The 52,082-nt window shown below is 35.4% G+C and overlaps 4 protein-coding genes across 4 annotated transcripts; 1 reads left to right on the forward strand and 3 right to left on the reverse strand.

The window, feature by feature from the left end:
- Positions 1-11,360: 11,360 nt before the first annotated feature.
- On the reverse strand, positions 11,361-14,985 carry LOC133871940 (transcription initiation factor IIF subunit beta). The gene is made up of 6 exons (XM_062309414.1): positions 14,626-14,985; positions 13,681-13,789; positions 13,002-13,132; positions 12,837-12,911; positions 12,085-12,234; positions 11,361-11,736 (listed from the first exon to the last, which is right to left on the reverse strand). The coding sequence occupies exons 1-6, from the start codon at positions 14,827-14,829 to the stop codon at positions 11,617-11,619; spliced, it is 789 nt and encodes a 262-aa protein (XP_062165398.1). The 5' UTR covers positions 14,830-14,985; the 3' UTR covers positions 11,361-11,616.
- A 4,292-nt stretch (positions 14,986-19,277) lies between these two features.
- LOC133871225 (cysteine proteinase 15A-like) lies at positions 19,278-22,109 on the forward strand. Its single transcript, XM_062308624.1, has 4 exons — positions 19,278-19,782; positions 19,909-20,028; positions 21,056-21,302; positions 21,612-22,109. The coding sequence occupies exons 1-4, from the start codon at positions 19,321-19,323 to the stop codon at positions 21,887-21,889; spliced, it is 1,107 nt and encodes a 368-aa protein (XP_062164608.1). The 5' UTR covers positions 19,278-19,320; the 3' UTR covers positions 21,890-22,109.
- A 157-nt stretch (positions 22,110-22,266) lies between these two features.
- On the reverse strand, positions 22,267-34,516 carry LOC133871224 (V-type proton ATPase subunit a3-like). Its single transcript, XM_062308623.1, has 18 exons — positions 34,232-34,516; positions 33,498-33,542; positions 31,063-31,185; positions 30,869-30,976; positions 30,407-30,517; positions 30,149-30,322; positions 28,764-28,901; positions 27,642-27,749; positions 27,336-27,443; positions 27,038-27,186; positions 25,806-25,959; positions 25,554-25,714; positions 25,261-25,467; positions 24,759-24,942; positions 24,582-24,665; positions 24,263-24,456; positions 23,117-23,176; positions 22,267-23,022 (listed from the first exon to the last, which is right to left on the reverse strand). Exons 1-18 carry the CDS (start codon positions 34,343-34,345, stop codon positions 22,818-22,820), a joined length of 2,427 nt encoding a protein of 808 aa, XP_062164607.1. The 5' UTR covers positions 34,346-34,516; the 3' UTR covers positions 22,267-22,817.
- Positions 34,517-42,852: 8,336 nt separating this feature from the next.
- LOC133870040 (protein EXPRESSION OF TERPENOIDS 1-like) lies at positions 42,853-44,956 on the reverse strand. The gene is made up of 2 exons (XM_062307074.1): positions 43,829-44,956; positions 42,853-43,410 (listed from the first exon to the last, which is right to left on the reverse strand). The coding sequence occupies exons 1-2, from the start codon at positions 44,397-44,399 to the stop codon at positions 43,040-43,042; spliced, it is 942 nt and encodes a 313-aa protein (XP_062163058.1). The 5' UTR covers positions 44,400-44,956; the 3' UTR covers positions 42,853-43,039.
- Positions 44,957-52,082: the final 7,126 nt, after the last annotated feature.

A 52,082-nucleotide genomic window follows, 5' to 3' on the forward strand; every position in this document is an offset into this window, starting at 1 on the left:
CCTCCCAGATCCACCCTTGGTTTTTAGGAATTGAGGGGGGCCAAGGCCTATACTAGCCCATCAATTTCTCCGTCACTGATACTCTTCACATTTATTTTATAGCGGTTGAAGCCCACTAGCTGTCACGTGCGCGCTCACTATATTAGAGTACACACATAAATGCATATACCCATAAACCAACCAATAATCGTCTAGCATGCATGCTTATCTTCACATTTATTTTATTGCGGTTGAAGCCCACTAACTACCACATGCGCGCTCACTATATTAGAGTATATACATAAATACATATACCCATAAACCAACCAATAATCGTCTAGCATGCACACTTATATACCGACTACAACTCCCCAACAACCTTCCAATAGGCGGTAGGATTGTGATAGAAGGGGGACCTTTAATCGGCTCTTCTCCTCTCCTTTACAATAAAAAATACAAATTTATTCAAAAAATTATACTTTTACTATTTATTGTTTTGTCTTTTTCAATACAATTATATTTTTTATTATTAAAGGGAGGAGGGCCGGTTAAAGGTCCCCTTCTATCACAACTCTTGGCGGCATAGACCTACCAATGACCGCCATGCCCAAGCTCTCCGACCACACTATTGTAACTGATACACTTGGATTTTATCCCCTTGGGCCTAGGCTATGCAGCCATTTCAGGCGCTTTACAATTTAGACCTAGATTGACACAACAACACCATTTTGGCAACGCAAAAATGATCACACTAGGCTACGAAGAATCCAATCACTCTCCTCACCTAAAAGGTCCAAACTTCGATGTGTCAATAGGTTTCCTAGATAACCCACGACAAAGGAGGTATAATTAAGAACACCACTCCTCTTTGCCACAGAGGCGGTACTAGTTGGAATTTAATGAGATGTGGCCTGCGACATAGGAAGGCCTTTCCAAGAACTGGTGACCTAGACTCATGGATTATCATTAACTATACGCAATCCAATCGAAATGCAACATGTGGCAGAGTAGTATGATCAGGAATGAATGGCCTTTGATGGGAGCAAACAAATTATAGTTCAAAATAGAAGGTAGGGAAAGTTTTTCAAAGTCGATCTTTAATTTATAGGAGGTATTCCTTACCGGCTCATCTTGACAGGTCTCTAAGCCGGTCTTTTTAGTGATTGCAAGTTTTTTTTTTTAAGTGGAATTGGCCGTATAAATTTCGACTTCATAAATAACATATATTATCTTCAAACTTGATCATTGAGTTTCGGAAATGTTCATTCCACGTAAAATATTAACTGAAATGAGATAAATTGTGTAGTACGAAGCATTAGTCGTCCATTATATATAATTTTGACACCCTAATGGAGCAAACCCAATCCTTTCCCAAAACCTAATGATTTTTTCAGAGATAAAATACAACAATGACACTCACTCATAATGAAACCCTATCTCCAGCTTTGATAGATGAAGCTAGTGAGATGGAGGTCACGACCAAAACCTGTTCTCTCTTGGAAAGATCCCTCTGACTTTATGTGCGTTGTCTCCTTTCAGGATTTCACTTGCTAGCTGATAAAACCCACTAGCGATTCTTTTTATTGCTTTTGTTTGGCTTCTTTGGCACATAAAGTGATTCCACCCAATTACTCGCACGCTACGACGGAGATATTTGGTGAAATTAATTTCCTGTCTTTTGCTTTTTGTTAGGAGATGCAAAGCACGATTAGATAGGTCGGTCGGTACATGTTACCTCATGAATTGCATGTGCTTATCTAAATATACCTTCATAATGCATATTCTTAATTTGATGCTGATTGGTTTCCTAGCTAGCGCGCTCCTTTTTGACTGTGAAATCTTTCGTGATGATTACGGCATTGACAGCACTCATCAAAATTGACTAATTAACTGTTTGTATGCTTCTTTCTTGATACTTGTGTAGCGGCTTTTCGGTTAATTAATGATCTGATTAATTAATTCTGATTTACATTAATTCACCCAATCTTTTAAATTTATTACGTATAATTTGATTTTTTTAATTACCTAATTATACAATTAATTAACATCTTATTTGTTTAACCAAAAAAAAATTATCTTCTATCATAATTAATTCCCTGGGCAAATTAAAGCTAGCTCATGCATATATGTCTCGTACGTGTAGTATACTAATATAAAAGTAATTAAGGTATATATATATATATGAATTAATGGGAAATTATGATAAGATGATCATGTGCTTTAATTTTCAATCTTAATGGGATCTCGCCTAATTTATCTATATTACTCATGAAAATTTTCAACGATTTAAGATATCCAATAGGTTAAGAATTTTTGTACAAGAGATGATGATAAAGTGAAAAATTATAACGTAAGTTAATTATGTAACTCTATCTTTCTATAAACATATATATATATATAGTTACTCTAATTTTTCCCATATATGCATCGTTATCCACTGTTCAAATTTATATAAGAAAATAAGTTATTTGGCTTCACTAATCTGGACCAAGTTTAAAAGATATTTTGTCTATATGGTTTGTTTATATAGATTTATTTGAGCGGTTTTTCGATATTACAATAATCTTACCAATGTATATCAAAATAAAGTATTGATATATATTTAGAACTCAAAAACTGCTAGATGAGAAAACATAATGGATTCAGGATACGATTTAAATCTTGAGTAAATTTGTTCTTTTCCATTTGTTTCCGATGAGTAGTCGATTGGTACCTTAGTAAGGAGTAATTCTAGAAGTTCTTCATGTATCACATCGGTACCTTAGCAAAGAGTAATTATAGAAGTTCCTCATGTGTCACTCTAAAAATGATGTGGCTTTTAAAATCATCATTTAATCAAAATTTAATAGTGATCAATCACAAGCCCAATGATGATTTTAAAAGCCACCTCATTTTGGGAGTGACACAAGAGTGATACAAGAGGGATTTCTAGCATTACTCTTTAGGAAGTTAACTGTCGTTCTATCAAGTATGAAATACATGTATGTTTGTTCTAGTACTGTTTGTCCTTATATCTATATTTTTATTTTTATTTTTTCTGTTTGAATTTTGTTCTTGGAAAGCTCATTCATTCTGTTCCCTTTTTTTAACCCTTTGTCCCTTTATTGAATGAAAAAAAAAAAATTTTAAAAAGTGCACACGGGCTGAAAATCCATGAGTGTTCTCTTTCTCTTTTTATTTTTTTTCTTACTGAGGGGGAAAAAAAATATCAATTATTGAACTTGAATTCGATCGCTAGCTTGACCAACCCCACAGTTAGATTTAATGGTATGAAGGTTTAAGTCACTCTGCACGGTGCACACAATCCTCATGGCTTTTTTTCTTTTTCTTTTTCTTTTTTCTTTTTGCTGAGTATCCCTTCTCGATCATGGAAATTAGTACCAAAGTTTCTTTAAATTAGGTGAGAGAAAATTCTTTTAATTCAACCTATTAAATATGTGATTCTCATATCTCAGTTTTAATAGACAAATTGGAACTTTTGTTAATAAATGCTCCATTAGTTGACAAGAAATCTGAGGAAAATGAAAAAAGGTCTGCATGTGTTAAGCCTGAGCAATACACAGCTTAATCACACTTTTTCTGTTTATTAATTAAGCATATATACAACAACAGCATATATATATATATACTTTAATCATATTTACTACCGAAAAACCTTTTGCAATTGGAGATCAGTAGAGCAGCTGATAGTGACCATCACATACACGAGGCACGTAATGGCCGAAATAGAAGATTTTTTGAGGCCCCGAACCTCCAAAAAGAAGAAAAGGACTAATAGATTAGCCTGCAGTTCACTCAAATTAATGGTCATCTTCATCCTAAGCTTCTGTGCTTGATCTCGGAAAAAGTGGGAGGACCACTCACTCTCTCTCTCTCTCTCTCCTCATTTATTAGGGTTTCACTTTTAGCATCCACGTTCATGGGAGTGAGAAAGTCTCCATTAGCATTCACTAGCTAGCTAGCTAGAATGCATTAATGTGGAAGAAGGGTCCCTTGAAGTGGGGTACCGTACCCAAAGCTAGCCCACCATTACCATAAAAAGTCCAACTCAAATATATCCCCTTTGAAGAAGATGGCATTAATTGGGGGATCTTTGAGCATAAATCTCTCAAAGCTGACAAGGAAGATTCCTAGTTGGTCATCTTCAAGATCCCCATCGTTCTTCGCGTGTGGGGTCTCACGCGCGCTGCATGAATCAGTGGGCGACACATGGGTGGCCATTCGAGCTCAACAGGGGCGGCTCCTTCAACGCATATTTGTTTTCTTCAACATCCCACTCGATGAGGCTGAGGCACGACCTTCTGTTATGTTCAACTCACGTTTCATCTATTGTCTACCAGAAGCTCAACTTGCTGCTCCACTCGATTAGTCTTGTCGTGACAAATTAGCCATGCAACTATATAATAACCTAACTGATCGAGATGTAATTACTAAACACTTCTGCACGATCACATCAATTAATATATATGAGTTTATATATAAACATTACTCGATCTCTAACTAAAGCATATAGAGATATGTATAGAATCCCTTGAATTCATTTTCTCACATGTTGCTCTTAAGTACACTCCTAATATATATCTCCACACATGTACCCTGCATGAAAAGTTCCTATTTGGAGATTTTCAGCACGAATCATGACCTAACATGATGGAATAGTTTGAAAGAATCTAACAATTTGATTGATTTGCAATGCTACATTAGCCAAAAAAAAATGCGCACAATGATGATATTCAAGAAAAAATCGGCAATGGTATCATACGTCTTGGAATTGCGAACATACATGTTGGTCGAACTAGTGGCTCGCTACAAAAGAATGCGTAGAAACTAGGCTTGATGTTATGTCATGTTCACACATTAGGGTTAAGACTTGGGATCCTAATTGTTGTGATATATCATTACTAACACATTGTATTCATTGTCTTGTTGAAAACAAAGTAGAATTTAATTTCATAAATTCTCTCAATCTAAAATGGTTAATATTCTTGTTTTGGTTCATACTGATGTTTGCACTATAAAAACTACAACTGTTGGTTGTACCCTTTAATATATATATATATATATATATATATATATATAACTTTTATTGATGACAAATTCTAGAAAAATGTGGGCACTTCCTTTGAAAACTAAATATTAGACGTTGAATGTATTTAAAGTTTTTCATGTGAAGGTTGAAATGAAAATTGTAATGCAACTAAAATGCTTATGAGCAAATAATGGTGAATGGTGAATATAGAGGGCCGTTTGAGGTGTGGCATCATGCTTGAGAAAACAGTTCCTAAGACCCACAACATAATGTTGTAACAAAGAGAATGAACTTAACTCTTTGTGAAAAAAAAAATCACATGTATGCTCTCTCAAGCAAAATTGCTCAAATCCTTTTAGAGTGAGGCATTAAGAACAACAGTACACTTTATCAATCTTTCTCCATCAATTCCTTTGAACGGTTCCCGAAAGGATTGGAGAGGCAGGAACAATGTTCTCTTGAAGAACATTGTTCTTTAATGAAGAACATGTTGAAGCCTCTATCAATTTGAAAGTGTGACGTCCCACATCGCATAAGAATTAGGATGTGCTTATATGTATAAACGCACCCTTCTTGACACAGCACATTTTAAAGCCGTGATTAGGGGTGTGCACAGGGCGAGCGTGGCTGATTTCTGCCATTTTTGCCCCCACCCCGCAACCATGCGAGTGTAGAAAATCTCAACCGCAACCGCAAATTTCTTCACTGTATCTGCCGGGTCGCGGAGAGGCGCGGGGCGGTTTTTGCGGATGCGGGTTTTGCAAATTCAAAGTTGATCTGAGTAGATCTACTCATATTAGAGTAGATCTGATGGGGTGGGCTTGAAGAGAAATGAAGAAAAAAGTGAGGGGTGACTGCTTTGTTCCATGGGCGACCGCTTTCTCGACGTCATCACTATCAAGTTACGCGAGGAAGACGCCTTCCCTGGTTCCTAAAAACAAGTACCGTACTAGAGGAGAAGTCAAATACCTAAAGAGAAGACTCTGGTGAGGGGAAGAAGAGAGAGGAAAAAACTAGAAAGAAAGAAGAGAGGGAAAAAAAAAACTAGAAATAAAGAAGAGGGGAAGAATTGAAGAGTGAAGAAGCTTCAAGAAAAGAGAGCAGCGCAGAGAGGGGGTGTTAGGGTTTTTTTTGTTCTTAATTTGGGGGTATCGGGGGGGGGGGGGGGGTGCGGGGCGGGGCGGGTATCTGGGGTTTTTTAAAACCCCAACCTGCAACCTGCCCCGCCTCGCACGGGTTAGACAAAATCCAATCCATGACCGCAAAAAAACACTTGAAATTCGGTGTATGTGGGGCGGTTTAGGGCGAGGTGGGTGGGCGGGTTTTTGCCCATCCCTAGCCATGAGGGTCATGAATCTATCAGAATTCCACAGTTAAGCATGCTTCTGTGAGAGTAGTACCAAGATGGGTGATCTCTTGGGAAGTCTGGTTTGGGGGAGCTAAAAGTGGACAATATTGTGTCGTTTGGGGTGGGTTGTTACAAATGGTATTAGAGTCATTGCCTAGCTTGAGATGGGGGAAGCGTGCACATGGCCATGAGGGTCACCAATAGGCACTCGTTGAGACGCCAAGAATTGGATGATCTAATGAGGGTCGCCAGCGGGGACGCTGAGTCCCAAGAGGGGGTGATTGTGACGTCCCATATTGACGCCGGACAGAATAGCAATTATTCTGTAGGCTAACCAACATGTAATTTGCAAGGAAAAAAACAGAAAAAAATTATCCCAAACACATAAACAAACTCTAAATTCGATAAAATTATCAATAATCAATAATTGCTGAAAAACGCCCACAAGCCGAGCTAATATAGTTGAAAATTCAGAATTTTACTAAAAATAGAAAAATCCTGAAAACCCTAATAAAACGAAATACAGAATAAAATAAACAGTCTACCAAAAATCTGGCCCAAATCGGGCTCAGAATCACCTCATAATCGGTAAACAAAAAGTTACCATAAAAGGGAAAAAAAATATATCTAAAATTGAGGTTTTGGAAAGGAAAACAGCGGATTTGGGGCTTGAAACGAGGCGCATCGAGCATAGCTAGGTGGGCATGATGTGCGCGCCGAAGATAGCTTTCTAAATTAGGGTCATATGCGCGATTCGGATACTCGTAGCCAAAATACTGTAGCACACTCAGAAATTGCCATAATTAGGCTAGATCACGATCTCTTTCCAATCTTGCGCTAATCTGCCTGCTCCAGGTAATTCAGCGCCATCAATGTACAATCTGACAACTCAGCATCATCTGATTCAGATCCCCCTACATCACACATCGCCTAGGGATGTGCTTATATGTATAAATACACCCTTCTTGACACAACGTGTTTTAAAACCGTGATGATCATGAACCTATCACAACTTCGCAGTTAAGCATACTTTTGTGAGAGTAGTACCAAGATGCGTGACCTCCTGAAATGTCAGGTTTAGAGGAGCAAAAAACGGACAATATTGTGTCATTTGTGATGGGTTGTTACAGAAAGAATCTAATAATTTGATTGATTTGAACATGACATGATGGGATAATGTGAAAGAATCTAACAATTTGATTGATTTGAACGCGACATTAGCTAAAAAAATGTGTGCAATGATGATATTCAAGAAAAAATCGACAATGGCATCATACGTCTTGGAATTGAAATGTGCATGCCAGTCTAGTGGCTAGCTACAAAAGAATGCATAGAAATTAGGTTTGATCTTGCGTCATGCTCACACCTTAGGGTTAAGATATGAGGTCATAATCGTTATGATATCTCATTGCTAATGCCATTTAATCTTTGTCTTGCTAAAAAGCTAGCAAAGTAGAGTTTCATTTCATAAATTTCCTCAATCTAAAAAGGTTAATATTATTGATTTGGTTCATACTGATATTTGCACTATGAAAACTAAAATTGTTAGTGTTACACTTTATTATATGTGATTTTTATTGATGACCATTCTAGAAAAGTGTGAGTATTTCCTTTGAACTTTAAAGATTAGATGTTGGATGCGTTCAAAGTCTTTTATGTGAAAGTTGAAAGAGAAACTGGAAGACAACTAAAATGTGTCCAAGCAGATAATGGTTGTGAATACGAAGGACCGTTTATGGAGTACTGCAAAATTTATGGCGTTGTGCTTGAGAAAATAGTTCCTAAGACCCTACAACATAATTAATGTTGTAGCAGAGAGAATAAACTGAACCATTTGTGAAAAAATCATGTGTATGCTCTCTCGTGCAAAACTGTCTAAATCTTTTTAGAGTGAGGCAATAAGGACAGCAGTTAACTTTATCAATCTTTCTCCACCAATTCTTTTTTATGGTGATATTCATTAAAGGGTTTGGAGAGGGAATGTTGTTTCTCTTGAGCACTTGAGAGTGTTTGGTTATAGAGCATTTGTTCATTTTCCTAAAAACGAGAGGTCCAAGCTTGATAACAAAGCTAAACAATTTATCTTCTTAGGTTATGCACATGAGGAATTTGGTCACAGATTGTGGGATTCAATTAATAAACAAAGATGTTTTCTTTGAAGATCAAACAATTGAGGACTTCTTTCCTAAAGATGTTTTGAATTTGGTCAAGATTGCAGAACATTTTATGGTGTTTTCTTGTTGTTTTTATGTATTTCACTTTATTATTTCACTTTCTCTTTTTTGTTTTGTTGGTTACTTGGATTTTACTATTATGGTCTCCATGTACTTTTGTATTGTGATCTTGGTTTAAAGACTTATTGTACCGAACGTTAGTGTGTTCTCTCCTCCTCTTCAAATCCTGATGGAAATGCAGTGCCTCTACTTTAACAGCCTCCTTCCAGTAGTTGTTGTAGATTCCAAGCGGATCGACTCCTTGGCCTCCAAACACCATTTTGTGGTGCATTTTCTTGGTCTTTTGACCAAGATCCAGAGGACCGAGTCATTTTTTGGCCAATTTCTTATTATTTGTTTTTATTTTTTGTATTATATTTTCATTTGGGGTTTGTTGTTGGGGAGCCAACCCATTTTTCCTTTTTTTTTTTTTTTAATTATTATTATTATTCCTTTTAACTCTTTCCCTATTTACTAAAAAAAAAAAAAAAAAACACCATTGAAGACTTGAATCAGATTAAAAAGCCAAAGTCCTTCAGTTGAAGAACGTGTTGATTTGTGTTCAACTTTCCCTCATTTTTTGGTGCATGATGAACACAGTTACACAGAGGAAATGTGCAAGAAGAACATATGGATATAGTTGGTAGAAATAGTGACCTTTGAAGTTCCTACATTTGATAATGTTTCCCTAAAACAAAACCTAGAGCAAGCCTCTTTAGATCCATCTACTGAAATTCAGTTGAGAAACATTATCAATTTTTTTTTTATTATTATGCTATAATCACTTACACTGTTAATGCAACAATATTAAATCTTGACCGTGATGTGGCTCCTCTCCGATGTGAAATGGAGATGATCCTTGTCCTACATATTCGCACTAATTTTCACTAAAGACTTTATAAACTCATGCATTTACTGTTATGGTTAATGCACTGTGTGCGCCCTATTTATGATCTTTACATCTTTAAGGCTTCTATATATGTTAACAAACCTAACAGTAGTGGGTTGTGGTAACCCTAGCTTAATCTTCAGGATTTGAGGTCACTGGCGCTAAGTGTTAAACAGTAAGCACTGATTCTAGATTGCTAGAATGCGCTCGATATTGTTGCCAAGAAAATATCATTTGGTGCCAAGGAAAAATTAGACAACCCCAAGAGTCCATAAATTCATCAATCTGATCCTACAAAAAACCTTGGATTTTGCCACGTGCAATTTGACACGTGTACGGATACTGTACACGTGTCAAACAGTTTGACACGTGCACTTTGCCACGCGTGCGACACGTGTCAGATATGGATGTCACTAACTGTGCATTTTGACACGTGTATTAAATACACGTGTCCAGTTAGACACGTATATTGAAGAACATTGGTGACATTCTAGAAGCAATCTGTTGATCAATTAGAGAGGCCCAAATTCATCACGGTTTCTATGAATTTCACCTTTTTCTGGGCGTTGGCCATTCAAGTATATACGGTGAACAATTTTCCAAACCCAAATGTAATGATAATAAAAAGTGAAATCTTTACTTACTCTTAATCTTTTATTATTTTTGAAATAAAATACTTAAATTTTTAAAAGTGAAGTCTTTCAATTTTTTATTTTTCAATTTCAATCCTCCGTTAGAATTTTTCGTTAAATCCTATCAAAATTTTCAAAATACTCCTATGTTTGTTTGTTTTTTTTCAAACATTCAAGAATGTATATTTCTGTAAAACTCAGTTAGAATCTAGGGTATCTATCTTTTAATTTTATTTTTTTTAATTTCAATCATTCATTAAAATTTTCTGTTAAATCTTATCTAAATTTTCAAAATACTCTTGTATTTTGTTTTAAAAAAAAAAAAATTATAAACAGTAAAGCATTCAAGAATAAGTATTTTTCCAAATTTTGCCAAATTCTAACGCACATCTAAATCCTTGAAATTTTTTATTATTATTTTTTTTATTTTTTTCCTTAAAAAAATAAGGGATATTTTAAAAAATTTGACAAGATTTAACAAAAAAATTTAGCGGAAGGTTAAAATTGAAAAAAAATTAAAAGATGAATGCCCTATATTGACATTTTTTAAAGTTTGGGTACTTTATTTTAAAAGTGATAAAAGACCATGAGATATAAATGTTCTTCCTAATAAAAAAGAGTAATGATTCAATGCCACCTAAATATACAATTTTTCACCACCCCTACTACTTTTTGAGTTTTTTTATTTTTTAAAAATAAATTAAGATGATGAACCACCTTACCACATAGATAAAGTGGTGAAAAATTATACATTTAAGTGGTAGTAAATCATTACTCAATAAAAAATCCCTTCACTATCCATCTAATAACCTTTATCAAGCATATCACCATGAAGCTGGTTCAGAACCGATCTTTCTTTTATTGTTATCCTCGCCTAATTTGGAAAGTTCGAATTGGAAGATAAAGAGATAAATACAAGCAATTATTTTTATTATTATTATTTATTTTTTTGTGCTAATACGTGTATTAGGACCTAAATTAAAGTGGGTTTTGTTGAAGGTGCTTTCCATATATGATATACCCATACCGAATTGCCTTAATTTTTTATTTTTCTTTTTTGCCATTTTCTTCTTCGAAAGAGAGAAATGCAAAATGACAGCGAATATATGCATGGGCAAGGAAAAATTATTACAGTATCTACAGGGCAAAATGACACCGAGAAAATTTGGAGAAACACGACTGCGGAAAAACCAGCATTGTCGATCTTGATGGATCGGAACTCTAAAAGTCCATCCAATAAACATCAAGATAATGGGGGTCGTTGAGCAGGTTTGTGGAAGAATATATTTTATATAACTGTGCCCCTTGAATTAAAACTAAGATTGTATACAAACTGCATTTGTGAATTTAAGAGAACGAGGTATATCTAAAGCAGGTTTCTTGGATTAATATCTTCTTGCTGGTGTTTTGATGTCCTCCCTCCATGACCTAAACTTATCTTAACTTGTGAATTTGTTTCTTTCCTGCTTCACTTGGAGAAAGATAAATAAAAAAGAGTTCATTAACAGTAAGAGAAGGTACTTTTTTTATTCAGCACTTGTATCTTCAACAGATTTCTTGTATTCTGGCTTAAGCTCGTAAGTTCCTTGGTTGGTTCCTCTTTTATTGTACACACACAGCTCGTTCAGTATCTCCTTCAAGAATTGCTGCAAAGAAAGAAAAATAAAACCCAATATTCAGGCAGGGAATATCAAATGAAAGTAACAATAACAATAAAATAAACACAACGTAACCGTCATCCAGAATACTGGATGTAAACGAAAATTAAGGTATGTAGCTTAAAAAAAGGTTAATCATAACTATTACCAAATTCATAGGAATCAGGTGACTCTATGTTTATACAGGGAATTATTAAACCCTTTTAAGCAATTAACAGACCATCAAGTAATTCTTAACTTGTGACCTCCACTTGAAACAAAGAGGAAGGTGTTTCATCCTCAACATGCAACAAAATGAAGAAGAGCGCACTAACAAAGAATAATCAAAAGACATACCGCAGGTTGATCAGTCTCTTGAACAAGCTGCTTTAAGGCCCAATTTGGTTGTCTTTCAAATAGTTTGAACATTATATCCTCCAGTTCCCCACGATCCCTTCTAGTTCTTTTCATGTCTGATTGCTTAACTGGTGCCGTTTTCTTCTTATCCTGTCATACATCATTGACAATGAAAATTAAGTGATTTTTCTTCAAAGCAAGCAGCTCTGCTTACTTTGGAGTTTGGGCAAAGGACTAAATTTACATTGTTGGAATGGATAAGCAATTGTGTATACATGTATTTGTGTTTTTGCACGCCAGAATGGCAGAGAAGCTGAATAATGCCCAATTTTTATTTTTTTTTTTTGGGTAAATGATCAGTTAGCATATAAAACAAAAAACCAGATACAAGAGCAGGCATTACCCAAGACCCTATGATTGTACATATTTGAGATACAACAAGGATAATAGCATCCACTAAACAATTAGTCTGGGAGAACATAAAAGGTATATTTGACTTCAAATTGACCCAACATCCCTCAACTTGGGCAAGTTCCAGTGTCAAAACATGAAAATCCTGCAGACAGGATAGCCAGGCCAGGGCCAGCCACTGCCATAAATTAGATCCAATCAGGGCAAACCGGAGGGTTCGGGAGAAAGGGGGGTGGTTGTTATCGCTATGGACTGATTTTTTTTTTCTTCTTCCCATATTGAAGCATTCACTTGATAATAGCAGGACAGAGAATTCATTAAGAAAGCCAGCGCATATGTACCTTGGAAGTGGATGAAATCAAGCCGATCATTCCAGGCATGGGCCTCATATGTACGCCACGGTCATTGTCAATCACCTTTATGGAATAGAAGGAAGAGGGAATCATTAGAATCATTTACAACAAGAATTGCCCTGGAAAAAGCAAATGGATGGCCAAATGCCCTACCTGTATTTGTCTATTCTTTATCATGGACTTGTTTGTCCTTTCACGGCACAATCTGCCGTACTCTTCAAGGTTTTCACCATGGGGCTTCATGTCAAACTTATGCTCTACCTTTCCTTCTATTGCAACCTTCCCTACAAATGCAATGGTTATCAACCAATTAAAAAGAGCCGAAGGTTACATCATAGAAGTGAAAAATCATGAAGTAGCTAACTAGATGTATATGGAACCCATTTTAAGGAAATAATTTAAATACCAAATGTTGTGGAATTTGTTAAAGGGTGTTGAATCATCGATTCTTCCGAAAACTTATAATTAGAATTCTAATAAAGCGCAAGCTATATGCTTGGACAAACTCTCAAAAATGGTGTACTAGAGAATCACCCTAGCCAAGTACCAAAATAAGGGTTCTGCCTCATGTACTTAAATTGTGGGGTCAGTTGTGTATCTCATATCCACCAAGGTCAACAAGTACAACTTCCATCAACAACTAACAAAATCATTTATCCCTAAATACTTATTAGATTCCACACTCTTGTTATCCCTAAAATCATTTTAACACAGCATGTGATCACCACAACCGCCATGTGTACAGAGAGAAAAAAAAAATAGTATTTATAAATCCACTAAATGAATCATGCAAAGCTAAATACTTCCAGGAAACCTGAATTATGATCCTCACCTTGATTTGCCTCAGAAAGGACACACATAGGAACAAAATCTTTGAACATATTCAAAGAATAACTTTTTGGAATCTTCCCCGCATCAGTGCCAGTCATCTCCATCGTGAACTGGTTACCGATTCCAAAGATATCAGGAAGTTTGCCTTCAAATGTATTGACAACGTGCATGTATCTTAAAAGCAAACAATTCCACCAAACATATTCTAAACGGGATCTTTTTTCAGGCATATGAAAGCAATCAACCTAAAGATAAATAAAATGTGGCCGCTTCATTTATAAAATGAAAGAAAACAAAGGAGACATAAATATTTGCTGGCCTTAAAGTAATTATTTCAGTACTTATGCTCTCTGCTTACAGTTATCATAATCTAGAACCAACCGGTAGGGGGACAAACACGATAATTCAATGAGCTACCAGTTAAATAAAAGAAGGAAATCCAGAGGACACCATACGATTAATAATGCAAAACCACAGGTGCACCGAATAGGCCAGAGGAGTTGAAAAATTCGTTTCCACAAGATCATCTTATCAACAAGATTTCATACGCCTATGCAGAAAAAGGAATTGTACTTCAACTTCAAAAATCATTGCTATTCTTTTCAACATATATCTAAATGATGACTCCACTGCCCTTTGCCTATCATATTGTATTCAGTTGGACCACTTTTTATGGCAGCCTTACTTCCAAACCAGAGCACAATCAGCACTCTCCAATTGAAGTATGAAGTGGGAAAATTCGGTTCTACTAAACAAAATTAGCTAATCAAAGCAACACACGGACAATGAATCAACCACAATAAGCTAATAACCCTAAATCTAGCTCATAAGTTCAATAAACTAAGAACAAATCGATTAAATTACCCAAAAACAAGCTCAAAATTTACTAGAACAGTTTTGGAGTGGATCAAGAGGAATCTAATAGAAAAGATGAAATAGTTGGGACCTGGAGGGAAGAGGAGTCGTCGGGGTGAAGAGGATCGAGGGAGAGGACGACCTTGGCGACGGGGTGGGGGTCGGAGTGGGGATGGCTCTGCCAGGACTTGGCCACCGCCACCGGGCACTTCATCAGCCACACCGATCTCTCCGCCTTCGCCGTCTCCAAGTTACTAATACTACTAACATTGCTGTTGCCATGCTCTTCCTCCATCTTTCTCCGACTGTCTCGCTTCTACGGGGATCACTGTGGCGCTTTTTTTCTTTACCCTCTTTGTTTTCTTACCAATCAAGAAGGTGGTGGGGGTCGGGAACATTTAGGGCTGGACCAGACCGGTCCGGATGAACCGGGGTCAATAAGTGGAAGCCCACGCGAAAGCAATACGTCAAGCGCGCTTTAAACGCACGCACACGCTACCTCGGTTATATACGCGCTGATCGCCATCGGTAAATCATGTCCACGAGCAACCCTTGTGGCCTTGTGTTTTGCCGGCCAGAATATTCGCTCCGCTGATCGTATATATATATTTTTTTAGTATTATTTTCAAAATTTACAAGAGCGTGAATTTTACCGCTCATAATTTAGTAATTCGCTGCATTTCCAATCTTATTGCTCATAATTATTGGCCGCCCACGTGTGACTTTTTTTATCCAAATTAACGGCCCAAATTTAGGGTACAATTAGAAACAAAATGATAATTCGTGTGGGTGAGTTGTAATGAATTAAAGTTTAGAGATGTAAAGCAAATGAAATTATAATTTAAAGGAAAAAAGTGTAATTTACCCTTAATTACGTTTATGAATATTAATGGTCAAATTGATTTTTTCATGAATCTAGTTGTGAATGTGTTTAATTGATATGATTTTATGTATATAAGATATGAAATTGTGTTAACCGAATTAGGTTAAGTGTTTGTGTCAATTCAATCCATTTATATTAAACAGATTGAAATGGGTTGTGTTATCTCGTTAACTCAACACAATTTATTTTTTAAATAAATTATGCGAATTGTGTTGTGTCACCGGTTTAGTTAAACAAGGCATATCAAGGTTGAGGAATTTGACGCCACTAATTAAAATGATCGTGTTTGAATCAACCTATAAAATTATATACTCATGATTCGATACGACACTAAACCGACCTATGGTCCTGAATTTTCTGCCCAGCTTGAGTGTATATTCATTTGAAGGGAAAGGGCTTCCAACCACCGATGAATAAATGGTTGGTGGGCCTTGGACTCTTGGGGTATTTCGGCTAATATTTTGAGCATCTTGAAACTTGTGGTTGGTTTTGTTAAAGCCCATAGGGCTACTCATTCTTTTCTAATAATAATAATAAGGGATAATTAAAAAAAAAAACTAAAGCCCATAGCCCACAGGACTCACTTCGTTTGTTGTATTTTGCCTTTCTTCTTATGCTCCGTTTGTTTCGACGTAAAATGGTTTCCGTCGTAAAATATTTTCGACGAAATCAATTTCAAAAGAAATTATTTTCTCGAAAATATTTTTCGGCGTTTGGTTCGCACGAAAAAATTACGAAAAGGGAAAATGCAACTGTCGCCGGAATCCGGCGACGACCGGTCGCCGTCGCCAGAATCCGGCGAACATGTTTGGCCGGATCCGGCCAAAATTGCCGGATTCCGGCAGGACACCTCCTGGCCCGGTCAGATCCGGCCTGATCCGGTCATTTTGGCCGGATCTCGGCAGGATCAGTGGCCGGATCCGGTAGATCCCGCCGGATTCCGGCCATTTGGGCCAGATTCGGCCGGATCAGTAGCCGGATCCGGTCAGATCCCGCCGGATTCCGTCCATTTGGGCCAGATCCGGCCGAATCAGTAGCCGGATCCGGTCAGATTCCGCCGGATTCCGGCCATTTTGGCCGGATCCGGCGGGGTCAGTGGCCGGATCCAATCAGATCCGGCCGGATCCCGGCCAGATCCGGCCGGATCAGTGGCCAGATCCGGTCAGATCAGGCCGGGTTCCGGCAGGTTTCTGTCCATGGCCGGATTCCGACGGCCGACGGTATTCCGGCGGCCGGATTCCGGCAGCCGGCAGGATTCCGGTGGTCGGATTCCGACGCCGGCATTATTCCAGTGACTTGATGATGCCGGATACCGGTGCTGCCTATTTTCGAACGACCGACTATTGTAGGATTTGGACAGTCAGATATCAAACGTGCGTGTAAGGACGAAGAATATAATTTTGGAAAACAATTTACGGTTTTAAAAACCGTAAATCGTTTTCCAAAACTTAAAGAAGGTTTTACGGTCAAACCGAAAATGATTTTCGTTGACCGTTATTTTCGCCCTTACCAAACACCGTAAAATACCGAAATCATTTTCCGGAAATCATTTTACGCCGAAACAAACGGAGCATTACTAAATTTTCAGGGTAGATTTGGTTGGAAAATAAAGTTTTTAATATATATATTAAGTTTTTCAAGTGTGTTTTGACCATTTTAGAGTAAAAAAATAAAAAAATAAAATACTTTAAAATCTTTTTACCAAGCAGATAAACTTTTTATTTGACACAATTTTTCAGGTAATAAAAATATTTTTCATCCTCAACATCTAGATATTATGCAAGATTAGCGTATTACTCAAACAATCTCTCAAGTTTTGTCTACCATTTTATTAATCACTAGTTGGACAACTAATTATATAAACCGAAATGTAAACTTCTGTATTCATCATGTAGCAAATTGGGCTACAACTATAAATTTTTCTTGCTGTATTTCCATTTTTTCAATTTTCTCTGGATCATTTCCTCCCTATTTTGGATTGGATTCCTCTTTTCCTTTCTTAGTTCCTTAATTTGTCTTCTCTTTCTCAAGTACTTATATATATATATATATAAGTTTGTCATATGTTTTGAAATGTTTCAATTACCAATAATAAAAATTAGTGTAAGTTAAAATTGTATAAACATTTTTCAAGGTTTTGCGGTCTGGAATTTGTATGGAAATCCAAAAGATAGCCTTAAGAAATGAAAGCAGGGAGAGGGTGGTGACGTGCAGGAGAGAAGTCCAAATTCGGGCCTTCAAGGCGGGTCCGGTGTGCTTGGTTTTCTTCTTTTGGTTGCGTATCACATTACAACTTGTCATAAAGATGACATTTATGTTTTTGTCACTTTGTGATTTAATGAGAATCACAGGTGTGGGTAGAATGAAACCAATTTGATGAAATGAAGATAAAATGAGCAAATTGCTAATGAAAATGACAAGAGAAATTTGTATGCATACATATAAATAAATAATAATTAAAAAAAAAAAAAAAAAAACTTCATTAAAGGGTACTAAACTTTCACCATTTTTTAAAGATGGCATATGAACTTTAAGACGTCTCAATTTATAATAGAATAATGATTCAATGCCACCTAAATATACAACTTTTCACCACCTTGCCTATGTGGCAAGGTGGTCCCCCACAACTTTTTAAGTTTTTTTTATTTTTTTAAAATAAATTAAAGTGGGGGACCACCTTGCCACATAGACAAGGTGGTGAAAAGTTGTATATTTAGGTGGTAGTGAATCACTACTCTTTATAATATTATCTATCTTTTGAAAAAGTCTCAATTAAAGGTTATCCGTTAAGATTTTCCGTTAAATCTTATCAAAATTTTCAAAATACTTCCCTCTTTTTTTTATTTTTTTTTCTTTTTTTATAAAAAAAAAAAAAAAAAGAGAAAGAAATTGCTAGGATTTATGTGTTGATTAGAATTTAATGGAATTTACAAAAATACTCATGCATAAATCTTTGAAAATTTTTATAATTTTTTTTTAAAAAAAAAAATGAATACAGTAGTATTTTAGAAATTTTGATAAGATTTAACAGAAAATCCTAACGGAAAACCTCCAATTGAGACTTTTCAAAAAAAAAAAATACCCTAAATTTAGACGTTTTAAAGTTCAAGTATCTTCTTTAAAAAATAATGAAAGTAGTATAGTACCCTTAAGTGAAGTTCTGCTTAAAAAAAAAAAAAAAAAATCATTTAAGCATTATTACATTTCCATTTAAAATCATATTTGTAACAAAATTCATGCATGAGCTTCGATCATCAAAACTCCATATGACTTATAATATAAAAATTTAAAGTCATTTTTTTTTCTCCACCTCGAGGAAACATCGACAATTTTTTATAATTTTGAAAAATATTGACTTAATTAATAATTTATAAGGACATTGATAATTAGGTGGTAGTTTGAAGGATATATTTTTTTCCTAATTTTATTCTATATTTTCAAGGATTATAATATTAATATATTTAAGATTTCTCATCATATTTACAACATTTGTTTTGCCTATAAAACCGTTATATTTAAGCCATTTACAATTATTTCATTTTTCTTTATCTTTTATCAGTAAGAAAACACGAAAAATCTCAAATTAAATTTTAAAAGAGAGAGCAAAAGAAAAGGAAAATTATGAAGAAAAAACAAAAATCACAGGCTCCTCGGACAAACGGAGGAAGCAACAACAATGGACAATTCTCTGTTTCCTTTTTAAAGTCAGAGCGAAAGAAAGAAACCTCATATTTCCTTTCGTTGTTTATTTCATCGTCTAGCTCAACTTGCAGCATGCCCAACCAATAAAATCATACCACGCGTCGCAATCACACTCAACCACCCACTTACTATCTTCTCGGAGCCACTTATTATATATCAGACCCAACCAAAGCCTCGCAAATATCTCTGTGCACACTTCCAATGGACCGCCTGATCCTTCTCTTTGCTGTTCTCTTCAGCCTCGTCCTTTTATCCTCCGCCGTCGACGAATTCGACGTCGACGGCGTTGACGACGATCTCCTGATCCGCCAGGTGGTACCGGACGGCGACGATCCTTTGCTCCACGCGGAGCGCCATTTCTCGACCTTCAAGGCCAAGTTCGGGAAGAGTTATGCGAGTCAAGAGGAGCACGACTACAGGTTCGGCGTGTTCAAGGCCAACCTGCGCCGAGCCAAGCTTCACCAGAAGCTGGACTCCAGCGCCGTCCACGGCGTCACCAAGTTTTCCGATCTCACTCCGGAGGAATTCCGGCGACAGTTCCTTGGCCTGAAGCGTGTTCAGCTTCCGGCTGACGCCAACAAAGCTCCGATCCTTCCCACCAACGATCTCCCCACCGACTTTGACTGGCGTGATCAGGGCGCTGTGACGGGCGTTAAAGACCAGGTAACCACATATATACATATGTATGTATGTATTTATGTATAGGTTCAAATATTTAAGCTTTGATCGGAACTGGGTTTTCACTTTTACTACTTTGTTCTCTATTTTTGTTGGGGTTTGGGAAATTAGGGTTCTTGTGGATCGTGCTGGTCGTTTAGTACAACGGGGGCACTGGAAGGAGCGCATTATTTGGAGACTGGGGAGCTCGTGAGCCTAAGTGAACAGCAGCTTGTGGATTGTGACCATGAGGTTCGACTTGTTCTTCCCTTTTTTTATGCTAATTTTTTGTTGAAATAGGCTAATCGATGATTTACGATCTGAGCATCTGCTTACAAAAATCTATATGATGGTTTAATCGTATGGGAATCAGAAAATATCACTCGTATTGATGATTATTGTGTATGCACTTGTGAGTGATAAACATGTGTTTGAAAATGAATCTGAATGTTTAATTTTTAATGAAGATATTGACTGATACTTCAAAGTACGGGTGTCAATTTGTGTTTGCCTATTCACTTCGGGTCGTGTCGAGGCATGAAAATAAAACTATATAGGTCAATCATAATTCGACCCATTTAAACAATCCGATCCCGTTAATTTCGTGTCGGGTTCTCAGGTCGTGTCAAAAATTGTCATTCATAAATGTCGCTTCGGGTCGTATCGAGGTATGAGTATAATAATATATAGGTAAACCTTAACCCCGACCCATTTAAGTAATCTAGTCAGACCCATTAATCCTAACTCACTAATTTCGTGTTTTGTTCGTATTGAGCTTGCGGGTTATGTAAAAAATTATCAGCCCTATTTCAAGGCATGTGTTCTTTTTATGTGGTGGTAGGCTAATGGCCATGCTTGCCAATTTGAAGCTATATGGGTTTGTTCATAATCCATCCTCCAAGTAATTGAAAGTTTCTGAATTTGTGACATCAATATCTTTTGTGATTCTTCTGCTTTACCTGGTATGTGCCAGATATCCAGAAGTGCTCAACTTTTTGATCCTTAGAAGTGGAAGTAAACAAAAAACCTTGAAAACAAACAAAACCGAAGTTGAAGTTTTTAGCATTTAGTTATTGGCTAATGGTGTTCTGGAGTTCGACAACCTAGCAAATGGATTGAAAAAGCCAAAATATGACTATTTCTTCTTAATATTGCTTGCGAATTTATTATTTATCTTCAGTTTTACTTATCAAAAAAAATATTGCTTGCGAATTGACTCTTGGTGAAAAAAAGGGGGAGCATAAGATGATCTTACTCTCAGCCCTATAATTATATGCAGTGTGATCCTGAAGAATATGGTGCTTGCGACTCGGGCTGTAATGGTGGGCTGATGACCACTGCCTTCGAGTACACCCTCAAGGCTGGTGGACTAGAGAGAGAGAAGGACTATCCTTACACTGGGACTGATCGTGGCTCCTGCAAATTTGACAAGAGCAAGATTGCTGTTTCTGTGTCTAACTTCAGTGTCGTTTCCGTTGATGAAGATCAAATTGCCGCAAATTTGGTGAAGAATGGCCCTCTTGCAAGTAAGAAGCTTTCTTTGAAACCTAAGAAATTATTTTTTATTTCCATTTTTGTTATTGATATTATGATAGACTATGGATTTGACTTGCCTCCGGTGAATTAGATAACTGGATGAATCTTAACATTTATCATTGCCAGTGAGTTTTCTTTCTCCCAATCTTACAATCTTCACCGTCCATTTGAACCTCAAGAGATCTCCAGTTATTTAATCACAGGAAGCAAATGCGAAATCCGTTAAGAATGATATAGAGTAAGTGAATCAAGTGATGGAGTTGAAATAAATGATGGTTCTTTTTGCTTGCATTTTGCAGTTGGCATCAATGCAGCTTTCATGCAGACATACATGAAAGGAGTCTCATGCCCATATATATGCGGGAGGCATCTGGATCATGGGGTGCTTTTGGTGGGGTACGGGTCTGCTGGTTATTCACCTATCAGGTTTAAGAATAAGCCATACTGGATCATAAAGAACTCTTGGGGAGAAAACTGGGGAGAGAATGGATATTACAAGATCTGCAGGGGCCGTAATGTATGCGGCGTTGATTCCATGGTCTCTACCGTAGCTGCTATACATACCACCAATCAGTAATAATATTGTGCTTGGCAAGTGGAGGCGCGCGTTGTAAATAATATGATGTATTTATATGGAGTTCTAGACTCCTATCAGCTCTTGATGCTCCCATGAACTTTGCTTGGACACAAAGTTTGGCTGGCTTGCTCTTGCAAGTTCATAGCATAATTGGCCTATTTTAAAACTCTGTTGTGTTATATATGTTTGCTTATTGAAAGGAAACTCCCCCTTGGCTCAATTCTTTATATATGTATGCTTATGACATATATATATATATAGGGAGAGAGAGAGAGAGAGAGAGAGAGAATTTGTTCTAAAGGAAAGGAAAATTAGCCTATTTGGATTGGATCAATTCAAAGGCTACCAGTGAACTTGAAACAATTAGTATAAGGTAATTATCTGAAAAGAAATATAAACATCAAATGTGAGAATTGTCATCGAATGATAGAGCCTCTGTAAGTATGAATGTGTGGACCTAATTTACAATCTCTGAGGAATTCATAAACTTGTCAAAACTATTTATATCAACAATCTTCTATAAATTACAACAATAGTTTGAATTCATTCATCGAGTAATCGTCGAAACAATAACGGCTCCCCTTCTTTGCGATAGAAGCAGACAGCAATCATCATCAAGCAATTGAACTGTAATATTGAAGAAACATATTAGCCTGTTCACCCGTTGGATGCAAGTTCCCATTAATGTACATGAAGAATGATCGACAGCCTTATCAGCGAGGCTCTTTATTGAAATGAATAAGCAACTCGGAAAGTGGGTGGGGAATTGTGAGAAGGCTGCTTTCCCAAAACTAGCCAGGCACTTCCTCCATTACCTTTCTAAGATCTATACTTCGTATGAAAGAATTGACAGAATCTATACTTCGGCAGATTCAATATGCATGATCGGTTCCTATCGTTTAGCCTATGACCAACTCAAAGCAATGAATCATTCATCCTCCAAATTAACTAATGCAAATGAAAATGGATGGAATTTATAACCGTCTCCCCCATAGAATTTGTTCTGAAACTCCACCCAATGAAGTCGTAACGCATGTAGGAATGCACTTAGGGTTTCCATCACTAGTAGCACACCAACAGTAGCACATACAAAAACGACGATGCCAATAATAAGAATAATGACATTGTTGAACCTGCAATTATGTGCAAGACATTCAATACTCAAAATCATATAGATTACGTTAAAAAAATAAAAAAATAAATAAAATCATCACTAAATAAACTTACCCCCAGGCTAGAAGTAGGACCTTGTCATAAAATACACTTGACAACTCCGAATGAGCTAGACTGAACAAATAAAAAATAAAACAAAATAAAATAGAGAAGTCAAATGATCAAGACTTGATACTGAAAACTAATGAAAGTACAATCTCTTTAAAGAACACGATTTCAATCATGGAAAGATGTAACCTTGAAGGGCTACATAGGTTTTTCCACAATGAAGACGTGCAGCCTATAGGCCTAAACAGGTCAGGTCTTTATTATCTGATCAACATAGGTTAATTATTATTGCAAATATTACAATATAGTTATTATCATCATCATTACTAATACTATTATTTTGGGATAAGTCCAATCTTCATAGTTTTTGCAACTTTAGAACATTGTTGAGTACTTCATTTCAACTTTATAGATCTGTAGCCATAGTCCATTTAACATGCTTTCTACACAAATCATGCTAGTAGCTAAAAAGGTCCAAGTAGAACCAAATTAAGAAGTTTCAGATCTAGCTCCAATGGTAGGGAGATTCGAACAAAGACCAATTATTAAATAGTTCTAGTATGGCTAAATTTTAAGCGTTCTTTATGATTGAAAATTCTTTGAGCAATAATGAATTGGTTGGTCAATGTACTCAGGTCACTCTGTGCAGCCGAACATATTCCATCCAACAAAAAACTAGCACCTAGCCAGCTTCAGTCATGTTGCATTGATATATTAAATCGAAAAAACTACTGGAGAATTTTCAATCCACTACTTGCATAGAAGCTCTGTCCTATTACTTTTGTCTGGACTATATATTATCTGGCTTACTTTAGAAATTAGGCTAGATAAAAATAAGTTTTCCATCAAACCCTCCTTCCGCATATACATATGATATGCATTATAAGATGCAACCCTACAAAATTAATCTTTTACTAATATTACATAATACCGTTGCGTCAAGGATGATTAGTTTTTCTAGTACAGCATATCTATTAGGCCTTGCACATTTCAAATCTCCATGCATTGTACCCATAATACTGCATACTTCAGTATCGTTGAGTATCAGCACAATTTTTTATGAGGAAAAGGCAAGATCATGTACACGTGCATTTTATGATGCCTACTTCAGCTTGGATGCCATGAAATGAATTTAAGTTGTTGACTACGTACCTGAGGGCCCATAAACGAAGATATGAAGCTGTATTAGACACCGCTCCAAGCACAAACTCTATTGTATGTATAAGTTGGTGGACAAAGACCTCGCTGAATTCAAATTCCTCATGGTCATGGTAATCATGATGAGGTTCCATTTCAAGAGGGTCATCAATGCTGTGAAGCAGTGCATAGGATTGACCTTTATGCCTCTGAGAAAAAATCATATTAAGAGATGATGGGAAGTAAAAAACAAGTAGAAAGAATAAAACAAAAGCTTCCAGGAAAAAAGAAATAAATCTGAAAATACATGGGTAAGATAAACTTTTGTGCATACTTCCTGGTGTTGTTTCTTCAAGAGAAACGGCTTCGGAAACAGCATACATGGTACGGCAACAAGAGCCAATAGTAGTAAAACAATCTGGTAATGAAAAAAGGGACATTTTAAAATTTGTGTCTTGAACAGCTGAAAAAATCAATATAACAAAAAAAAAAAAAAAAAAAAGATTTAAACCTGAAGGAATTTCTGGCCGACAAAAAGCTGATTTTCACCCAGATCATCAGTAGGACTCAGGAACATGTATATCATCACATGATAAAGATCAGCTTGTGAACCAGTGCACCATTTCACAATAATGAGGAGTGAAAGGTAGCCAAACAGGCTGTTTAAAAATATAATCTGGGGAATAAATTGGTACCTACAGCAAATGAAAGGTTAATTACATAACACTTAATAAATAAGGTTATGATATTGCCCAAGATCATACAAAAAAATATTCTTCACGAGCTATAAAAATCATTAGAAGGGCAGAGAGAGAGAGAGAGAGAGAGTCCGTTCACACAATTAAGGATGCACATGCATGTTGAGATATACAAAATCTTAATAATCACTCTAGCAGCTTTATCAAATATCAAGATAGAGAAAGAAAAATTTTCATTTTAAATTACTATTCTCTAAAAGCAGTGCTGCACAAATGCATGATGCATGCAAGGATCACTTGAGCAATGTAGCATACCTAATATTTAGGTTATCTCCAAAGAATTTTGCATTGAAGTAACTCAAAATAATTCCAAGATTCATCTGGGCTACTCCCAATAGAATTGACATCTTCATCTTCAATGAGTTAAGATATGGTAACTCACTGCGGGTACCATGCCACTTAGGGTCCACGCCAAATGGATACGTGTCGCGCACCTTTATTAAACCCACAGTAGAGGCATCACTGCAACAAAAAAGGCTAGTTTAACTAACTTAACAGGGAGAAATTTTTTACAATTTATGTTTAGTGTTTCATATCTGGTTCAGTACCTGCAGGATGGGTCGCGACATCCATAGGCAGAGGGTCCAAATAGTTCAAATGGGACCGAGAAGAACTCATTGTATATCAATCCTGTGTAGATTGAGAACAATGCCATCATCAAGATAACATAACGGCCACCAAAAGTCATTTCTATGATGTCTCCAAGTTTCTGTTGACAACAGAATCAAGTAAGCTCAACTGAAACGGGTACAAGGAAAGAAGAGAGTTTACAGTCAACTCCCAAGACATGCAGCAATTACCTGACTGGAAAATTTCTTTTCTCTGATTATGAAATATAATGTTGCCAGCAACAAGCATATACCATGGCCCCAATCACCAAACATAACAGCAAAAAGGAAAGGGAATGTGATAATTGTGTATACACCGGGATTTACTTCTTGATACTTGGCAACCCTGCAATAAGATCAGACTAGTTAACTACTACAGTATATATGTTCACTAGCTTGTAACCCACCCAACGAAGGGTTTTTCTTTTATTATGTCAACTTTGTTCACTAATCCTTAGTGAATAACGTAACATTGACTCTTGATCAGTAAATTCTTATAAAAGAAAAACCAGTTAGTCACATAACTTCTTTGAGAATGGTTGTCATAAATTCTAGATTTTCCATAAATCAAGTTTTCACATACATCATTTTTTTTCCCTAAAAATAGAGAAGAAAAACAAATACTAAATAAAGAAGAGGAAGAGACAGATTAATTAAGATGTGAAGCTAAAGTCCTTGGAAAAAAAATGAAATAGCAAGATTCATGAGATTTAAGGGGGAAATTTTGGACACATGACAAAAGCAGAAGACTTGACTAGAAAGTTTTCCATTATACTTATATCATATATGATTTGGCAAATGACAATAAACAAGTCATAAAACCACGGGGGGATCAAGTACTATTCGTGCAATAAGAAAAAGGGTTAAATACCTTTATCTCCCTAAACTACCACCCATTTACACATTGCCCCCATGAACTACTACATGTCACACTCAACCGCCTTTAACTACCATTTCTTGGAGAAAAAAAATCCCTCCACCAGGCTATATCGTTAAATCTGACAGAAAAAAGCACACATGCCATGCATGTGCTCATTTTTTCTATGAAATCACGAAAATGCCCTCAAGTAAAAAAAAATAAAAAATAAAAACTGAAAAATAATAATAATAATAAGTAGAATAGGGGTAGATCTACCACCCCCAAGTTTTCAAAGACAAATAACACAGCTTAACTTGTAAAAACAGAATTTCAGATGCACACAACATTAGTATTCCCCCCCCCCCCCCCCCCCCCCCCCAGAAGAATAGGAAGTATAGAACAAAGCCTAAATACTGCATACATCATGCAATATTTTCCAAAAAATACTATAAGACATCAAGTCACTATTAGATACATGAAATTGAGATTTCCAGCTCCAGCACATACAACATTAGAATTTACAATTCTATATGGCACAAGCATGAATTTTCCCAAAGTGACTCACCCATATGCATCTACAATTTCTTGAAAAGAAGAAGTAAACTTGTTCGTGCAAAAATAGGTAGGTGGCGATTCCTTTGTATGCAAAACCTGTAAGATGGCCCCAACTTGTGAGTTGCTGTCAAAGGTTGCCTGCTGCAGTGCATTTTGAATCTGCCAAACATCAAGAATAAGCTAATCAAGTAAATCCCTTCCTTTCAACAATATACTTCACTTGAAGCCAAATCAGCAAAAGAACTAAAAGACAAGTATGCTGTGCAGTGTTAAAAATGGCAAAACTGATGCAGGATAAAAGAACAAACCTGATAAGTCGCAAAAACAGGACACCAACCTTCTGCAACGAGACACTTCTTTGTCACATCAAAGCTGAGCATATTTAGAGTGTGGTAAACGGATTTTTCCTTTTTCACCTGTAAAGTTAAGAGGACCAAAGTTAAGTGACTGAACAAAATTCAAAAGGCATATATCCAAAGATCAATCCCAACACACATGTGCACACATATGTATGCATGAACACACACAGGAAAGGGGAAATTTTTTAGATAAATGTACATGCTTTAGCAATAAATAAATGCATGGGAATAATAAATAAATCAACTAAAACAAACCTGAAGATTCCATTGCTCATATTCATAGCCAATTGTCTGTAGCAGATTGTTCCTATGCAGCAGCCCAGCATCTATAGTAGTCTTCAGCTCTGAAAGTCTTCCAGACACCTAGAAATCGAAGTAATTACGTAGTTTAGATCTCACTGTGGCTGTAACTGATGACTTATTTGCAATTAGACAAAAGCTAATATCACAGCATTTAGTTCAAATTGACTAAGAAAAGGCAGAACCGGTAAGAACTAAGGGCCATTGCTAAATTGGAATAAGCTCACATAACATGTTTTAAATTTGATGATTTTGTGTCAGCTGAAAATCGCTGATAAAGTATGACCAGTTGTTTGTGCCAAATGGTAACTCTGAACCCTTTGATAAGGGGAGGTATTGACGTAAACCCATGTTCTGTAGCCTACAGTTGCCATTTGACCGATAAACAGAACTTTTTGTCCAATTGTTCAGTCCTTTCTGCTTCTAATTTACAGATGCACCTAACTCTTACCAACATAACCCTTTTTCTTTTTTCTTTTTTGGGATAAGAACTTTACGTCAATCTTGTAATGTTTACACCATGGTGGTTTTCTTGTTAGCAACTTTTCCCTGCCCAAGGAGCTTTTTCTTATGTCAGTAAGTTGGGGGGAGGCTTCATGTTGCAATTTTGGGGGAGGGCTTTTCATTTTACCCCTAAAAACAATGAAAATTTGACTGTCATGTTACCCCTATAGACAAGTTTTGCAAAATCTTACTCGTTGTGACCTACAGGCCACTAAATTTGACCCAAAGGACACGTACAGAATCTAAATAATTTCACTATCATTTTCATCCGAAATAGACACTAAAAAAAGTGATCGACTGATGTGGGTGGGTTCAGCAATCAGGAAACTTTATTTTCTATATGCAAAGGGCTGAAAATTTTAAACGCAAGTTATGACTGTGTCATAAGTCCCAACAAACAAGAAAGAGCTATTACCCAAAACTATATGCGGAAAAAAAAATCCTAAAACACGCTTGTCATAAGACAACATAATCATATAACAGAAAATTATACAGAAAGAATCAACCTGCAATATCCTGAAGCTTAGTCCGCATAAATGACAGGAAAGAACCCATAAATAGTATAATTCATACCTCTGTAATCATCTGAAATTGTTTCCCTAAGTCATCTGCAAATGGGTAACGGTTTGCTCCAAAAGCTTCACATATTTTCAGAATTTTATTCTTTGCCCTTTCCCCAGAATAGAAGATGACAAAAACATTTTTTTCAACCTGGCAAATGAAACTTTATCAGTTAACCGGTAAAAAAGTAGATTAAAAAATCAGTAATGGTTAAAGAAAGGGGTAACCCTTGATACATGGGCTTTCTTTTGGAATTGTTTTTTTTTTAAGCCATTCAAGATTGGGAATTGGAATATGCTTCCTTCTTTGATTTATTAGACTCATATTTGTTGACAGGAATAGGGGAAGATAGAATGTGTTGGAATTTGTCACGGAGTGGAAAGTTTGAGGTTCAATCTTTCTATGATATTTTGAGGGGTCCAATGACAATCAGTTTTCCGTGGAGGGACCTTTGGAGAGCTAAAGGTCCTAGAAAAGTTCTAGTTTCAATTCTTAGGATGAACAGCCACTTCAGATAAAATACTGACAATAGATAATCTTAACAGGAGTCATATTGCTATAGTAGACTACTGTTGAATGTGTAAGAATTCTGAGATAAAAGTTAGTTATTTACTTAAATGTTGTCCAGTTGCTGGACAGTTGTGCTCCAAAGCATTTTCTTTACTGGAGTATAGTGGGTGATGCCTAAGACAGTTTATGAGCTGTTTGAGTGTTGGAAAGGGGAGCTTGGTCGACATAATAGTGTTAACATTTGGTTGGCTGTTCCATCATGCCCCATGTAGACTATTTGTAAGGAATAATATCTGGACTTCTGATGAGGTGGAGCATACCGGTTTTGTCAATCAAAAGAATTCTTTTTTGCGAGAGATGTATGATTGGATGTGCGCTTCCATAGTGCTTTCTTTTGTAATGCCTCCTTTTTAAAAAAATAAAAAATAAAATCCATTGATTATATGAATTTCAGATTATAATTCTTTAAAGGATTTTCTTGTACACTTCTTCTGTATTAGAATGTCTCATTTTGGCAAGAAAAAAACTACCTTCGAAAAAACTTTGATACAGAAAGAAAACAATATAATCCTTACATGAATATAAATATCATATGCATATTATGTAAAATGAATTAGAGCAAAATGTTTCGTCCTACAACCAAAGTCTTTTAATGGCAACACAATCAATAAGCAAGAAAGAGAAGCGTCTATATAGAGCAAACAAGTTGGACCCCCGTCCCTCGTCAAGATAAAATTTGTAGAAAAATGAAAGACAAATGAGGAAATTTTGGTTTGTTTGAATTACCCCAGCATGTGCAGAGTGCATGGTAGCGACTAGTCTTAAGAACCACATGTTTACACCCCCTCCAAAAGTTGACAATTTATAATTAGAAGTTCTGGAGATACCTTCTCTCCTGACACGGGATCAATGACAGAATCTTCAACCACAGCTTGCTTCAAAAACACATTACCCCTGGTTGCACGAAATAAAATCCTTTCAAAAGCCATTGATTTTTCTCTTGGAACAAGACCACTAACAAACCCCAGCTTAACTTGTTTTGATGGGTCTGTTATCATTTCCTACAAACAACAAATCCCTAAGCATCATCCTAAGGGAAAATAAATCTTTAGCTAATATCAAGAAAAGAAAGTGTAGACTATTACTTGTTCCAGTAATAAAGGACTGTCGATGGATCCTTCAGCAATGTTCTGCACTTCAAGTTCTCTCTGCTGAGCTGCGGCACTGCTTTCAGCTGAATGGAAAAACTCACCAGCCTGAAATGAGAAAAAGAGATCCACAGTTCACTTTATGGTTTTGGAAATATAAGAAAACAAAAGGAATGTCATGCTAACCGATAATTCTCTTCTTCCCAAGAAGTAAAATATTTTTACTCTAGATCAAAGATGAATGTGATTATATAAACTTAACAATTTTCTTCCACATAGAATACAGATGTGAGAGAGAGGAGAGATCATAATCTACAACAGTTATGTACCATGCAGCTATACATAAGCAACCTAATAGCAAGGTATTGCCAGAAAGCTTTAAATTTCCCAGTACCATGAAGCTATTATAGTAGAACTTTCTCTTAAAACCTGGTAGGAATGCAGAAAAACAAGCCAAACCTTCTGTAGAACAAGCTTATATTCTAATAGCTCATTATGAGATCGTTGTAACTTTTCGTTGTTCTCATTTATCTCTAACAGCTCAGCTTCAAGTTCTCCAAGTTTAACCTGACACACCCATAAAAGAATTTCTTTCAATATAAGATAACAGAAGTCTTAGAGACCAAAAACTCAAAATTACATTATATGGCAACCTCCAAGTTGTCCAGATCAATATCGTTGCTTCTATTAAATCTTGATGAAGGTGGCAAACCAGCTTTTGTCATTTGTTCCCTGAAGAAACGTAGCTTACGAGCCATTTCCCCACATCTTTTAATCTGCATGGTAGACAAACAAACACACAGTGCATATATGTGGAGCTCAAAAAAGGATTTTCATGTTTAATATAAATTATATGAGAACTCAACCCATAATAACAAAAGTAAGGCCAGTTGTTTTTGGATTGTCAAATATCCAAGGTTCCAAAAAAAAAAAAATGGGAACCAACATATCAAAGTTCACACATTGAGTTGATAAAAGGATGAGAGAACAAATTCTGTTGTTCAAACTTACTAAATTAAGACTGTATGAGTCTCGCCATTATTATTAAGAATCATCATAATTTGCTGGTCCAGTTGAAGGATGGAACTAGGAGGTGTACAGAAAGATGCACCCCAGTTTCCTCTTTTTAGGGGCACTTTTGTATACTTCTTGTATTCTAGGGTTGTGCCTCTCTGCGTTTTTTAATGATATGACATTATTTATCCAAAAAAAAAAAAAAAAAAAGATGCACCCTGGCATTATATTGGCGTCAAAACAGAAAGAGAAAAAATACAAGCGCAGGCACACAGGGCACATCATGGTAGGAATGCCCAGAAATATGATTTGTCCTTGGTGCTTAAGCACATTAATGTCCACCAGAAAGTGTTAAAATGTCCATACCATGCACGATGTGAAATCTGATCCAATTGACCATCAGATAAACCATGGATCGTGCATTTTCATTAAAATAAACCAGAATATGGTAATCATAAAACTTTGTGGTTTATAAGTTTCAACTTTGTAGTGGTGCATAAATAGAAAATTGTCAGCGAGTCTGGAGGCGCATAAAATATAGCAACCACTCCAAAGGTTCAAGTGTATTCCTAAACATTAATTAGTGTTTCAGCTACTGGTCAAATTTTTATGTTATTCACTGAGTGGTAAGAATAATCAGGAAACATTTGAAGTTAAACATTCATTTGAATTCTAACTTTTTCGAACCCAAATGTATATGAGGCCTTGTTCTGGCAGTTATTCTGTTTTGCAACAGTAATGAGCTGGTCTCGCATAACATTAGGTGGCTAACTTAGTTATGAGATCCTTCAAAATCAGTGTACTTAAAGGCAACAACCTGGATGGAAAAGCTAGCTGCTACAGACAGAATTATCATAGTTGGCACCCACAAGGATATAACTATATATGAGCACGACCTATGTGTAATATATATATATAGAAAAACACGCACGACACACACACACATAAAATATTATACATAACTGTGATTCTTATATGTTACAATTGAAATCCAGTCCAAGTTTGCTCATGAAAGGTTTTCCAAGCATAACCCCCAAAATAAAACCACATGCCACATGATTTTTCCTTCCAGTCTAGGCCGAGGGAGGGCGTCTGCAACCTCTATAACCTATATTCTTTTACAATAAATCTTAAACATAACTCCTAGGGGAAGCTGCAACAGTGAAAACCATTGTCTTACTCCAAGTACTATCATAGCCTTGCTAACAACTTTTTTTTTTTACTCCAACTTTTTTTCAAACCCCTGTCATTTTTTTTTTAAAATAAGTAATTGGACCGAAGAAGAGGGGGAAATGGAGATTCGAACTAGTGATTCTTCATGACAACTAAAAAAAATTTAACTCAAAAGAAAGTTAGCTGGTGTTTCTATTTGATTACTGTATTTCGTTTAAGTATATATAGAAACTTATAAGATCACAGCGTGCAGGTATAAAAAATCCATGGATCATCTTCTTCTTCATTGCGATGTGGCTTTTGCTTTGTGGAGTGCTCTTTTCAATCGCTTTGGGATGTCTTGAGTCATGCCTCGACGGTTATTGATTTACTTGCTTGTTGGTGGTTTTCTAGAAGGCCGAGGAGTGCTACGGTGTGGAAAATGGTGCATATTTGCCTCTTTTGGTGTTAATGGAGGGAAAGAAAAAATGGGAACTTTGAGGATTTGGAGAAAACCTCGGAGGATATTTTATCCTCCTTTTTCCACACTTTGTATCTTTGGACTACGGCTTATGTGTCCCCTTTGTCAAGTAGTTTTAATGATTTTCTAGTTTCTTTTTCTCTTTCTAGTTAGGCGATTCCTTTTGTATACTCACAGTATACTAAAGGGTGCCTTACGCTTTTAATGAGATTGGTTTATTACTTTAAAAAATAAAAAAAACGTGCAGGTTATCATGCTGTTAGAGGTTTCCTCATTTGATGCGAGATAGCCATTAAATGTTGATGGCATAAATGTGTTACTTGTCGAGATTGATTGGCATGAAAAATAGATCATCATCCTAGCATAAAACAAGACAAGCAAGCACTCCCCCAAAATAAGAAACCTAGGTCCAATAAGTATAGAGATGGCGTGTGAACGCACCTGAGCAGCATATGTCCTTTGAAATGGGCTCTTTTCTGCATTGAGCTGAAAACAAGTAATAGATACACCAAATCAAAAAGAAAAAAAGAAACATAGCCAATTAGAGAAAATGTCACAAAATTAATTTAATAAGCATGAGTCTTGCTTCTGCGCCATAGTATTAAACCATCATATAAGATCCACCCAAACTAAAAGTAAAGTAAAATAAAATCCAATCATGATTCAAACAAAGAATTAAGTCCAGTCTCAACATTCTACAAATGAATTTCTCAAGATTTCTCTGCTAAGATATAATATGTGAACTCAAACTACTAATGTCTTCACAGACTAAGATTTTAACACATTATCTTAGCATACAAAGGTGGGCATAAATGCACTCCTTCAATTATGATTTTTAGTAATAACATACTATTAGAAGCAATTCTGGTGTTTATGGTTACGTTCTTAATTACAACAACCTAACAAATACTTGAGGATAACCAAACAAACAAGCACAATAATCAATCTAAAGAGGATCACAATCGGAAAACAAAGGCACAAACCAATAATAGTAATAATAATCATAACGAGAGAAATTAAAGCACAAAATAAAAGGAAATCGACGTTAGGGTTTCAATGCATGAAAACTCGGATTAAGAACAATCAACATAAGAGAAATGATGACGAATAGCAAAAGAGAATACCAAAAAAATAGAAAGAAAGAAAAAAAAAATGTGGCGGTAAATGGTGCTCACATCTTTAAATTGAAAGAGGCCAAGGTCGCCGAGATAGGAGATCGTGCGGTGAGCTGATTCGATGGGAATGATGAGTTGCACCAATTGCATCGGCTCCGACCGCAGCAGATCCATCGCCTGCCAACAACCTCCCTCCCCAATTTCTAATCTCTGTTCAACAAATTCCTATAGATATATGATTATATAATGTCTATATCTACGCGTACGTATATTCTTCTCTATACATGTGCATGCGCGGTTGATCGGAGAGAATTCACCGGGCGATATCGGAAATTGCTTTGAGATTTGAGATTTATAATAATATAAATATATATACCATTCGTTCGTTTCTCGTTTTCCACACTGAACGCTAAGGATGGGCCCAGCCCGCGGTAAACATTCTGTCACTGTTCATAATCCCACAAGGCGACGTCGTTTAAAAATCTGGCGACTCTCTAGACGTCTTCAGAATTGGGCCCAAACGAAATTTGTGGCCCGGTTTGATTCAAACCGGCATGGGGCTTTGCGTTAGAACCTTGTGTGGCCACCAAACAAATCTTTTTGAGTCGATAATTCAGGACCCAAAATAAATAGAAAGCCCAAGTCCTTAATCAAGAGTTTTTATAATGAAAGGTGTTTGCTGATTTAAACAGTTCTTAGAGCATCCCAACAATGCTATCTAAAAGAGATCATCCACATCGAGCTCGGTAGTTTAAACTTTTCACCAAATTTTGGTAAAACTTCTCAAAATCTCTCTTGCATCAAACTCTCTATTCTTTCACCAAAATAGATCTTGTCAGATTCTATCACCAAATTTAACGCTCAAAATCTCTACGCCATTCTATTTTTTATTATTTTTCTCATTCTCGCGCCTTCTTCCCTTCTTCACTTTCATCTCCCTCTGGCCTTCCTCCCTTTCTTCACGCCCAAGCCCAAGATTTTATTTTTCACACCTGGCTCGCACTGGCAGAACCCTTGGCACCCACAGCTTCCTCGGCAACAATGGCGTCGGCGTGTCATGCATCCGGGAGAGACTGGCGCCAGTAGTGGCGCCCGAATCCGACCACCGGATCGTCCTCCTCGTCAGATCTGCGTTGAAAGCCAATCTAGGTTTCTAGCTCCTCGTCCCTCTAAAATTGGTAGAAAATCCGAGCCCCTCGCCGTGCTCCTCATTAGGGGTGTGCAAAACCCGCAATCACCCCGACTCGCAGAGGACCGGGTTTTCGAATTTTTTTGCTGGTTAGGATCTTAATTTGAGAAATTTTTGCGAGGCGGGGCTGGTTGCGGGTTTAGCCTTTTAAAAAACGCAAGTCCCCGCCCCGCCCCGCACAAAGGGGAAGAAAAAAAGAAAAAGAAAAAGTAGCTCTATGGTTCAATTTCATTGTATGAGAAATACAATTTTTATAGTTAAATTTCATGGGATATTAAAGTGTACACATTTTTATTGTATTGTTATTTGAAATAATCTTTTCATTACTTTTGAAAAATACAAGAAAATTGATTATATGGAATAGTGAAATATTATAACTTTTTATTCTTTACATTTATTCAATTATGCTTTGTTGATTTGAGAAAATAGAAATCATGTTTCTTAGAATTTTATCTTATAATTAATAGGGCTTTTAATTTAAAAGACTAATTCCATGAAAAATGTTCTTGAATGGAAATATGAATTTAATTTTTTATTTAAAAAACCAGTATTTTTTTTGAATTTTTATTTTTTACAAAATAAAATCAAAATTACGTAAATGCCACTTAAAATACCCGCCCCGCCCTGCAATACCCGCAATCCCCACCCCACACGGTTAGTATTTATCAAATGCGGTTTGCGGGTTGGAAATTTCCAACCCGCAAAGGTGCGGGGCGGGGCCAAAAAAGGCGGAAACCCGCACCGCCCTGCCCCATGCACACTCCTACTCCTCATCCCTCTGAAAGTTGTCCGATCTGGGTTGTCTTCAAATTGGTAGAAAAGTTTTTTTTTTTTTTTTTGGTGATTGTTGTGCTTTGGGATTTGATTTAAGAGAGGGATGAAAATTGGTAGAAAATCCTCTAACCTAGGGCTTGTTTGTTAAGTGCTTGGACGTTACAGAGTAGTGCTCATTACTGTAGACGTACTTTTTTTCTTTTTCTTTTTTTCACTTTTTCAAATTTTCAATAACAATCAACATAAAAACATTCTCACTTTTTTCACTTTTTATATCACATCAATAATTTTTTATTATTATTCAAATAAAAAAATTCACTACAATACAAAATTTTTCACTTTTTTATACAAATTCTTTTTATTTTATATCACATCATATCACTTTTTACTAATTCCAAAACTAACAACTCACAACTCTGTTATGTTCTGTTCTTTGCCAAACAAGCCCCTAATTTGAAGTTTTTGGTTATGTGGGTAACCGATTGTGGTGAGATTGTTTTTGGTAGGAAAATTTGATGTTCATACAGTTAAATTGGTTGGTTTCCAAATTAATAAAAAATAATTTATAATTAAAATAGAGAAATATTTAGAGAGTTTGATATAAGAAGTGTTTCAAAAGTGAGAGATAAAATCAAAAAAAGTAGATTGTTTATGTTAAATTTGGAAAAAAATTTGGAAACCTTCATGTGGATGCTCGAGCATTCCTAGTAGCCTCACCAAATTTTACTCACCAAAATAACTAAAAATTACTTTTTTCTATTCTGATGAGCCACTTTATTAAAATTCCCCCAGCAGCCTCACCATTTTAACTAGTCAATATTCACTATTCCATTTAAATAATAATTTTTTCATATTTCTTTATTTTTTCTCTATATAATATTTTTATAAAAAATCATTTATATCCATGAAATAAGGACATTATCGTGTGAGAGATAGGAGATGAGAGAAGAAATGAGAGAAAAAATGAAAAAAGTGTGCTAATCATGTGAGAGAGAAAATTTGGTGAGTGGGTTGTTGAGTGAAAATGCCTGGTCTAATTTGACTAGTAATTTCAGTCATCAAATTTTTTTGGTTAAAATGGTGAGGCTGCTGGGAGTGGTTTTTAAGAGTTTTCATCAAATTGGCTCACTAAAATAGCTAAAAAACTAATTTGATGAGGCTACTAAAAATGCTCTAAGGCAGGCAAAATGTAGCTAGAGTCGGCTATGTGCACTAAAAGCCTAATGCTTTTCTTTTACCAAAATAACAAATTAATACTTCTTAGATTTTCATGCGATTTTAATTTAATTCTTGAATTTTCAATTTTGACAATTAGATCCTTACCGTTTGGGGGTTTGATTTTTAAATCAGAATTCAATTCTTATTTAGTGTGCAAATTTCGAGGTTTGACTTTGTGAGATAAAATTATAAAAAGTTGAATAAAATATGATTTTTTTTTTAAAAAAAAAATCAAATACTGTAGCAAAAACTTGAATAAAATCAGAATTCAACTCTTGCATCCAAACAGATTATATTAATCTCATTAATTTTTTCTGATTTCAAATAAGTCCATCGTTAACTTAATGTCCAATTAATTAATGAAAAATTTTGATTTTTCCCTAACTAAAACAATTCTCTTTGGAGGCAACTCATTTTCTCTCTCTTGCTCTCCTCCTTTCTCTCTTTCTTACAATATACACGCCCACACAAAAATATGAAGTATACATGTAAAATTGGTTGGGAAGTTTGAAGCTCACCTCTATCATTACAAGGTTTATTTGCATTTTAATTTGTTGTTGTTTCATTTATTTAGGTGATCGAGTGTCTACTATTGCTACAATTCTTCAATGAGTACTTATTATAATCTTTGATTTTTTGAAATTTTTTATTCTTATTTTGAATTTATTTTTCAGGCCAGGAAAAGAGAAATGTTGAAGAGGGAATTAAAGAAATTTATTCAATTTTCATAATGTGGAATTAATATAGTTTTCACTTAATATATATAACGTGTGTCCCATATGATAATGAGGAGGCTATTTCTTATATTAATGGTTTAAAAAATAAAAATAAAAATAAAAAACTTTATAGTTATAAAATTTGGTATGTATTGCCTAATTTTTACAAAATAAGCAAATAATAATTTAGAGTTTTAGGTTTGAAACTTGTCTGAACGACAAATTATTATTATTATTATTATTATTATTATTATTATTATAGATATTAATTAACTAATATATATATAAGATGGCGCCCAGTCGCCCATATCCGTTGCTGACGTGCAGCAACAGCATATCGTTGAACGGAGCAGTCTTTTCGGTGAGATTTGGTGAAATTAAAAGAATAATCTGGACTGGATGGATATACTTGCGTTGATCGATCTATAGCCTACAGGTGGCAAAGTTTGAACCAGAGAGCTAGTTGAGGGCCCGGTTAGAGTGAAACAAGAGTATAATTATGTACCCATGGCACCGGGCAATATTGCCAGCCATGCTAAACATTGTAGCATTATAACCTTGGAAATCACAAAGAACAAGCCATCAAATATGCAGGCTCCGCGCGCGGCAGCAAAGCAATATTGCGCCGAATAAAAACTGATATTTTGGACCACAATATTGTAAGCTAGCAACGCGCAACAGAGCCAAGAAGAAGAGATCAACAGTTTCGCATGCGCCTGCAGGGCCCCCGACCTACCATGCCAATCACTCCATAACCCTACCTATACTTATGCCTAGCTGTTGTAAGAAACCCTAGTCACTCGCTCTTCTTCATTGTTTGGCTTTTTCGCTACTTTGAATTTTGAAGGGTGAGCCACGTACCAACCACTCTTGTCCAATTCCCCAAGAGTTATACTTACAACTAATGCTATTCTTTCACGCTATATAGTTCGTTACGCTATTAATATCAAGAGTCAGTTTAAATATATTACGCCACCCCACGCCAATCTATATAAAATAGGTGCAATAAATAAATAAAGAATAGTATTACTTATTTATTAATGCTTGGTGTGAGTTTGGTCCTTTTCGATATGAAATGGGCTTGGGATTAATATGCCATACATTTGGAAATAAAATTATTGCTTTACTTTTTTGCCTGCCCTACAAAGATGATCTATCTATTAAGCTAGTCAAATAACTTGTTATTTAAAATATTAATTAAATAATTAAATTTATTATTTATTATGAGTTTGAACCTAAGATCATAAAAGTAACTTTGGATCCATTTTTTTTATTAAAAAAAAAAAAAAAAAAAACCTTTGGATCCTAGTGATTCCTTCGTCCAAGCAGCTTAGATGAGGGTACCACTAGTACACTACCACCCTAGTAATCACGTACTAGAGGAACCGTATGAAACCTCAAAATTTGAGGTGAGAGAAAGAAAGATGGTAAATGTACAGTAGGAGCCTAACTTGGTTGGGGGCTATACAAAATGTTCATCATTCAAGGATTAGGTGTACATATTTTCCGACTACATTTAATTACGAGTGATGAGAGTCAATTTCAAGCCGATTTCTGACAGAGACATGACAGAGGTATCAAAAAAATCTTGACCAGGATTTGTTTCTTGACCCACGATTCGTTTTTAGACACTCTAAGACACGCACATTCACTGTTGTTTGTGATTCTGCTTATATTTTTCTTTGTTTCTTTCCCCAATATTCCCTCCATCTGCCGTCAATATCCAGACCACCTCATTCTATCTCTCACAAGACTCTTCAAGAAAGACAAGGAAACTAAGTATATATTATCCAGGTTTAAGTGTATGCGTGATTTCTGTAGCAAGATAAGGAAACAAAAAAATTAAACCTGCACTCACAGCTGTAAAAACAAATCCATATCAAATTACATTTAATCATATATATATATACACACGCACAGCATGCAGCTCCTGAGGCGATTTTGAATTGGCATTAAAGTCCATTCTATATACCAATGATCAGTGAGGTGTGGGATAAAAGTTTGGTAACATGTCATTTCCTCAATGACTTCAACGGGACACTACCTGTGATATGCCTAGCTAATATGAACACTATATATATATATATATAACAATTGAACAATTAATACTGCCTAGAAAAAAAATAAATAAATAAATAAACAATGCCATTAAATCATCGCTTATCACAAATTAAAATTTAAGCCAATAAGAAAGTTATTTTATATTTTAACACTCTCTCTCACGTATGAAACATTTATTTGAAATGAGAAGTGAAAAATGGAAACAAGGTTCAAACTCAAGACCTTTATTTTGATACCATGTTAAAGATCACTTATTCCAAAAGCTTAAACTTATTAGAAATAATAAATTTAATCATTCAATTAATGATTTAATGTAGTCAATAAAAATATATCCAAAGCTAGGTGACCAGATCGACAACCGGTAGATAAGGAATTTACTTTATAAATGAAAAAGTCAATATATGAACTCATTTCAAATGTTGGGTGTAATGTGATAAGCCTATATATGAACCCATTTCAAAGGGTAGGCTTTTGGATTGAATAGTGTACCAACATAATTATGATTTTAAAAGACTCTTTAAGGTGTCAAAAGAGTTCATATTTATAAAATAAATAAAAAATCTTGTTTTTCCTCCAATTTGGCATTGACACATTGGTACTAAACGATAGAAACTCAGGCAAGAGAAAACCATATTCAAAATCTTTATTGTAAAAAAATAAAAAAGCAACTAAAATAATCGACCTTCAGTACTTTAACCCTCAACTTCAGCAGCAATGCTTTGTTGACCCAGTACTAATGAAATTAAATATATACACAAGTGATTGAAAAAGTTTCGTTACCATTTTGTAGTTATCATGATTTCATGCCTAACATTTGTTTATTTTATTGATTCTGTAATTTTATGTCAATTACATCATTTCCTTTCTTCAGCGTTATTTTGTTCTTATATCATTTTTCAGTCTTAAAATAAATAAATGATGAATTTTTGCAGTTCTCATTAGTGCATTTCTTAGGCTCTTTTATAGTGTCCATTAACCTCAATCATGGCATAATTTAATTATGATAAACATATAATTTAAGAGTCATGGTTATAAGCAACGTTTGATATAATTAGGTACTTAAGGCAGTGATTATTCTAAATTAAACCTTCAATCTTAATAATCACATAAATATCCAGTTCATGTTTAATTAAAGAGTTATATTTACTCCATGAGAAATGATATTTTTACATTTCTTATATATCTTTTGTACATCTCATTTTTAAATCTATTTTTAAATTTATGAGATGAGATACGTTACATGCATATCACTTGTACATCGATCATTTGCACATTATTTTTCTAAATCAACCATTAGATCTATAGACCCAAATGTGGATCCTTGTCGGTTTTACAGATTCAATGGATGATTTTGAAAAATGATATACAAAAAATGTACAAGAGATGTGCAATAATCATTTCTCTTATGAGACTCGTATTGGGTCCCACAAATTTAATAGTGAATTTAAAACTTGATTGTATAGAGATGTCAAAAAAAAAATATAGAAGATATATGTAAATGTACCATTTATCTTACACAATGTATGAAGGTAATACATATCAGTTTTTATTCTTATTCACTTGTCTCAACCAATGAACAAATCATCAACATAAAATAGGAGAAAGAATATTGCAAAGAAAAGTATATGATGTTGAGACAACCATTACATTGCTACAAGCTTGTCACGTGGCAACCAACAATTAGGTGCCTTTACCATAGACCACCTAAAGAGCTTCAAATTAAAAGACTCACCAATATTCTCAGAAAACAAAAGTATGGACTCTTCACCCCTAAAACCTCTTATCAATTCAGAACTATTTTTACTGATTTTAACCATCAGAATCTTCGAGTCTGCATATATAGCTGTTATGAATGGTGTCTCAATCGTTTGAAGATGAGATTGCACAAGTTATTTGGTCAGATATTACCGAAGTCGGAGATATTTTCAAAACCTTTCTGTATCTTCCATATACACCAAATCTAGAAGTCTAAGGAAGCTGCATGAATAATCCTATTATTTCATCTTTGTACCTTGCCCTATATCACTAGTTACAGTACCTAAATATATAAAACATACATATATCACATGCACATGCTTTCAGCAGCATTAAACACTATCACCTAATAATAAGCACCTCTTTTCACTCCACCACGGGGTCACATCCATCATCCATGCATGTCTAATCAAGGGCTACACTTGCATTGTTTTGCAGATAACTAGGTATTGTTAGAAAATATTATAGGGTTAAACTGTAATTAGGCGATAGACGTGAACAATAGATAGGTAATGTTCTTCGAATGTAGTTTGAACTTCATAATATATTTATTTATATAAGTAAGTGAATATATGCAGTGAGAGGGAGGGAGGGTTCAAGGTTTCACTTTTTGGACTGGGGATTGCCAGCTTGCAAATTGGCAATATATGCATGACAAAGTCTGCAAATCCAGAAATCGTGTAAAAAGACACTGTCAAGATTGATTAAAGAAGGGTTTTTAAATTCTTTGCATAACCAAACACGGAAGCTAATCGTCCCATTTTAAATCCGGCAAGCGAACGGATAAACTGGAAAAAGCGGCTTCGAGTGCAACACCAACAAGAAAGTGCATTGAATATCAACCCGGATAGGAAAGAATTATAAAGAAACCAAATGACAAAGATTACAAAATGCACACATCCACATGCTGCCACACAAAAACAAATGGTTTCTAATTGAAAATGGGTCATCGATAAGATCAGAATAAATAACCATGAAAATCTGAATTGAAATTCGAACAAAATCAAACATCCTCGTTTCTAAATCCTATGAGCCTTACTTCAGTTCAGTGGGTGTTACAAAGTAGTAGAAAACCTTAACGAGAGAGCTAGCAATCTAGAGATGGTGACAGATTTCAAGAGATTTGCTAAAAGCAAACAAGCTTAAAGAGGTTTTCTACGATCTTGGGGGTGGGAAGAATTGCGTACCAGCCATGAAAGCATTGAGTGGAGCTGGATATAGTGAAGGGTCAAGCAACGTGGCAGATGGGTTACTAGTGGTCGCTGTGGTGGCGGTGGTGGTTGCAGCCGTAACGAGATTGAGCGCTTGAGTTCCGTCTCCGCCCCCGCCCGACGAGCTCTCGCCGCCTGTGGTGTAACGACCTTCGGGGCCTTGGTTGTACAGAATTCCCTTGAAAACATGTCCTCTAATGTTTACAGCCGTTTGATACGCGTACTGCTCGTCCGGATCGTCCATTGCGCTTAATCTTACGCAGTGAAAGACCGCCGGAGAGTTCACTTCAGCTGGAAATTGTCCCAGTTCCAACCCTAATCAACTCCAACAAAGATCAGTTCAAACCAAAGGAGAAAAAAAAGATAAAAAAGAAAGAAACTTTATTTTTTTTTTCTTTCATCTCAAAAATAAAGCAAGGAAGTCGGAAAGTAGTCCAACTAGTTCCATGGAACTTTTCGTCAGTTTTACTAACCAACAGTTGTAAGAAATGGAAAAGAAGAAAAGAGAAAGAAAAGCAGGTGAGTGGGTGAGAGTGACTATGGAGGTGGACTTTCCCACACGCAAACGATATTGATGATTTGCTTGTACAGAAATTGCTCGAGATCTCGGAATAACTTTCTCAAACCATAACAGTTTCTTGATAATTCTTCTTAGTCCTTTCCAAAATCTAAGCCGAAAAAATTGCAATCTTGGTTTGTTTTCAATGTCTCTGTCTCTAAACTACGACTTTACCTGACGTGGTGTTGGGTACACGAGCGCAAGAAAGAGATTGATTCTCTCTCTGCCTTTTGGGATTCTCTCCTCGAAACTGTTGCTGATGCTGTTGTTCTTGTTGATCTTGCTGCTGTTGCTGTTGCTGAAGTTGTTGTTGTAAGGCTGCGAGCTGTTGTTGCCGCTCGCGCCTTTTCGAAGCCGGGACCCAAGTGCTCTTGACGTGGGTTTGGCACGGAAACCCTCGACTCTTGCAACAAGTCCGGCATCTGAGATGCGGGCAGTCTTTCTTCGCTTGGTTACCACAGTCTTGGCAATTCATGCCTGCTCCTTGACTCATCAACGTGAATCGGCCGGCGGATCTCGACGACTCATCGGAGACGCTGTCGGGGTTTCTTCGACTAGGACCCAGTCCAAACGAGTAGTAGTTGCTCAAGTTTTGCTGCTGCTGATAGTACTGCGGCCATATCTCAAACCCTTTGGTGTAGATCTCCTCGTTTCTGAACAAAAACAGGCTGCTCTCTTGTTTCTCTTCTTCCTCTTGTTTGTTCTGCTGCCCTTCTCGTCCGCCTAGATAGAATAGCCCTGCCATTTCTTGCACCCAATAGCTCTCAATTTTGAGAACAAATCCATATCAAGACTTTGGTACTGTCAATAAGTAACGACCAAATTCCAGAAGACCAGTGGTTGTGGTTTTGGGGTTCTTGGGTGTACGAACAGACTGAACAGTTGGTGTGGGTTTTTATGATACTACTGTGAGTCTGTGAGTTTCGGTTTTGACCTGGTTTTTGTTTCTGACGCTGACTCTCACAGCGTGTGATCTTCGTTATTGGGATTTTGCAGCTTTTGTGGGCAAAATTTTGGGATTTTCTTAGGTTTAAAGACATATAGAAAGAAGAGGGTTTGCGCTTTGCTTCAATTCTCTTCCGTTGTTCGAAGCAATAATGGCACGGAATTAGAGCTCTGCAACGCCGCCATGCCACACTCTGCGCCACTTCTCTCTAACCTCATTTAATTTATGACAACCAACTCAAGCTCTCTCTGACTCTCTCTCTCTCTCTTCACTGGGTTTGGTTTTTTGGCTGTGCCTTTGTGAGAGACACAGAGAGAGAGAGAGAGAAGAGTGAGTGAGAGAGAGAGAGAGAGAGAGAGAGGGAAAAGGAAAGAGAAATTACACTACTATCATTATCACTGGACATTTCTCTACAGTTCTCTTCCAGTTACAATGAATCTAATCAAGAATGGTTAAATCTCAGTCGTTGCATGACCATCCAACGGTTCCCCGTAAAGCCACGTGTCAAGGAATCGGCTTTAGCTTATTCGTCCTTGTACCGGAAAACCCGCTGGTACTTTTTCTGACCGTCCCTTATTTCCTATTTTTAATCCCTCCCCCCCACAAAAGCAATCACCACAGAAAAGGGGCACGCTAGCCTCACCGCACATCTCCAACAATGTCCATCACAGTTGCCTCATTACTCTGACACATTTCGCCTATTCAGATCAAGGGCTACGAGTTCCTAGATTTTTTTTTTTTAAGGAAAATTTCCTCCGGGTGTATTTTGAGTTGTCCGGTTGCTCGTATGTTTGTCATCGTCAGTGCCTCGTAATTCCACTAAAAATTCTCTGTGTGATCATTTCATCATTGACTAATTGTTGCGAAAATAGTTTTTAAGGAATCAATTTAATTAATTTAATTTACATAAAATAATGCGATTGATTTAGAGGTCAACACCTGTGATGTTATATCTAACATGGGACTAGTAGAATTTGGAGCCGGTGTACCATGTGAAAATTTTCTACCAAAAACAAAAACAAAAAACCTAAAAACAAGAAAAAAATAATGGTCAAATTGCCAGCCATTCCCCAACCCATGCATCTGGCGGTGGGGTGCATTTATTGATTATTATTTTTTTATTGATTTAAGTTTACGGGATTAGCAATAATTTATTATGATATCAAAATAGTCGTTCTAAATTTGAATCTTCATTTTATATATGCCTACCGTTCAAGTTAAATATTGCATAGATAGAGTACGAATTGAGAAATTTTTTGAAGGTATCTGTTATATTGTTATTTTATTTGTTTTATAGAGATTTAATCTCATACTTGTTCCCAGTTCTCTCTAGCTTATTTTTATTTATTGTAAAAAAAAAAAAAAAAAGTTTAGTATTTCATATACTAAACCTTTAATGAATAAGGAAAATTAAGATCATAGATAAGAAAAATGTTGAAATAATAATTAAAGAGTAATACTATAAATTACATTTTTATTCTATAATTATCCTATAATACTGACGTATAAGTTCAAACTAATCTTTGATTCATATTTTTACTTTTAACAAAGACTATCTAACAATTGGTTAGAATTGTCATGTCATGTCATTACTGTGAGATAATTATAGAATAAAAATATAATTTTTAACATTAATTATTATTTTCAAAATCAACTCCTATTGTCTTCAAAGTTATTATTTGCTCAATGAAAAATAAAATAAAGGAGCACATTCATTATTTTAAACTTATTAATTTGCTCGTGAAATTTGACCAATTAACATACATGTGTTTCACGTTGAATTGAATGACATCGAAGAAACCATTAAACCAAAGTGGGAAGGCTTTGCAGCGTGTTCTCCGTTGGACCCTTCACTCAAAAAAATAATAATTATTGGCGCATTTTTGCTTATATTGTTGGTTCAATCATCAATGATCATATCATATGAAGAACTTAAACCTTCTCGAAGTCAATTATGTATAGAGAAATTATATAAATAAATAGGACATTTCTTACACATTTTATTTTTAAATTTGTTATTTAGTTCCACAAGTTTCAAATTTATAATTGAATTTGTGGGACTAAACGGTGGATTTGAGAATAATTAAGATTTGTAAAAGATGTATTTTTATCATTTATGTTCTATATATATAACAAGTAAAGAACTTTCAAGAGAGTATTATATAAATTCTTGACCCTGCAGTATAAGAAAAGTTTTTTCTCTAAATTTAGTTGGAGAATTCTTTGGATACAATCTATTAAATTGGTATTTGTTCTTTACCACCGACCGACCCGTAAATTATGTCTCTTTTATCTCTCTTACTTCTGCCATTATTCACGTATTTTAGATTTCTACACAAATCTCAACATAAAAAATATGTGATTTTCACATGCATTTTTTAAAATGCGTATAAAAACTACATGTTTTAATTATTACAAATATATGTAAGAATTATATATATATCACATATTTCAATGACATATGTGAACTTAATTGATCATCTCCAATAAATTTATTACAATTCAATTCGGAAGAAAGCTTTTTCTCTCCATATAAAAAGTCTATATACGATTAATGCACAAATAAGAGTTGCTATTTGACATTTAATTGGTATATATCTATATATCACATATTTTAATGACACATGTGAACTTAATGGACCATATATATTCGAGAAATTTATTACAATTCAATTAGGAAGAAAGCTTTATCTCTCAATATAAAAAGTCTATATACGATTAATGCACAAATAAGAGTTGGTATTTGACATTTAATTTGCACAATGGAAATCCAAATGTTTAGCTTGGTAGTTGTTATAACAGTTGACCTCATATTGAGGTAACAATCAAAAGTACTTGTAAAGAAAGAATAAATTAGTAAAAGAACTTTCGAGAAGAGGTGGGGGTAAGTACTCCATTAACGTTCATCAAAGAGAATGTTAAAAGCAAATTAGGATATGAAAAAACTAAACAGAAGTTTCTTTTTACCTGATGTCTGTCTATCGATCTGTCAGTCGCTCTTCATAACGAATTTTGTCATAAACGTTTGTCACGTGTTACGCCTACACTAAAAAAATTTCAGCATCCCACGACCTCCATCATGCATATTGCTTCGTGTCGTGAATCACGAGAACAATTAATGACGTGGCTTAATTTAAGAGGAAATTAAATGTGGAGTTGTTTATAAATAATTCTCAGATTAATTGTTTGAGGGACTGGATATATATTAGGTCTCACAGGCCCAACAGTGGTGATGATGGATTGGGATCCCTGTTGAGGGGGCGCAGGTGCTTGTGGTGGACTCAACCCCATAAAAGAATTCCCCACCGTGACTAGGACTTGGGAAGCAGTAGACTAGGGCAGGGGTCTGGAAGGGGAGCACCCTCTTTTTATCAAACAGTCACGTGAAGGACCCAAAATTAGTGGCCGCTAATAATTGGGTTCCAATAATCTAAGCGGGTACGGTCTCCATGCCGTCTTAGCCCCGCCGTACACACAAATTGACAAAATCTGGTTCGGCGTGCCAAACCAAAAGCTCATTACTAAATGCTAATACTAATTATTTCACAAAGATTATAATAACCTTAGTATTAGGGGCCCGAGGCCAAGTTAAAAAGTGTCTTCCTTTTTTAAAAAAATATTAATAATAATAAATAATAATTAATTAAAATACTACGGTGACAACATACATGCATCATATAGTATAAGTATTTTATTTATTTTATTTTATTTTTGGATAAGAGACATATCACTCAAAAGTTGATATGGAAGGAAAATGCTATTAGAGCATTTACAACAATTTCATTTTGATTTTTCTTAAATTTAAGAAACAAAACTATTATTTGTTTCTCTATCCAAATACAATTTATAATAGTCGTTTCTCTTATTTTTTCTTAAATTAATTAAATATTATTTGTTTACAAATATAAGTTTCTACCTACCCTCACATTTTTTACAAAATTTCAACACAATCCTTAATAAAAAGCAAGAGATGAGAGATGAGAGAGGAAAATAAATATTTTGTATTAAAATAATAGATGAGAAAGTTTTTTGGTTCCCTACACATTGAGTAGAATTATAGCATCTCCGATGCTTAGGAAACAGATAGTCCGATAGGGTATCTGTTATGTGGTTTTTTGTGATTTCTAGCTTTGACGTTTTTCCAATATGTAGAGAAGGGAATGAGCTATAGGAAAGCTGTTGACAATGCTCTAATTCATGTGACAGTCTATATTTTATGAAAATGAATTTCACGTGGCAATTTATATTTTAGTGGTTATCCTAATAAGTGTCACGTAAACTAACACATCAGTTTGTTAAATTAGTACATACCTTGTGAGTTGTTACGTAATAGTTTACATTTTGGTTAACGCAATTTTTTTCACATGAACTATCACGTCAGTTTGTAAAAGACTAATATTAAAAGTTATAGCACTCCTAAAAACATTTTAGGCATAGATAATAAGATTGAATCTCATGTCCCTAATTAACCTAGTGAGATTGGAATTCATAATCTTTAATCCACCACCTAATCGCATGAAAGTTTTTTACCATCAAGCCGACACCTCAAGTATTGATATAATATAAACATTAACAAAAATACCCCAAACGATTACTATGCTTGTGAAAAATTAGACACACAAAAAAAGAAAAAAAAAAAAAGAAAAAAAAAAAAGGGGAAAGTATCTCTTAGGGTTCAGTAGTGGGTGACATGGGCATGACCCCAATTTTGATTATTTGAGCACCCCTACATTGGTGGTAGAAGCCAAAATCACCTTTGTGGATCTTGATCAGTCCGCAGCTACCTAAATTGGCATGCATGTGTTCCTAGAGCTTTTCAAAATTTAAGGACAAAAAGTGTATCAAAAATTGTTTATGAAAAACCTTGAATGGTAGTTCAATCAACCAGAAACTAAGCCTAATAAAATGGTAGTTATTAGTTTGAATATCTTTTTTCTCTTTATAAACAAATTCATTGTTTGTAATGTTGGTACCGATTATGTAAATTATACATACCAACATTAGTTCGATATCAACATTTCAAACTGTGAATTTTTTTATGAAGAGCATTTGGGAAGATATTATAGTTTTTACTACAACTTGCAAATTCACGTGACATTAATCTATGTGAATGTCATTCAGAACCACATGGGTGGTGGGTGAAAAATTTAAACAACAAATTTTGACAAATATATTTAATCACTTAATGACTAATGTGTTAAGTATCATGTAAATTGTCACGTCAATTTATAAGTCATTTGTAGTAAAAGCTTTAATATTTTTAATAATAATTTTTTTTTAATAACCCAACAAGAAAAAACGAAAAGGAAAACTTTTTTTTAAAAAAAAAAATAAAAAGAAAAATAAAAACATGATATATATGATGATATTTTTGCTTGGTCAAATCAAGTAGTTTGGTTTGGGCCTAAGTTAGTACTGTCTTCATAACGGGCCTACTCGTGTCCGTTTAAAATGGTCCCGTCATTTTTAGTGTGTTCTTTGCTGGCTGCCGGCTGGCAGTTTCTTCACCGTCGATTATGAGCATCCACAGATGATAAATCTTAATCTCGGTCAATCAAGGGAATTTTCATAGTATAATTAAATAATCATCATTTTAAAGCTAAAATAACTGAATAATTATCATTGCAGATGAAAAAGAACCACGTTGGCCCCATCAAAATTTTGAATTTTTTTTTTTTTTTTAACTTTGCTCCCCCCACCCTTCAAACCCTAAAATTTTAGCTTCGCCTTCGCCCATGCATAGGATAATGCAGCTTTTACTAAAATCTTTGCATATTTATGTAGTCTTGTCACATCAGCCACAATCAAACTTAATTGTTTAGTAACTGACGTGGTAATTAAGTACAATATGAATTATCAAATTAGTTTGTAAATTAAGGACTTGTAGTAAAATGTACAGTACCCCTTACAATACTCTATTACAAATACGCTCATTCGATTTTGTTGGTCTCACCATGGTCAAAATGGCACCCCGGCGGAAAACATAGGTGGCAACTTAATAATAGTCAAAAGAATATTGTTTCGAGTAATACTATATATCATATTTTTATTCTCTTTTTATCTTCTCAAAGTTTATATTCATTTTAAAATTATTATTAGATCAAAATTCAATCGTAATTTATCTAAAATTTAATGGTAATTTTAAAAATCACATAAATTTTGAAAAATAAAACTATTGCCTAGGCTTATTAACTATTCAACCTAAAATTATTGAACCACATAGCACCATAAGTGGGCGTGTCAAATTTGGTGTAATTAAACTGTCCATCCGTGCATGCATAACATTACCCGTAGAAGATGTAAAACATTAGCAATTCTAAACTCATTATAATCTCTATTTATTGTCATTTAATTTAATAATTTAAAAATGTTCGGTTTAAAACAAATAGTAATTTTTAAATATAACTTTTAAAACTACAATTAAATTCTTAATAAAATCATGGTTCAAACTTTAAAATCGTGTATTTTTTAAAAAAAGTACAACAATTTTTTCACATTTTAAAACCTTTTTTTTTTTTTTTTTTACCAAACAAACTCTCATACGTACACAATACTTTTCATAATTTCGAAAAACAGTTTAGAATTGAAAATTGGTCATTATTAAAAAGAATAAAGAGCAACGTCATTTTTTACATTCATTTTATATTCTTTCACCGCAAAAGAGATCATCATTTGACGTATGATGAGATTCATGGTGGTCTCAACACGGTGATTTTTATTTTTTTTATTTTTATTTTTTGTTCAACACGGTGAATGGTGATGACCTGAAAATAAAAATAATAATTTCGTAAAATCAAATCATGACGAGGAATTGGGTGACGTCACGTGAGAGAGAGAGAGAGGTGTTAATTGGTGTCTGGGGGAGTCCCAACACTGTGTCCATCTCTTTCACTCTCGAGCCCTGTGCAGTGCTCGCTTTCTTCCGGTTGACTCCCTCACTTCCCTCCCCTCGGCCGCGTATTAAAGCTCTAATGTCCGCTCCAGAGGGAGAAAAGTAAGCCGAACGTGGAATCATATGCTCGCCAAAGCCCCCCATTCGGTAGAGAGCAAAAGTGAGATGAGAGAAAAGCAGGAAGGGAAAATGGAGCGCGCCGAGATTAATATAAAATGGTAAAAAAATAATCGTGATTCTCACCATTCACCAATATTTTAAATATTGAAAGCTAGGAGCATTCGAACGCGCTTTTAAGTTTTAACTGAATGTCTTGAAGACTCTATAAATTACCGTTTGGTTGAGTTGTTGAATGCATATTCCAATTAACCGAGCATCTCGTTTGAACCTGCACTGAACGAGCTAGCTATAACTAGTGAACAAATGACTCCATACGTACAACGATATCTATAGATGATGCAGTTCGTTTTAGATGAGTTGGAACGAACACTCTGAATGATCGAATGTCTCAATTCTTAGATAAAAATTAATAGTTTAAAAGCCAGCTTAAGTACAAAAATTAGCCTATATATATATTAATATATATATAT

The sequence above is a fragment of the Alnus glutinosa genome, chromosome 6 (assembly GCF_958979055.1).
Source record: "Alnus glutinosa chromosome 6, dhAlnGlut1.1, whole genome shotgun sequence".
In the NCBI taxonomy this organism is placed as follows: domain Eukaryota; kingdom Viridiplantae; phylum Streptophyta; class Magnoliopsida; order Fagales; family Betulaceae; genus Alnus; species Alnus glutinosa.

What these genes read in the sequence shown, in the direction of transcription:
- LOC133871940 (XM_062309414.1), bottom strand. Translation starts at nt 14,829, where the DNA reads ATGGAGGAAGAGCATGGCAACAGCAATGTTAGTAGTATTAGTAACTTG. An exon ending in ACGACTCCTCTTCCCTCCAG is followed by an intron (nt 13,790 to 14,625) that starts GTCCCAACTATT and finishes ATCGGTAACCAG; the next exon opens with TTCACGATGGAGATGACTGG. An exon ending in AAGAGACTGATCAACCTGCG is followed by an intron (nt 11,737 to 12,084) that starts GTATGTCTTTTG and finishes CTTTCTTTGCAG; the next exon opens with CAATTCTTGAAGGAGATACT.
- LOC133871225 (XM_062308624.1), top strand. Translation starts at nt 19,321, where the DNA reads ATGGACCGCCTGATCCTTCTCTTTGCTGTTCTCTTCAGCCTCGTCCTT. An exon ending in TTGTGGATTGTGACCATGAG is followed by an intron (nt 20,029 to 21,055) that starts GTTCGACTTGTT and finishes AATTATATGCAG; the next exon opens with TGTGATCCTGAAGAATATGG. An exon ending in GAAGAATGGCCCTCTTGCAA is followed by an intron (nt 21,303 to 21,611) that starts GTAAGAAGCTTT and finishes TGCATTTTGCAG; the next exon opens with TTGGCATCAATGCAGCTTTC.
- LOC133871224 (XM_062308623.1), bottom strand. Translation starts at nt 34,345, where the DNA reads ATGGATCTGCTGCGGTCGGAGCCGATGCAATTGGTGCAACTCATCATT. An exon ending in ATAAGCTTGTTCTACAGAAG is followed by an intron (nt 30,518 to 30,868) that starts GTTTGGCTTGTT and finishes TTCTCATTTCAG; the next exon opens with GCTGGTGAGTTTTTCCATTC. An exon ending in GGAGATAACCTAAATATTAG is followed by an intron (nt 24,943 to 25,260) that starts GTATGCTACATT and finishes CATTTGCTGTAG; the next exon opens with GTACCAATTTATTCCCCAGA.
- LOC133870040 (XM_062307074.1), bottom strand. Translation starts at nt 44,399, where the DNA reads ATGGCAGGGCTATTCTATCTAGGCGGACGAGAAGGGCAGCAGAACAAA. An exon ending in TGTACCCAACACCACGTCAG is followed by an intron (nt 43,411 to 43,828) that starts GTAAAGTCGTAG and finishes GGAGTTGATTAG; the next exon opens with GGTTGGAACTGGGACAATTT.